Source organism: Pleurodeles waltl, chromosome 5 (genome assembly GCF_031143425.1).
Source record: "Pleurodeles waltl isolate 20211129_DDA chromosome 5, aPleWal1.hap1.20221129, whole genome shotgun sequence".
In the NCBI taxonomy this organism is placed as follows: domain Eukaryota; kingdom Metazoa; phylum Chordata; class Amphibia; order Caudata; family Salamandridae; genus Pleurodeles; species Pleurodeles waltl.
The window spans coordinates 243,157,179-243,229,267 of NC_090444.1; positions in this window are offsets into that span (position 1 = coordinate 243,157,179).

Genomic DNA, 72,089 nt, shown 5'->3' on the forward strand with positions numbered 1-72,089 from the left:
GACTCACTCAGGCTGGGTTAAGGTACAGGTTCAAGATGATGGGTGCCTTTTGTGACCTTGTGGCTCTGAAGAGGATGCTAGCAAACTAACCTTTGGAGCCACTCTGATAGTCCTGGGTTCAGCTAATGATGCAGGGCTCAGCATAAGGGCTGGCCTTTTAGGGCTCAAGGCAGGCTCCACGCAGCAAAGCAGTCGTTCCAGGTACAGCAAGCCAGACTTGCAGAGTGCAAAGCAGGTTACAGCAGCAGGCAGGCCTCTGAGAGTCCTTCCGCAGGTCCAGAACTGTACTGTACTGAAGAGTTGATGTCTTCTGAGTTCTGATCCCGGTGCCCTCCTTCTAGAAGGTGGGGAAGCTTCTAGACAATGTCTCTGAAGTGCATGGAATTTTCTGACTCCCCTGCCCTGGATCCAAGCTGGCTGCAGTGACAATGTGGCGGTGATAGGCTCCATGTGTAAAGGCGGGGCAAAATCTTTTCAGTTGCAAGTGTGGCTGTACTCAGCTCTGGCCCCAATCCTGCCAGCACACAGGCAATTCAAGCACACATATTCTCTCTATTGTGTTGCTGTCTGGGAAAAATTTGCAAAGTACCCATTGTGTGACCAAGGCAGGCTGCAAGCACAAAAGGGCTAAGGGTAGGAAAATGCCAACTTTTGAAAAGGTGCATTTTGACAACTGTAATCAAAAAATTGACATTATTACTATTAAATAAGAGTTTCATTACAATTCCAAAGACCCCAAACATGGACTACCCACCTGCTCCCAATTGGAAATTGTAGCTTACAAAATAAAAACAATTAACATATAGGAGGAGTAGGCCTCACATAAGTGAAAATCACTACCAGGTCACGTGAAACTTAAAAGTACATGTCCAATCTTTCAATTACAAGGCATCCTGCCCCAAGGGGTGACTTCTATGTAATAAAAAGAGAGTTTAGGTATTGAGAAGGGGTTTTTATTTCCAAGTCTACATGGAAGTTTCAAACTGCATTCTTGCTGCAGCAGCAGGCCCAGGATATGTTTTAAAGTGCTACTTAAGAGGATGGCACATAAAGTGCTGCAGGCTCACTGGTAGCATTTAATTTACATGCCCTAAGTATATGGTATACCACTCTACAATGGAGCTATAGGTAAATTAAATATGCAAATCAAACTATTGTTAGGGGCGTGTGCACAAGCACTTTACCACTGATTAGTGGTATAAAGTGTACAGAGTACTAAGGCCAACAAAAACGAAATCAGGAAAAAGTGGAATGTAAAAAGCCATGCATGTGGGGGTGAACCTGCAGGGAGGGTCACGTCCAATAATAGGTGTGAGGTTTGTAGAAAAAATGCTAATGGTTAATTTGAATGCAGTGCAGTGCCAAACCAGCCTCTTTGTGTTAAAAATTGACAAGAGTAGAAAATGTGAAGAGAACAACAGATAGCGAGACAGGTACATATGTATTTTCCGTGTACTAGAAGCAAAAAAGTATGTTTGTCACTGCATATTGAAGATACATTTTAATTGTCAAAACAGAAGCTGTGGTACACAATTCATTACGACCACTTAAACTTCCCCTGTCAGACTTTGCTCTTTTTGTAAAGTCTAATGTAATTTAAGATGAAATAAAGAACGTTTTGTGATAAATACATGGATAGTGAAGGAGGAAAATGATCACTAATGTTTTATTTTTAATATGAAGGGGAAAATGAAAAGCAGAATATACTTAAATTATATTCCTGTCATCGACCATTGCCGATCTCTTTTCAGACCTACAAAGATGCAAGGACCACCTTGTGGGATCAAAAGTGATATTGCATTTTCCCAATCATCTAGATTCGTGGGTCCACAGTCTGAAGGAGGGAGTTTCTTTCTTTACCTACCCACAGTTGCAGTAAACGTCTAGCTCAAATGAGGTTGGGGAAAGTTTGAAACTAGATACAGATTAACAGAAGTAGCATGGCTTCCATAAAGAACTTTACATTCAGAGTTTTATTCTAAGTTCACGGAAAAACACTATCATGCGAGAGAAATAAAAAAAGTAATTTTAATGGGATGAAATCACATAATACAACATATACAAAGTATCAACAATGACTACAAAGTATCAACACATGGTACTCAAGTAACACTGAAAAATACATTTCACTGTCATTATTATCATATCTGTGATCACTCTTTTGTTCGAAATCTAATAATCACAAACACTAAGGGGCATATTTATACTCTGTCTGCGTCAGCGCAAACATTGCCCCGTATTTATACTTTGACGCCTGAGCCCGCGGATGACAAAATTCCGCCGTGTGCATCATTTTTTGGATGCGGCAACCCGCTTTGCGTTAATGATATGCAAGGTAGGCGTTCCCGTCCAAAAAATGACTTAAATGGCCATGCGTCGTATTTATGATTTCGGGCCAAAATGACGCACGGCCGGGAGGCGGAGCTGGAAAATGACACACAGCCCGATTTGCGTAAAAAATTAACGCCTGGGTCAGGGCGGACGTTAAAATGGGGCAAACACACCTGTATTTAATCAGAACACACAGAAGCAACAGCAGAGCAGCAGAGCAGCAACAGGGAGACATGGAGGTGATTCTTATCCAGCGTGCACACAGACGCAGAGCCCAGCAGCTACCACAACACCAGCAGGGACCCCAAAGGCAGCACAGAAGGCAGGAGAGGATATTCCGCCCCAGAACAACCCTTCATGGCCTCAGGGAACACGACATCATGCAGAGGTACAGGTTGAACTGGCAGGCCATTCAGCAGCTGCTGCGAAACATTGAGCCGCAGTTGGCACCCACTTTGCTGACACCCCGCACCATCCCAACAGAAACAAAGCTGCTTGCCATACTGCACATGCTGGCAAGTGGCTCTTTTCAAACAATTGGTGCCCTGGTTGCCGGAATATCACAACCATCATTCTCTCCCTTTTTGCCCAAAGTACTGGATGCCATCATTGGACTCAAACCCCGCCACATCTGCTTCCCTAACACACTGCAGAAGCAGCAGGAAACAAAACAGGGGTTCTACCTCATTAGTGCTTCCCACACATCCTAGGTGCAATTGACTGCACACATGCATGCCCTGTGCCACCTGCTGCAACTGAACACATCTACTGCAACAGGAAGCACACACATTCCATCAATGTGCAGGCCATTGTCGATCATCAAGGATTGATCACCAACATCGTGGCTAAATATCCTGGGAGTGTCCATGACTCGTTCATCTTCCGTCATTGCACCATCAATGAACACTTCCAGGATGGACGGTATGGCAATGGACTACTTGTTGGTAAGTACAAAAACCTACTTATATACTCACTGCACAGCAACCCTCTAGGACACACAACACATACACCACAACAGCAACATGTTGACAGGAACACACTGAGGTCGTGACATCGCTAGCCATGTTTCATAGGTCTGCAGTGAACCTGCCACACATCTGAAATGAGTGTACACTCTAATGTTAAGACGTCAATGATCCCAACGTGTGGAGTGGGTTGCCTAAATGTCACCTTGCAAATTGTAAGTGTCCCAATGACGTTTACATTAATACATTGCATAAGTCTTAAAGGTATGGGATGTCCAGGGTACATTGATATGAACGTGTTAACAACACTGTCAATTTTAACCTGTGTATGGCACTATCATCTCACCCCCAGTGAAGACGCAGGGACACCTGTATCAAAAGTCACAATGGTAGGGAGGGCGCACTGTACTGCAAATCCCAAAACATACTGCCAACAACTGGTCAGCAGACAAACACTGGTTCAGCTAAGGAAACAACACAATGCAGATGGTACATCCTAGAAGCCTAGGATGCGACATTATAACACAAAAGAGTCACAGACAACACAAGACAACTACTGCCATGAAAGGTAATTTCAATAGGGCCAGCTACATCAACATGATCCCATTCATTTTCTCTTGCAGCTGATCAGGGGCATGGCATCCAGCCATGGATAATGACATCTATTGGCAACCCGAGTACTGCAGCAGAGCGTGCCTACAACGACGTACATAGGAGGACACGCAGCATAGTCGAGAGGACCTTCGGCATCCTCAAGTCAAGGTTCCGGTGCCTCGACATCACTGGTGGTAGCCTCCTATATTCCCTGGAGATGGTCTGTAACATCATCCTAACATGTGCAATATTGCACAACATTTGCATCAAAAGGAACATTCCCCTCCTGGAACCAGAGCCACACATGCCTGAAGAGGAGGAAGAGGAGGATGGTGGCCTACAACATGAGGGGGAACTACAGAACACGGCTGCTGGTATACGCAGACGGCAACATATCGTCAACAATTTCTTTTAAATATAATCAACATCACCACTTTAATTAACTAATTTAAATAAACACCTATAATAATCACCATATCATGGTCTGGCTAATCTTTTTTGCACACCTTCATCTCTACTTATCAGAATAAGAGTGTTGCCTCATGGAGCATTGCTGATATACTGATTAGGACACTGAAAATCCCAGAGCTAATGTGATGCGTAACATACAATGGTCACATACACACACACTGTAAATGACATATATCATGTACATTTCTCCTTTGAAGGCCAATAGCAGAGGACCACGACTATTTCACACATACATGTTGAAATCAAAGTCCAACGCAGCATATGGCACACAACTAAGACACCATCACTCAATAAGGGGAAAACAAGCCTCATACATGAGGCAGTCAATGTGCTTTTGCATCAGTAACAGGAATGTCTGACCAGACCCTTGACAGCAGTAAGTCCAACTGCATCCAATATTTGCAAGGACTATCTGTGACCAGAGTTCCATAAAAACAGAACATAGACAGCACAAGTGCCACTCATATGAGCAGCATTGCGCACATGACATTCCATGTACATGTCAGCCCATTTCTTGGCTCCTGACACACTCATGCACCTGGTCACAACCCACCTGTCTGAAGAGGTCCCTGGAATACTAAGATGTGTACCCTGATATTCCCTCCTCTACACACACAGACTAACAATAGCAATCCAGTGTGCTACACCCTTTCCTATGGTATGCCATTGTCATAAAACATCTGACTGCATGACGTCAGGTCAATTAATACACTGGCTTCTAGTTTCTAAACCCTGTTAGCACCTGTAGATTGCTTCCCGTATGAAAAAGTATTTTGGCCATAAGAATGCAAATCTCACCTACAGGACTTGTGGGAAACAGATGCAGCCCACACCTGTGGTCACCTCCATGCACACCACCCATTTCAACACGCACTGCCCCTGCTGATGCCTGGAACAGCATAGGAGTTGCCATTATGTCAAATACACCGTTAAGCATTGATACTAATTAAGCCATGTAACACAGCCCTTGGGTTCATTTGTCACCTTCAAAAACATAGGACATACACAGTTTGACATGTCAACTGTCTGGTTTGTCCTCCAAACAGTCTGAGTCAGATCACTGATTATGTAACTTGTCAAATTGCTGGTTCCTGATTCACCCTGCATTCTGTCAGCCTGACTGGCATCTGTCTGTGCGTCACACTAAAGTATCCCTGTGTCTACATATGTACTACACTTGCGTTAGCAAACTTCTCATTCATCAGGGGGTATTGGACATGGGCTTCTTCAGTGCATACACAAATACATTGTATAACATCATCTGCCTTTTAACTGTACCATATGAGTTAAATCCTCTGTGAAAAGCAAAATTCATGGGCCATCCCTTGTCTGGGTCTCATTTATGCATGAATGACAAAGTTTGACAGTGTCCCAGGACCGTATGCAGGGATTGGGTACGGGGCCTTCAGCAGAACCAGCAACCTCTGATAATGTTCATGAAAAATCCACACATGTCAGGACCCTGACAGTTCACACACAGAATCACAGTGCTCACAACATATTGATGGGCCATGTGTGGTCAATAGTTGCGAGTATAATCAGCACAGAGGCTATGATGTTCCCAGATGCAGTGGGAATTGCAGAGGCTAACCTGTGTACAAATGCTGTAATGACACCTGCCGGAACATGACACCTGAGACATTATCTCACTCAGCAAACCAAGGTTGCCCTGTTGACTGTCTCATTACACGTCTTTAGTGACAGGGTGGGACCATCCCCATGTAGGTTCACATGTCCTCATCCACTTTACTCACATTGATCAACCAAGGATACTCAGTAGATACAAGAATAGCTGCCACTGAGTCATGATGAGTCCTGGACCAAACTGTGACAAATTACACCCCGAAAAATATACAGGATCATCATTGGACCACACACGTGAACAAGACACCTATGTGCAATTGATCACTGGAAATATGTGGACATGTGCTGCCTCGTCTGCTGGTCCACCACAGCCACTTGAGAGTTGTGGCTTACTTCTATGACCTCAACTGTGGTGTCATCATACATTTGTGATTCACCTTTGTCTTTCTGGGCAAATAACATGGTACCCACTTCCTCAATGCATGTGTATGACTCACTGTGGGATTCACCAACTAGTGCCTAGGAAGCTGTTACCAAAACTCTAGGACATAGGATGTTGAAAATGTGGACCATTGACATGAACAATCGTCTGCCATCTAGCTGGTGCATGCTTTGTCACATGTGGTGTCTACGTTACCCTAAATCTTGGAAATCCACATTGAGCCAAAGGCATTTAGGTATTGTACATATGTGCGTCACATTGCTATCCTCTCCTTATGCCAAACATGCCCAATTTGTGCAACACATATATGTAGGCCACACACATGGCCATCTAGTGCGTCAGCCAACCTTAAAAATACTGTGAAGGAAGTAGAGGATCATGGTCCGCTGCAATATGATGTCACACATGTGAACATACACCATCAACACCATAGTGGGTGCAATCAGCCTATCTCTGATGTGTCCCAAATGTAACATAACATAAAAACTGAAAATAATGCCCAAAACCTGTTCATGCACTGAAATTTTGACGTTCCTAGTGTTATGTGTAATTTTTTGTCCACCAATACTGTATTTGCATCATTTTTTTGACGCACAGGAGTGAACATTAGGCCGCATCCAGATATTTGTACAGGCCATGTACTATTATTTGGATGCGGGCTAATTTTCACTCCTGTGCGTCAAAAAAAATGACACAAATACAGTATTGGTGGACAAAAACTGTACCATAACGCAAAAAAGGGCGGACATTTCATACAGGAAGTGATGTAATAGGATATACTGTTTACAGATCATGTACAGTGGGTGTACTTTCACTTTCACTTTGCAGTCTATGATTCTACTAGACTGTGTGGCTGTGTAGAGAGTGGTGGCCTAAGATGTTGTGCTTTTTTGTCCTGTGTGCTGTCTCTATTGTCAATTTGTAAAATAAATATTGTTGGTGTATACTGTCCTACTGTGTTTTGTGTACATTTGTCCATTTACCTAGTGTTTTTGTTGTTTGTGGGAGTCTGTTGTGGGTAGTGGTAGTTTGGGGATAGTTGGGCTCTTTTAGTGGTTAAGTTTACTTTTCTTCTGTATTTGTACCCCTACTTTCCCCTTTTTCCCCTTTCTATTTCTTTAACCCCTATTCCCTTTCACATTTCCACAATGTCTGGTAGGCCACGTCTTGGCAGGATGGGTGAAGAGGAGTTGGAGGGCTTCATATGGCTTGTGTGCCATTTCTTGCCACTGATGATCGAGGCAGGGGGCAGGGTGATACAGGGGTATCACACCGAGGCACGCAGAATCCGGTGGGGAAAGGTGCTGCATCACCTGCAGCGTGTGTATGCCAGCCAGAGGAGTGACCACCAGCTGAAGCACCGGTGGGCTGACCTCATCACCAGGGAGCAGGATCTCTTGGACCACCTGGGAATCGTAATTGGTGGCCCTGTTGGTGAGTACTAATCATGTAAATGTGCACGATTAAATGCTCTGTAGTGACATCAGATGATTTGTACTATGTCTGCCAGCTAACTTGCTGACTGTGTGTAATGCTGGGGAAACATACAGTGATAATTGATGCACTATGGTAAGGATCACAATTGCTAGCTGTCAGGTAGCACGTGCTCAGCAAACTTACAGAATACTTTACCATGAAGTAAATTGGTGCGGCCTTTGTGTCAGACAACCAAACAAAATAGGAGCCAATCATGTCTATATAGGGAACTTTTGCCAGAGAAGTAAAGATGCACCAACATATTGGCTAACTTTGTTGACGCAATAGCTAGACTGACTTTAGAATCACTACATGATGCAGAAAATGAGTGCTGGCTTCACGTCAATTGATTATAGCAAAGTGGCTCAGACATATGTCTCATGTGAGTCTGGTGAGTGTGGAAGGAAAGCGTTCACGGAAGTACTAGGAATGTTTGGGATTATTGTGGTCCTTTATCTTTTTGGATACATATCAGATCTGGAATTGGAAACATCATGAAAAGGTGTAAGGTGCCCTCAGCTAACATCTTAGAATGTTTGTTTGAGTTAGTTGTGCCACATTCCAATTAGGGATGGCAGTCCAAAGGCATGCACATGGGTTCACATCTCCATGGTTGGTGCAAATCACCATAGCTGGGCCACATCAGTTGAATAAACTGTAACAACAGGAGGGCTTACAAAAGTCCCTGCCCCTCCCTCTGTACATTGTACCTATGTGTCATTAATGTGTCATAGCCACATAGCATGTTTGACTGGTAATGCCTCTCTTGGATGCACATGATGAGACGATTATACTCCATATTTTTTTCAGGTTACCAATGACGGGGCATGTTTGCCACCACATAATAGTTGGGCCAATGTATGTGTGCAGATATGTGTGTAACTGTCACAGGAGACCCATGCTATGTACAAGCTGGCCGTGATATATCAAATGCAGTATCATCATGTCTGAATGGCTGCCATTTCCTTATTCAGCCTACACATTGTATATGTTAATGAAACTGTTGCTCTGTGCACAGATTTTGAGCACATTTCTTCCTTCCGTGCCTTACAGGTGGACCGGCACCCTACACTGTGGGAGAGGTGGCGACATTTGAGGACCCCGACCACTCCAGTAAGTGTTGATATGTCTGTTATGTGTTGTGTTTGCTGGTTATGGACTCGTGTGTGTTGAACGCATAGCAAGGTGTGATGCGTTGGGCAATCATTTCTCTTGTTCCATGAGTAGGATTTCAGTTTCTCAAATGTTTAGAGTTGGCCAATGCGTCTCCTCTGGTATTATCTAGGGATTGTAGGCCACTCCTGTAGGCCCCACAGTGAGTACTGGGGTGAGTCATGTGTATGACACTTGTATCAACAAGAGTCGCACTGGAAGTCAGCTCAGATTTAGTCAGCCTGTCAGACCCACATCCTCCAAGATTGGTACAGCAAATTGCTTTCCAATAGCCTTCTGCTTCCCTATTTACCAAGGTACTTATTAAACTGTGGGTAGAACCCCCTAGCAGCATGTACTTCCACATGTAGTGCTACAAGTATGTGGAACTTGAGTGCAATGCCCTAGGTGTGCATGCTAATCCTGATCATGGGTGTTCTTGCAACTCGGTGTCTGATGTAAGTCAGGCCTTACTAGAAGTATATGTTGTGTACCAAGTTCTGCATTTCCTGACATGTGTGGCCCTTTGATTGGTCTAGGGTTTGCTGACTCCTAATTGTTGATAGACCTTACCTGTGGTGTGTGTGTAGAGCCAAACACGTGTGGAGTTTTCTATACACTCCTCGGTGTACATGTTGTTGGAAATTGATAGTTATTTATCGACCCCCCCACCCTCAAACACGGGCATGGGTTTGTGAATGGGGTACCTAGTACTGATGCTACCAGTATGTTACACATACATGTGAATAAGTGACTGTTTGGTTGGAACCTAGTATACACACTCAGGTATGGCACATGGTACTATACTGGCAAGTCCAGTTACAACTTGCAGACCATGTGGCTTTAGTTTTGCATTCTGTACACTGACATTTGTAGCCCAGGTCTTGGTGGAGGATATGCAGCATGATTGTTAGCTGATAACTGGCAGAACTCAGATGGCAAGTCAAAGCCAGTTGTTACCCATCTTGTAGGTTATGGATGTGCTATGTGTGATGTGACCTTTGTAGGCTGGCCTGCCATGTACTTCCTCACAGATATTCAATGATCTGTATTGTGATATTAGCTGTTACAAGTACAGTAGATGTGTTGTCTGATTAACTTCTTGTGCCATTTCACACAATGCAGTTACAAATGAAGAATATTTGCATTTGTCCTCACACCTGCAAACATGACTCCAGACCAGGTCCGTGAATTCCAGCGCTGGGCCATGAGATACCAGCACATCCTGCTGGTGGAGTCGGGGTTCAGGAGGATGGCCCGTCGATATCGCCATGAACGGGCCTCCGGGGCATGGAGGGCCTTCCCACAGGGTGGGCCTACTTTGCCCACCACAGCCACCACCAGCACAACCACAACTTCAAGCCAAGTGGCCCCACCCACAGCTGGGACTGTTGTGCCTACATCTGCTGGACTTCCAGGCCCCAGCATTGCTACAGGTGCAGGACAGCCCACTGGCCTTGGCTCCACACACACACAGACCTCCTCCACTGGTACCCAGACTGTCCCAGCTCCATCTGTTGACCCTGCAGCCTTCCACAACATGGAACGGAAGATGGACCGTGTGCTGCGCAAGTTAAGCCACCTGAGCCGGGATGTGCGCCACATTAACCGGCGTGTTAAGTCAATCAAGAGGACCCTCCGCAGGGCCAACCTCTAGACTGTTTTTGAAATGGACATGATTCCCTCCCCTCCCTCCTCTTTCCTTGTTCTTATAGTTGGTGGGCTTAGGGGGCTTAGCGTTAGGTTAGTATAGGCTTTTAGTTTAGGTAGTGTTAGTGGGTGGGGGTGGGGGGTCCTGATTCTTTCTATTTTTACTTATTAAGTGTGAGTATGGCTCTGTTGAGGTTCTTGTGTGTTTAAAAAAAAAAAAAAGAATATTTGTTTAGGATAGTATAGTATGTGTTTAGGTTAGTATGTGTTGTCCTCCATGTGTCCCGTCTCATAAAGGGGGTGGGGGATGGATGTTTAGAACGTTTCGTTACATGTGATAAGTGTAGCTTAGGTTAGTTAGGGACAGTTGTGGGTAATGAGTAGTCAGGGTAGATTAGGGTAGGTAAGATTTTTCCCTCCGTTTCCTCTTCTGTGATTAGCATTTAATAAATATTTGGTTAACCCTTAACAGTATGTGTTAAATGGTACTGGATCCTGGGTTTGGAATCAGTGTACATTAATTTTGTACTATTACATTTGTGTCCTATGCTACAAACAAATCCCAACTGAGCTGTACGATTGGCAGCTGCCCCAGAGCTACCTTGCAAAGTTTCCACCCTTCGTTGCAACCACCAATCACAGTTAATATGGATGACAATGTGTTTCTGTTGATAAGTGTGTTTTCTACGTCACAAACAGTGCTTCCAGACTTGGTATTGGGGGAACAGTTTTAGGTCTGACTGCAGTGTGATGATCAAGGACACCCTTATAAGATGAGTTCTCATAGGCACTCTTGTATTCTTGTCTTCATGACTCTCCTACGCCATTTGTGACACAGTTCAGCATGATTACCTATTCGTATGTAAACTCAGACACCTTCATTTATGCAGTTTTTGTAGTGTTTGCTTAGATTAGTGTGCACTGTTATATGTGTTAGTATTGCATGGTGACAACATTTTGCGGCCACTATTTGATGACTTAGATATCCCTTGAGGAAGCATTCTTCTGTCCAACACAGCATGATGGTGTATGGTTTTTCACTTCATTAGATATGTCCCTCAGGATGGGCAGAGTATGATGCAATCATGGGCACTGTGCAGATTTATCTGACTACATAATATCAGGACAGTTGTATTGACAAGCTACGTAATTTGACAGTAGGCACATTTCAGTTATCTACTGCACAGTTGATATGTCACATTAGCCAGAGACAGATTTGTTGTGTAAGTGCTATTTATTGAAAAGTGCTGTAGTGCTATCTGTACATTGTCCATGATTGTGAGTCCGTTATAGTGACATCTTACATTGTGATCCTACACAAGGGGTTACGGAAATGCTTCTGACATGCTGGGGTTGATGTTTCAGACAGTGCAGAGGGACAGGATTTGCAAATGAGTAGGAGAGAGACAATCACTGGGCAGGCTGACAAGATATACAGTGGTAAGCAGAACAGTCATTAAGTAGAGTTGTTGCAAGACTGGCAAGTTGAAAAGCGCAGGACCTTGGTAATAGTTGGGCATGTGGCAGGGACTAGTGCTTCCGGGTACTTTTCCTTGTGAATGTGATCTGTTCCATGTCTTCTTCTTCTGATGTGTGTGTTGCTTTCTCTGCCCTTGTTGGTGGTTGTGAAGGGGCAACACACACCTCAGTGTTAGAAGACGTGGAGTCAGACATCCCGGTCGCTGCTACCTGTGAAGGTCTTAAGGGCAGTACTGCAGCAAGGAGGATCTGATGGTTCTTGAGAATAGCAGCCACATCACGATGGTAGGCAGCCAGGTCGGCCCTGAGGGGTTCAATGTTGCATTTGTGCATGCGTTGACAAGATTGCTGTTGTAGGTGTTGGGTCAACTGTATTACAGCTGTGCTGATTTCCTTCTGGGTTTTTTGCTGTTCCTGCAAGATAGATGTTAGGGCTTGCATAGCTGCTGCCTGATCTGCAGATGACATCATTCACGAACGCACTCCCTCATGGCTGGCTGCCATAGTTTGCATCCCCACCCGCAGCTCCTTGGCCAGCTCCCTCTGTAATCCAACTACAGTTCTCTCAAAGCTGTTGCCATTGTCGTCTGAGTCCTATGCTGTATTGGAGCTGGCAGGTCTTACAATTAGGGTGGTGGGTGGATCCTCTGCGATGGCTGCTTGTTCTGTGCTCCTCCTTGTGACTGAAGGTGGGGTCTGGAGGGTTTCAAGGACCTTTTGAATAGTCTCCTTGGGAATGTTTATCGGCTCGTCATCCATGTCATCAGGGTAATCTGGGACAGGCATATCCGCAGGAGATCCATCTTCCTCTGGAATGAAACATGGTACAATTAGTGTGTCTGTGTTGAATTCACATTGTGATCTTGTTTCGTGTTCATTGCTCCATTCTCCCAAGCCTATGTCCCACCTGCATGTCACATGTATGTTATTGAGTTATTAGACTTGTCTGCATCATTTCTTCTAGGTGTTGGTTTTGGCCAAATAGAGAATTGCCACCTTCTTGTCCTACTCAACCCTCCGTCTGTGTCCATTCTCGTGGTGAGACCTTTCACTGGCTGTGGGTGTTCTGATGGCCCTGGCAGCACACTTAACGATCTGGACCTGCCACAATCTCTGATCTTTCCCATCCATTTAAATGTATTTGACATGTGGCATATCCTGTGCATAGCAATGTTATGACACAATATGGATGTTGGCATTGGTAATGTGTACTGCTGATGTTGGGGAATGCGTGGTACATTGGATTGCCCTGATAATCGTATCAGTGTCCTATTTCCTCCTCTGACTGTGCAGGTGTATTTCAGTGACCAGTTACATGTGTCCCCCCCTCAATGCTGTTGTCTGAGCAGTATGACATTTGGGATGTTACATTGTGAACCAGGCACAGGATGGACCCTGACATATGCAGCATGGGTATGTCCTTAGTGCTGTGTAGCTCCTATTGTTGTTTACATTGGCTGATGTTTGCAACAACTATGGGCACTGACACTTGACTTTACTGGGACCTTTGTCTTGTTTCAGGGGATTGTTGAAGTTGTCATCCTCAACCCCCTAATTTAGGTGTGTATGATCCATGGGGAGGTTACTGCCATTGGCTACTTGAGCTACACACAGAGCGGAGGTGGCAGTGGCAACTGTTGTCGCAGTTACATTCCAGTTGTCGGTATGGCTAAAGGTTGTTAAGAGGGCCCTAGTTAATGTATGGGGTACGGTGGCTGACGTGTGCCAGGATGTCATTTTGACATTGTGGCCTTCCCTCCTGGCATGGATTTCCCTTTGCTCCATCGTTGGCATGACATCATGCCCCCATGGGACTGTTGTTGGTGTAGTGTAATGGTGTGCCCCAGTTTCTGTTTGTGCAGGCCATGCCCCATGCCGTGCCCCTTTACCCATGCCACTCCATGTATGTGATGACATCCATGCATTTTGTGGTTGGTATCCCGCCCTGCTTATGGTTAACATTAGTGCATTTTGATTCCCCATGTGACTTACCCTGCATGTGCGTTGTCTCCTGGTAGTCTGCGCTGTCCTGTCCTTGAATCCCTGTGACGATCTCCTAAGGGATGACGGCTGCGACCATCTCCTCCATGTGGTCCAGGGCCTCCTGGTGTGTTGGACTCCCCCCTCCAGTCTGCAGTGCTGCCTTCCTGTTCCTGGCCATCTTTTCCTTTGTCCTGCACTTGCAGTCATGCCAGTTTCTTGCACTCAATGACTGTTCTGCGTACTTCAGCCACACTGTTAATCTTGTCAACAATTTGTTGCCATATAGCCTCTCTCCTACTGATTGGCAACTTTGAGGTGACAAACAGTTGGTGCTGGTGTTCCGTCACCTCTTTAACCAGAATTTCCTGCTCCTCTGCACTGAAGCAACACTTTCTTTTCTTCTTAAAAGTGTCCTGGTTCTTGTGTTGGTCCTCCTGGCTGGTTCCTGTCTGTTGTCATCTTCCTGGGGTCTGTAGTGGCATCTGGGATCCATTTTGGCTCTCCTCTGGTGAAATGGCAGTGTTTGCGTTTTTTTTTTACGCTATTGCGTCAAAAAACGGCGCATATCCGGTTTGCAGGGTCGTAAATCGACCCACAGTCATTTCCGCCGCGTTAACGTCGTTTTGCTTTATGACTTGACACTGCGGTGTGCGTCAAAAATAATGACTCCCACCTGTGGTTTGTGCCGCTGTGCATCAAAGTATAAATTTCATGCCCGCACAGTGCACCAAAATGGCGTTAACCGGCGGTAATATTTTTGACGCAAAACTGCGCTGGCCCTAAGGTTCCTTACTCATTAGAACCAACAATGCTATTCTGTGCATTGTGACCTGACCTCTCCAGCCACAAATTGTATCCCCCTCTCTCCTTTTAATTATTACCTTAATGAAAGTAAAACCCTGTTCGCATAGAATATGCGTTTCAGAGTAAATTACCCCTTCTAAAAAAATCATGGTCATCCCTCTACAGTTAGGTATAAGTAGCAAATGCATTAATGTGACATGCAACACAGCTTTAGAACAGCGTAGGAGGATGCTATGAGTGGCCTAATAGCAGTAACAACAATAACAAGGAAGACTTTAATGATAATTGTATATGAAGTGTGGGAATATAGAGAGGCATTGTATTTATGTATTTATTTGTACAGCAATTCTTCTGGTTACTTCAGACAGCTATTATTCACGGTTGTATGTGCATACATTAATAATTGGTCATAATTTGGGAATTTAGGCCAATAGTCTGCTAGTGTGGTTTTCTTTCTTCCAGTTCCGTTACTAAAATGTGGAATGGCATTTTAGACTTAGGTGGTCATTACAACCCTGGCGGGCGGTGTTAAAGCGGCGGTAAGACCGCCAACAGGCCGGCGGTAAAAAATTTGCAATTATGACCGTGGCGGAAACCGCCAACAAAGATAGCCACTTTAACACTCCGACTGCCACGGCGGTACAAACAAACAGCGCGGCGGTCACTGCCAACAGACAGGCGGGAGACAATGTACCACCCACACTATTATGACAGGCCAATCCGCCACCTTTTCTGGGGCAGATTCACCGTGGATAAAACACACCAGAAACAGGAATCCCGAAGGGAAAACGCTCACCTCTACACACCCCACGAGGTCGCCATGGACCCAGAACTCCAAATCCTCCCTGCAATAGTCTTCCTGCTCCTCTACCAGGAGCACGAATGCCGGGGCGAAGACCACATGAGTACTGTACCTACGACACAGGGGAGGGGGGAGGCAAAAAACAGGGACACACACACGCAACACCCCCACCCCCACCCTCACCCACTACAACACACACACTAATGCATATCAATACATCACAGTTACACCCCCAAACCCCCCCGGAAGAATGCAAAGACAATAGAAAATGAGTGTAACCATTGTAATATACTAAAAGCAAGTAGGCAGAAATATATATATACACCATGTACTTAATATATACCAAGCATAGTAGTCCAGGTAGTGCACTAAGAAAGTCAGTGGAGCACTGGGACCACACGGTATGGGCGAGGCCCACACAAGATCCCCAACCATGATGGAGAGAACACTGCAGGGGCATCAGAGCTACTAAACAGGCACCTCAGGGGGAGGGAAAGGGGGGGCACCGAAGCCGCTTGAGTGCACGACGCCAAATCCATGAGGGGGCCACATGCCCACTGTTCAATCCTGGGGAGTGCAAAGCCACAGTCTCTCAAGTCTCTACAGTGGGTGGGTTGCCCACTGTTCAATCCTGGGGAGTGCAAAGCCACAGTCTCTCAAGTCTCTACAGTGGGTGGTTTGCCCACTGCTGCATCCTGGGGAGTGCAAAGCCACAATCTCTCAAGTCTCTACAGTGGGTGGGTTGCCCACTGCCATATCCTGGGGAGTGCAAAGCCACAGTCTCTCCAGTCTCTACATTGGGTGGGTTACCCACTGCCATATCCTGGGGAGTCCAAAGCCACAGTCTCTCCAGTCTCTACAGTGGGTGGTTTGCCCACTGCCATATCCTGGGGAGTGCAAAGCCACAGTCTCACAAGTGGATGACAGTCTCCACTGGGTCTGGAGGGGGCATGGTGCCCAGAGTGCTTCATCCTGCCAAGGACTGTGTTAGTGGATGCTTTTCTCCACTGGTTCTGGAGGGGGCTTGGTGCCCAGAGTGCTTCCTCCTGCAAAGGACTGGGGTAGTGGATGCTTTTGTCCACTGGTTCTGGAGGGGGCTTGGTGCCCAGAGTGCTTCATCCTGCAAAGGATTGGGGTAGTGGATGCTTTTCTCCACTGGTTCTGGAGGGGGCTTGGTGCCCAGAGTGTTTCATCCTGCAAATGATTGGGGTAGTGGATGCTTTTCTCCACTGTTCTGGAGGGGGCTTGGTGCCCAGAGTGCTTCATCCTGCAAAGGATTGGGGTAGTGGATGCTTTTCTCCACTGGTTCTGGAGGGGGCTTGGTGCCTAGAGTGCTTCATCCTGCAAAGGATTGGGGTAGTGGATGCTTTTCTTCACTGGTTCTGGAGGGGGCTTGGTGCCCAGAGTGCTTCATCCTGCAAATGATTGGGGTAGTGGATGCTTTTGTCCACTGGTTCTGGAGGGGGGCTTAGTGCCCAGAGTGCTTTATCGTGCAAAGGATTGGGGAAGTGGATGCTTTTCTCCACTGGTTCTGGAGGGGGCTTGGTGCCCAGAGTGCTTCATCGTGCAAAGGATTGGGGTAGTGGATGCTTTTCTCCACTGGTTCTGGAGGGGGTTTGGTGCCCAGAGTACATCATTCACCCCGTGACGGACTCAGTTGCGTCAGTGCCCTTGCCGCTCATGGGCCAGCGGTGCTTGAGACGGCGGTGCCCTGTTCAGCGGTGCTTGAGACGGCAGTGCCCTGTGCAGCGGTGGTTGAGATGGCGGTGCCCTGTTCAGTGGTGCTTGAGATGGCGGTGTCCTGTTCAGCGGTGCTTGAGATGGCGGTGCCCTGTTCAGCAGTGCTTGAGATGGCGGTGCCCTGTTCAGCGGTGCTTGCGATGGCGGTGCCCTGTGCAGCGGTGCTTGAGATGGTGGTGCCCTGTGCAGCGGTGCTTGTGATGGCGGTGCCCTGTGCAGCGGTGCTTGAGATGGCGGTCTCCATTGCAGGGTCTCAGCTGGTGGCGGTCCTTCATGGCCCAGCAGGGCTTTTGTTGGCGGTCCTTCATGGCCCAGCGGGGCTTTTGCTGGCGGTCCTTCATGGCCCAGCGGGGCTTTTGCTGGCGATACTTCAAGGCCCAGCGGGGCTAGTGCTGGCGGGGGCCTCCTGGGCAGGTGGGCTGGTGCTGGTGGTGGTCTCCTGGGCAGCTGGGGTGGTGCTGGCGGGGGCCTCCTGGGCAGCTGGGCTGGTGCTGGCGGTGGCCTCCTGGGCAGCTGGGCTGCTGCTGGCGGGGGCCTCCTGGGCAGCTGGGCTGGTGCTGGCGGTGGCCTCCTGGGCATGTGGGCTGGTGCTGGCGGTGGCCTCCTGGGCAGCTGGGCTGGTGCTGGCGGTGGCCTCCTGGGCAGCTGGGCTAGCGCTGGTGGTCCTGTCCTGGGCAGCTGGGATTGTGCTGGAGGTGGGCTCCTGGGCATCGGGGATGATGGTGGTCTTCTCCACCGTGCTGCTCTTCCCAGACTTACCGGGTTTCTTGTGGCCCTTCCCCACCTTGGAAGGTGTCACAGCTGACTCCACACTCCCACCGAGACCCGTGGGAGCGTCTTTGGTGGCTGGAGTCTTCGCACTCCCCCGCCGGGCACTGGCCAACTTCTGATGCTTCACAGGTGGGGGACAGTCTGTGCTGTGGCTCCGTGCCACACTGGCTGCCCTAGTGCCCGGTGCACTCCAGATTCCGGTGACTTCAGGCACCACTGGTCCCGGAGATGTTGTGGCTGAGGTGCTAGTTTGGGACCTATAAGATGGACGGGGTGGGGGAGGTGTGGGAAAGAGGTCAAGGTTGGACAGGAAAAGTTTTTTGGACACACTGGGACGGGTAGCTGGAGTGGGTTTGGGAGTGGAGGAAGAGGTGGTGGTTGTAGGAGGTGTACGTTTGGTGACTTTGGGTGAAGGTGCATGCACTGGAGGCTGTAGTGAGGTGGATGGCTGTTGGGTGGGTGTGTGCCTGCATTTGTGTATCTTGGGAGGGGGCGTCACAGACACACTGGGAGAGGACACAGGGGATGTGTGAATGGTAGTGGGGGTGGTGACTGCACGTGAGCGGGATGTGGTGGTGGGTGTGCTGGAGCGGGACGTAGTGGCTGTAGAGGTAGTGCATGCAGGTGTGAGTGTAGACGAGACTGGGAGGGAGGAGGGAGACGAGGAGGAGGGGGACACAGTGGAGGCAGTGGATGTTGTTGTGTCTGCATGTGTGTGATGCTTGCGTGAGTGCCTGTGGGGTGTGTGGTGCTTATGTTTGCCTGAGCTTCCTTTGTGTGTTGACGTGTGTGCATGTTGGCCTGTAAGTGTGCTTGGGATAGGCTGAGGTACAGGGGATTGGGTCTGGGTGGAGGAAGTTGGAGGGGGGAGGCTAGAGACGGGGACAATGGCTGCCATCAGTGCTGAGGCCAGAGTCTTAAAAGCAAGCTGAAGGGCCGCCTGACCAGAATGAATGCCCTCCAGGAATGCATTGGTTTGTTGCAACTGCCTCTCGACACCCTGGATGGCAAACAAAATGGTAGACTGCCCAACAGTGAGGGACCTGAGGAGGTCAAGTGCCTCCTCACTGAGGGCAGCAGGGGTGACTGGGGCAGGGCCTGAGGTGCCTGAGGCGAAGGTGATGCCCACCCTCCTGGGTGAGAGGGCACGGGGAAAAGGCTGAGGGGCTGCTGGGAGGGTGGTGCTGGTGGGGGGGTGGCGGCTGTATCTGTAGATGCGGGGGGCCACAGATGTTGCTGCCACCACAAGGAAGCTCCCATCAGAGGACGAGTCCGTGTCGCTGGTGTCAGCTCCTGTCCCTGCCGTGGAGCTCCCCTCGCCCTCCATCCCACTGGTGAACTCTGAGTCCGTAGTCTCGCCCTCCAGGGCCATGTGGGATGCAGCTCCCTCGTGCTCCGGTGCCACTGCTCCTCCGCCTGATGATGCTAATGCACACAGTAACAGGGAGACCACAAAAAGGGGGGGGAGACAGAAGAAAGACATGTTGAGTGCATGCATTACCGCTACCGTTGGTGGACACGACAGACACAGAAGCCCCCTGCACTACGCCGTGCTCTTGGGCTCCACTGTTCAATTCCTGGGAAATGGCCTACAAGGCTATGGACGACATCTGCACACATAGAGGACACAGGGGCATGACTAGGTGTACTTGGCACTCTACAGAGGTGGGGTGGGGTGCCTTATGGAGGGGCCTTGCCTACGGAACTCGCCCTGTCCTAGGGAAACCCACAGCCCACCTCCCCCACCCAGACACCTCCACTGCGTGCAAAGTCACCAGAATGACAGTAAACTCACACCCTTGTGGCTGCTGTGATGCCCTCAAGCACCCATCCAACTCCGGGTAGGCCACCTCCAGGATCCTGAACATCAGGGGGGTCATGGTGTGACGGGCACCCCTTCCACGTTGGGAGGCCATCCCCTGCTGAGCCTCCGCCGTCTTCTTGCTCCAGCGGCGAATGTCCTCCCATCTTTTCCAGCAGTGGGTGCTCCGTCTGTGGGAGACCCCCAGGGTCCGGATATCCTTGGCGATGGCACACCAAATATCTTTTTTCTGGTGGGCACTGACCTACATAAAATGTACAGGGGAAAAAGAGAAGTTATTACCAGCTGCACCAACAAAGTGATTGGCCCCCATCCATACCCTTGCCATGTGGCACACGCATTCACCGTCTTTCATGCACGCAGCACTTTCCCCCCTTCCTTCTTACATCCAGCCCTCTCCACACAGGCATAGCCCATACAACATGCTCCCTGTGTACTTACCTGTTTGTCTGGAGGACCGTAGAGTAGCGTGTACTGGGGGAGGACCCCATCCACAAGCTTCTCCAACTCCTCCGATGTGAAGGCAGGGGCCCTTTCCCCAGACACTCGAGCCATTGTCTCTTCCAGACCGAGGTCACAGCAGCACTTGCAGTGTAGATCCTCTCCTGTCGAAGATCAGTTATCAAGTGATTGAACAGATAGAAAATGGCGGTCACGTCCGCGGCGGTGCGTACCGTCACCGCCGGCGTATATCGTCATTGGCTCCTGGGACCCACAGAGTACAATGTTAACCAATGCAGAATTGCGCCGCGGTCTTCGACCGCCTACCGCAACAGTGTAGAACGCCAGTGCAGTTACCTCACATCCCATTGTCCCACTTTACAGGTCAGGCAACCGCCATTTCAGGGGCCCACATGGCTTCATTTCCAACTGCGTCACACATACCTAGGCCTAGACTCAACACACATAGAGACCACCTTTTGTGTATAATTGGTGTTCTGGGTAAACTGTAGGTACGTACCTATGAGTTCTTTGACTCTGTGCTCGCTGTTGTCCTTCATAGGCACCATCTGCTGGGACATGTGAGGAGATGGCGGCATCCTCCGGTGTACCGACCGCTGGTGGACCTGTCGACAATGGAGGAGCGACATGTGATTATCACATGCAGGCTTGACTGTGCCACAATCCAGGAACTGTGTACCCAGTTGGAGCCAGACCTGTTGTCAGCAATCCGCCATCCCACAGGAATCCCCCCTCAAGTGCAGGTGCTGTCAGTGCTCCATTTCCTTGCAAGTGGGTCATTTCAAACAACAGTGGCCATAGCATCAGGGATGTCCCAGCCTATGTTTTCCAACGTATTTTCCAGAGTGTTGTCTGCCATTCTGAAACACATGCGGAGCTACATCGTTTTCCCTCAGGTGGAGGATTTGCCTACAGTGAAAGGTGATTTCTATCCCCTGGGACACATCCCAAACATCATAGGTGCCATTGATGGGACCCATGTGGCTTTGATCCCCCCCCAACAGGAGTGAACAGGTGTACAGAAACCGGAAGAGTTATCATTCTATGAATGTACAGATGGTATGTTTGGCAGACCAGTACATCTCCCATGTGAATGCCAAGTTCCCTGGCTCAGTGCATGACGCCTACATCCTGTGGAATAGCAGCATCCCTTATGTGATGGGTCAACTCCATAGGCACCGTGTGTGACTATTAGGTGAGCACCTGGAGGCAAGTCAGTGGGAATGGGTGTCTGGGTCTGGGGATATCCCTCCAGGTTAGTGCGTGTCTAACAGTTGTCCCTCACCATTTGCAGGTGACTCTGGTTACCCCAACCTGTCATGGCTACTGACCCCAGTGAGGAATCCCAGGAGAAGGGCAGAGGAACGCTACAATGAGGCCCATGGGCGAACTAGGAGGGTGATCGAGCGGACCTTCGGCCTCCTGAAGGCCAGGTTCAGGTGTCTCCATATGACAGGTGGATCCCTATTCTACTCACCAAAGAAGGTGTGCCAGATCATGGTGGCCTGCTGTATGCTTCACAACTTGGCTTTGCGATGACAGGTGCCTTTTCTGCAGGAGGATGATCCAGATGGCGGTGTTGTTGCAGCTGTGTAGCCTGTGGACAGTGAAGACGAGGAAGCAGAGGAAGAAGACATGAACAACAGGGACTCAGTGATCCAGCATTTTTTCCAGTGAGACACAGGTAAGAGTACAGACCTGCCTACTACATGTACTTTAACACTACTACCTCTCTACTGTCTCTCGTTTTCACCCAGTGTATGGTCACTGAGTTGTCACTTTCCCTTACGATTTCACAGATGTGGGTCCCACTGTGTGACATCTGCTCAGATTCCTCATGGACTAGAGCTGTGTGTCATAGGTATGTTGACATTATAATTGAAAGAGCATTTTGTCACAGCAATTTATAATACACTATTTCAAAATCACAGACAGACTCCAGATTGTTTTGTGCTTTAAGTGTGTTTATTTTTGTGCTCAATATTGGAGGGGGTAGTGAAATGGTGAGGGGTGATGGCGGAGGAATGTCCATGGCAGAGTCCACTCTATTAGTCTCACAGGTGCATTGCCCAAATGGGCATAGGAAGTGGGGCTGGGGCAGTTTAAGGATGGACAGGGTGACAAAGTGGGACAGTAGGATGACAATCAGGGTGGTCTCATTTCTTGGCGGGGGTCTTGGCAACGTGCTCTGTCTTTGTTCTGGATCTCAGGGACCGTTTGCGGGGTGGTTCACCCTCTGCAGGGGTGGGGTGCTGGTGTGGTGGTCCTGTGGTGGGGCGTCCTGTCCACTAGCGCCGCCGGAGGTGGTGGGCAGTTCATCGTCCATGCTAATGTCACGGGCCCCTTGTAGTGCCACAGTGTCCCTACTGGTGTTGAGTACTTCCTTCAGCACCCCTACGATGGTGCCCAGGGTGGAGCTGATGGTTCGGAGTTCCTCCCTGAAGCCGAAATACTGTTCCTCCTGCATGCGCTTGGTCTCCTGAAACTTGGCCAGTACCGTTGCCATCGTCTCCTGGGAGTGGTGGTAGGCTCCCATGATGGAGGAGAGGGCCTCGTGGAGAGTGGGTTCCCTTGGCCTGTCCACCCCCTGTCGCACAGCAGCCCTCCCAGTTCCCCTGTGTTCCTGGGCCCCTGTCCCCTGGACCGTCTGCCCACTACCACTGCCCCCAGGTCCCTGTTGTTTTTGGGGTGGTGGGTTATCTTGGGTTCCCTGTAGTGGTGGACACACAGCTGATTGATGTGTCCTGGGGACGGAGGTATGGGCCTGCTGGGTGGGTGCTGTGCTGGTGTTTCCAGAGGGGGGAAGGTCTGTGGTGGCCTGTGACTGGGTGAGGGGAACCGACTGTCCCGAGGTCCCCGATGGGCCAGGCTGGTCATCTAGATCCAGTTGGACAGAGGTGCTCTCATCACTGTGGGCATCTTCTGTTGGTGGTGTGGACATGTGTGGACCCTCCTGTCCGGTGATTTTGGGTAGGGGTCCTGCAGGGGTATAAATGGATGGTTATTACATCTGTGTGTGTCATGGTGTGCAATGGGTGGGTGACCTTGTACCCCAGTGCTTGTATTCCTGTGTGGGATTTTGTGTGATGATGGTTTAGGGGGTAGTATGGGTATGTGCAGTGGGCATGCTTTAGTGATGGGTGTCCATGCTTTGTTGTTGAATGTAGGGCTTGGTGTTGGGATGGGTGGTTTGTGATGTTCTGACATATGTGAGGAGTTGGAGTGCTGGGGGTGAGGGTGAGGGTGGGGGTATGTGATAGCATGCAGGTAGGGTGGGGGATGTTATAATTAAGATTTGTCTTACCAGAGTCCATTCCTCCAGCTACTCCTGCGAGGCCCTCAGGTTGCATAATAGCCAAGACTTGCTCCTCCCATGTTGTTAGTTGTGGGGGAGGAGGTGGGGGTCCGCCGCCAGTCCGCTGAACCGCCTGGTGGTGTCTTGAGACCACAGAACGCACCTTCCCCCGTAGGTCGTTCCACCTCTTCCTGATGTCCTCCCGATTTCTTGGGTGCTGTCCCACTGCGTTGACCGTGTCCACTATTCTTTGCCATAGCTCCATCTTCCTTGCAATTGAGGTGTGCTGCACCTGTGCTCCGAATAGCTGTGGCTCTACCCGGACGATATCCTCCACCATGACCCTGAGCTCCTCCTCAGAGAACCTGGGGTGTCTTTGCCGTGCCATGGGGTGGTGTAGATGATGTGTGTGGTGATAAGTGTGCTGATATGTAGTGGGGTGTTGTGTGAGGTGCGTGGAAGTTCTGTGGGTGATGATGTTGTGTGCCTGTGGATGCTGTTGTTCTTGCTGGTGGTGTCTCTCTCTGGCCATCTTTCGGAATTTGTGGTCTTGACGGTTTGTGGGTGATGTGGGTGTGTGTTTTATATTGTAATGGGTGTGTGGGTTTGGTGTGTGTATGTGTATCAGGTGTATGTATTTCGAATTGTCCAATGTGGTAGTGTTTTGTAAGAGTGTGGATTCGTGTGTCGTGATAGTGTGGGCGTATTTCTGTTGGCGTGACGGTGGAGGATTTGTTATCGCCAGTTTATCACTGACCTTTGGTGTGGCGGACTTGTGTGGGTGTCTGAATTTTGGCCGAAATGTGGGTCATAATAGCTGTGGAGGAATTCCGCGGCCGCGGTGGTGTGTTGGCGGTCTTCTGCACGGCGGTAAGCGGCTTTTACCGCCAAAGTTGTAATGACCGCCTTAATGCGAAAATAAGTAGGTGTTAAAAGGGTTAGCAGGTGCCACCTGTCTCCCTGCATTGACAATTCCTAAGCATAGCCATCATGTCTTTACATGTTAGCCTCTCAACATGGTCATATCTAGGTTGGACTTTTCCTAAGATATTTTTGAGCACATGCCAAGGATGTGGTAGTTCATTAGGGGTGTGTGGGGAGCTCCGGTCTGCTGGTGGAGCTAACAGAGTTTTTGGAACTCCGCTCTCCACTAGGAGTGCAGAGTTCATCCAAAAACTTCGCTAGCCCCGCCAGTGGAGCCAAGCTCACTCAATGTGCACTGCAGCCCAGTTATAGGCTACACATCGCAAGCGCAGATAGTCTGCGCTTGCTCTGCGTAGCCCATAACTGGCCTGCAGCGCACACTGGAGCCCCGGTGCAGGGGGCAGAGGGAGGTAGAGAGCCAGGCCACTGCGGAGGAGGACGACGAGGAAAGGAGGACCCTCTGGAAGACCCAGGATAGTCCTCGCCTCTTCTTTTTCCTTGTTTGTGCACATTGGTGCACAAACAAGGACTGAAGTGACAGCTTTTGCTGTCTACAGCCCAGGCCTGAATTCAGGCACAAAGGACAGACCGGTGCACAAGAGGCCTGAAATGTCAGCTTTCACTCCCTACAGCCCTTTCCTGAATGCACCTGATTTTAAAAGCACTAAGCAGGTTGAGGCCTCTCTAACCAGGCCTGTCCCTGCTTAGCAGTTCCGAGATCAGGCACGGTCAGGACTCAGTGGGTCACGGAACTCCACAGTGTTTTTAATAAACTCTGTGAACTCCGCCCAGGCCTATAGTTCATTTGATCTCTGTCAGATACATTGGAGGCAACCCAGTTGTGGATACTGTAGACCTAGGACTTTGGATCCATATTTTAAATATTTGACTTTTTTTGGATTATATTCCGAGACTTGATTGAACAGAGGGACCTCACTGGGACATGATGAGGATCTAGTTTCTGTATTTATTCTGAGAGCTTGCTCCAGAAATCCTTATGCATTATGCATGAGATTTGCAACTTAATCCATAACATCTTTAGGGGCCAGCGGGGTGTCTTCAATGAGGGCTTGACCTCAGGTTTTTCCTTTGAGAATGATTTGTGATGCTTGTGCTCCTATTAGCATGTCCTTAGGAGTTTTTGGGAGTCAGGTCTTTTCTCTGTTACTGCATTCAAATTCTGCTACTGCAAGAGGTTTGGCCAGTTCCATACGTGTGCTGGTTTGCATGAGTGATAATATTCTGCAGAGCATGGATTTCTGAATACTGGCATATTTAACCATTGCAGTGAATATAAGCTCTGAGTCAAAATTGGCAGATGTCAAACTTTCCTGGTTAGGGAAAGGAATTGTATCCAAGGCCATGAGCAATTTAAAGGTAATTACTAAAGTAACCTATTTCGGGACCACTGAGATAGGGAAAGCACTGCGAGGTGTGACTCTGAGACCTGATAATGTTTGTCTAATTCCCCTTGTCAGATCAAATGAAGATTGCCTCTCTGCTTGGCTCTGAAACTCCGCACCCTATATTTAGATTAGTTGGTCCAGTTGGTCCAACAACAGTTTCAGTTAATTTTAAGAGGTTTTGACCTGACTTGTTGCTGTGAAATAGGTTATATTGTTCTAATTATCTCTGAAGTTGCATTTTGACTTCCCTAGTTGGAATTTTATTCGGGAAAAGGAGGGTTTTAGATGACTTGGGATTGTGGTTAACTAGGATATTTGCTGTGTGTTTGTTCCGAAGCGGGATGATGATTGTTTCATGCATGTGGGATCTATTTCCTTGGTTAGTGACACTTCATGAATATTTAATATGTCGAGGGACAGTTCTGGGAGAATTATTTTGAGACAGTGTTCTACATATTGTATAGAAGACCGCACATTGCATCATATGTGGCAGAATGATTACCTTGTGAAGTGACTGGTGCTGAACGAGATATTATAACAACAGTACATTTCCAAATAATTGCCAGTCTACATACTCAGTAGGGGTGGGTAAATTTCAGTGAGTGATCAATATAGCAAGGTATTTAAGCTGAGCCGATTCGTTGAAAGATGATGCTGAAGAAGTATTTTTATGAGAAATGAATTTGATGGCTAAAAAGGGGCAGGCGCTGCCACACACATACACACATATCTGGGAGCACTGCCACTTACCTTTTTAATTACACCACCTAGCTCCACCTTCCTTTTCTGTTGCTGAAAGTCTTAGGGTGCAATTTCCAACTGTAATTAAGATGTTACACCAAGCAGCGACAGTTGTGTTTCGCTGTTCTTACTCAGCTGATAGTCAGTGGCAGCTGGTGAGCTTTGAAAGTGGTGGGGCGTAAAAGTAAATCTGAGAACGCAAAAAGGTAAAAAATACAATTGGGAAAGTATAGTTCTATCATCGACAGAGAGATTTCATATGATAATGATGTAGGTAACTGCTCATTCACTATAACCAAACCACAGAACTTCATAACAGACTTTCAGATAACAATGCTGACTGCCGCACAGATTTCCCTATTTAGTGTTATATCTTTTCTTTACAGTGAAATCTACTGAGGAAATACAAGCCACCGTGATTTGTCAGACTGGACACAGTGAGACAACAAGGAATAAACATTGATAGTAGGGCAGCCTACAAGGCCCCGTACGTCTCATTGTGGGGATAAAGACATATGATCAAATCACCCTCATCCTGAAGCTGGAACTTCATTAGCTCCTCTTGCTTGTCCACCACATCATCAAAAACAGCTGCACCATTTAAAAACATTGCAAATGATGCAGCTGTTGTTTATTAAGTGGTGGTGGTAGCCCAGCAAAGCCGTCATGACTTGCAGCAGTTGACAGGCAGAATATGTGTACAGTATATGAGGAACAACTGAGCAGGTCACACATCACCAGCATTCAAGAAATGTTAGGATTAACAGTACATATTGTTTACTTTTTGTTGACAAATTCAGCAAGTCTGTCTTTAATAGCTGCAAACTTCTCACTGACTTGAATATTTAAGTCTGGGGTTCTCTTAACAAGGTCTCTCTCTATAGAGAGCATTGCCAAAGCATTCAGCCTTTCCTCAATCATGGTGTTCCTCTAGAATGTCTTGATTCGGTTTAAAGTTGAAAAACAGTGTTCCCACTCTACTGTTGTCATAAGAGTGGTAATGACAATTTTTAGTAAAGCCACAATCTCTATAAATGTTTTGTCCATATTAAGCTTCTGAATTCAGTGGAGCAAAGAAATGGAACCGGTGGCCTCCAGATACACATGCTTTGAGTACAGCACAGTTAACTCAGTTCTTAGATCCTCTTTGTTGAGCATAGTATAAGCTTCCACAGTCTCATTCAGTGCTTGCTCAGGAAAGGAATTATCATAGTTTGCAAAATGATCACTTTGTAGTAATATGGCACTCACTAAATGCTTTGTAAAAGAAAAACGTTCCTTTGAATGCACAACTATAGTGTCACATATCTCCTTTGCAATTTGGACCAGACCGCTGATGTTTCTCCTGCGGTTTGAGAAAGTAGAATCGTTTGACAGTCTGCTGTCCAAACTGCCAATCCCTTCTTTCACTTTGTTCATGCTGGTGACAAACGGACTAGTAGCTCTTTGCACAAAGACAGTATCTATTTCACGTTTTTGTAACTGGTTGTAGAGTATGTCCACATGAGCCATTATTTCATGAAATAAAAACATAAAAAACTGAAACTCTCTGTCTTGTAGCGTTCTAGCAAAGCCACAGGCCTCATTTCAACTTTTGGAATCAGAATCAGGACTGGCTTCTATGATGTCGAAATGTTTCTCAAGATCAACCCTATAGTGGAATATTAGGTTGATTGTACATATGATATGTGAAAGTTCCAGCGAGTTGGGGATCCCTTTGGAAGCCTTCTGGCCACAATTTCTTAAAGTACTTCCATTCTTTTGGGGGAACTAATGAGAATGCTGCTATGCCACCTACATCCAAAAAGAAAATTTGTTTCTTAGAGATCTTTGGTACTGCTTGTTGCATTATAAGATTAAGCTGGTGGGCATAACAGTGCATATAATGGGCATTAGGGTACACATCTCTAATTCTTTTTCATACTGCACCAAACATTACACTCATTACTGATGCACCAGCATAGCTTTGTGCAATAAGTTTTTGTTTTTGAGGCGCTCTGGAAAAATCAAGTTCAGTTCACATAGTATAGCTGAAGTAATAGTTTCTGCACTGGAGTCTCTTAAATGTGTGAAACAGTAGAACCTCTCCACAGCTTGACTGTCATCGCCAAGGTAATGAAAGATTAATACGGACTGCGTTTTAGTGGCAACATCAGTGGCATCATCAGCCTGAATAGCCACAAAGTCTGTGTCGTTCAACTGTTGGACAATATAGCCTCTACTAATCTCAAGCATACACTCAAGGAGTTCATTTTGTATCGTTTTAGAGGTGCCCTTAAAGACTGTAGCACTTGCTAAATGTGCTTCCATTTCAGTGTCTATGCTTGCTATTAAATCTACCAGGACTCTGAATATACCTTTATTAGAGGAACTTTCAGATTCGTCATGCCCTCGTAAGGCCAGTTCGAAAGCATCAAAGAAACTAATACAATCAATTATTTTTGACAGTATGTGTCTATTCCTATCAACTGCTTCATTGTGTTTCTTTATTATATGGCCGTATGCATCTCTTATGTGGGCCTGAATCAGTATGTCTCCCAACATTCCTAGTCAGGTTAGGTTTTCCATATGGATTCGTGAGTGTGCATGCTTTTTTATTTTAGCCAACAAGTGCTTCAAGTCTGAGCAGTAGCACCCCCCTAGCACCTTGGACCCTTCTGGGTGAGTAGCACGCTCAACAAATTGATTGATTGATTGATTTCTTCTTTTTTGCCCAAGGAATGTCACCGCCAAACAGCAAGCAGGAGAAGCAGAACAGATAATGGGGGTCATTCCGACCCCGGCGGTCAAGGACCGCCGAGGCCGGGGTTTGGCGGGAGCACCGCCAACAGGCTGGCGGTGCCCCGCAGGGCATTCTGACCGCAGCAGTTTGGCCGCGGTCAGAACAGGAAAACCGGCGGTGTCCCGCCGGTTTTCCGATGCCCTGAGGAATCCCCCATGGCGGCGCAGCTTGCTGCGCTGCCATGGGGGATTCCGACCCCCTCACCGCCATCCTGTTCCTGGCGGTTCCGACCGCCAGGAACAGGATGGCGGTGAGGGGTGTTGTGGGGCCCCTGGGGGCCCCTGCAGTGCCCATGCTAATGGCATGGGCACTGCGGGGGCCCCCGTAAGCGGGCCCCACATAGAATTTCAGTGTCTGCATTGCAGACACTGAAATTCGCAACTGCACCCTTCCCACTACGCCTGCTCCATTCGGAGCCGGCGTCCTCGTGGGAAGGGGTTTCCCGCTGGGCAGGCGGGCGGCCTTCTGGCGGTCGCCCACCAGCCCAGCGGGAAACACAGAATGGCCGCCGCGGTCTTTTGACCGCAGTGAGGTCATTCGGCGGTTCCCGCCAGGCGGGCGGCTCCCGCCGCCCGCCGGGGTCTGAATGACCCCCAATGTTTTTAAGTACTCCCTGTAAGCCAATCAACTTTTGTGTACCAGGAGTTTGAGAATGTATGTCTGTATGTCTTTCCCCTGTCTTTGGCACTTTGTTGTAGTTTTAGGTCTGGTCGGTCAGGTCCTAATTGCTTTACAATTAGTCTGTCTTCATGTCTCAGTCCAAGGAATGGCTTTCCAAGTAGATGTTCTACTGTATTTGTGGTGTCTTACCAATATTAAAGTTACCTGTCAATAATCAAAGTACAATGTATAAAGTTTGGTGCAGACACTCATATTTCTGTATAAAAGCATATCTTGTTCATTATCGCAATATGTCTCCAACAGCTCCCCTTTGCACAACATGACTGTACTTAGAAATATGGCCTCAAAGCCTGCTGCCTCTGTGTGCCATACTGGTTGCTTAATGCCCTGAAGCAGACATATATCTCGAGCCACAGGTGAGGGCCTCTAACGAGTCAAAGGACAGGGCCTTTAACAACCTGGATAGCCAGAGCTAGCTGGGCTATAGAGCTATTATTACATTCCATGGCATCCACTGAGGGTAGGATGCCCTAAATTAAAAAGCGAGAAAAAGAATGACAAACATTGGAATGCTGGAGCAGAAGACTTACACTAGCCATTATAATCCCTGAGCCAATTCATTGTCTTCAATAGAACTCCCAATATCCCAATCCATCTTTTAATATTGGACTACAGTTTCATGCCTCAAATTGATACAGATGTGTACCCATCATGTACACCCTATCCAAAGCCCTTAACTACAAACATACAAATAATATAGCATCAGCGTCCTTACCTTAAACACAGGGTTCCTGTGTTGTGGGGATGCAAGAGCAGCAACGGAGGTTGAGTTTTTTACCCCCTTTTTCTTTGCCAAAAAATTAAGTAAAGTTTGTCCAGCTTTACTAGATGATGAAAATAAAAATAAAACATAATTTAGTAGCGGCAACCGCCTCACCATAACAGTCTTATTATAAGATTCTTATATCAATATAACTCCTTATACAGACAAAAACGTATATATTCTGTCATATTACAGTCAGTGTCAAGCCAGCTAGTACTGTATGCTGTGTCACAGCAGCTGTGAGTGTGCAGTGCAGCTACTAGGTGTATGCACACTCACAGCTGCTGTGACTGCATACATACCTGTGACCAAAGCACACCTGCTCATAGGTTGCTAACCATTTGTCAGGCCATAAAGACACTGACAGTGAGCACAGCAATGGGTTTGGGATTTTATTGAGTATCTCTTTGGAAAGGAAGACCGGAAAGCCAACACCTTCTCTCACAGGCGTAGCTTGGTCAGTAAGATTGGGGGATGTGAGCTTCAGATTTTCCAACAAAAGGGCACCTGAGAGAGGCTCACGGGGCAGTGGAAAGGGACCGTAATGCAATTGGCTGGGGTACTAAGTATGCGAAAACACAATCGGGGTCATTCCAACCCTGGCGGTCGGTGATAAAGCGGCGGCCAACCCGCCAACAGGCAGGCGGTCCAAAAAATGGAATTCTGACCCTGGCGGGAACCGCCAACACAACCCGCCACATTAACACTCCGACCGCCACGGCGGGACCGACAAACAGCGCGGCGGTCACCGCCAACAGGCAGGCGGCAGACAATGTACCGCCCACCCTATCACAACTCACCAAGCCGCCACCTTTTCCGGGGCGGGAGCCCCGCCGATAAAAACACGGCGGAAACAGACTACGAACGGGAAAACGCTCACCTATACACACTCCACGAGGAAGTAGGACAGCATGGAGCCCGAATTACACATCCTACCGGCTATTGTCTACCTGCTCATCTACCAGGAGTACGAACGCCGGCGCAGATGACAACGGTGAGTACCGCACCTACGACACAGGGAAGGGGGGAGGAGGAAAGCTTACGGGCACACACATACGCGATACACCCACCCCCCCAACCCACCCCCCCAATACCTACACACCAATGCAGAGCAACAAGTCAGAGTGACACCCCCCAAACCCACCGGAAGAATGCAAAGACATAATTCAAATGAAGTTTAAAATTTATGTATAAAATAGGTTCATTTAAGTCATGGTAAATATGCCATATGAAATATACAAAAGAAATAATGAACATAGTGCAAAGTATAAACATAGTCAATAAGTCCTGCACAGTCCGTTCAATATCCATAGTCCGTGGGCCAATGTGTACAAACACATGGGCAAAGCCCACACAGGAGACCGGAAACCATTGGAGAGAACACTGCTGAGGCATCAGATGAGAAAACAACAGGCACCTCAGGGGGAAGGGAAAGAGGGGCACCTCAGCCACATGAGTCCACGACGCCAGATCCATGAGGGGCCTCCATGCCCACTGTACCATCCTGGGGAGTGCAAAGCAACAGTCCATCAGATGGATAACCGACTCCACTGGTATTGGAGGAGGCATGGTGCCCAGAGTGCACACCTGATCGACACAGAACCGGCACTGTCAATGGACCAGCGGTGCTTGAGACGGCGGTGCCCAGCGGAGCGGTGCTTGACAGGAAGGGCCCAGCGGAGCGGTGCTTGAGATGAAGGGCCCAGCGGAGCGGTGCTTGAGATGAAGGGCCCAGCGGAGCGGTGCTTGACAGGAAGGGCCCAGCGGAGCGGTGCTTGACAGGGAGGGCCCAGCGGAGCGGTGCTTGAGATGAAGGGCCCAGCGGAGCGGTGCTTGAGATGAAGGGCCCAGCGGAGTGGTGCTTGACAGGAAGAGCCCAGCGGAGCTGTGCTTGAGATGAAGGGCCCAGCGGAGCGGTGCTTGACAGGAAGGGCCCAGCGGAGCGGTGCTTGAGACGGCGGTGCCCAGCGGAGCGGTGCTTGAGATGAAGGGCCCAGCGGAGCGGTGCTTGACAGGAAGGGCCCAGCGGAGCGGTGCTTGAGACGGCGGTGCCCAGCGGAGCGGTGCTTGAGACGGCGGTGCCCAGCGGAGCGGTGCTTGAGATGAAGGGCCCAGCGGAGCGGTGCTTGAGATGAAGGGCCCAGCGGAGCAGTGCTTGAGATGAAGGGCCCAGCGGAGCGGTGCTTGACAGGAAGGGCCCAGCGGAGCGGTGCTTGACAGGAAGGGCCCAGCGGAGCGGTGCTTGAGACGGCGGTGCCCAGCGGAGCGGTGCTTGAGATGAAGGGCCCAGCGGAGCGGTGCTTGAGATGAAGGGTCCAGCGGAGCGGTGCTTGACAGGAAGGGCCCAGCGGAGAGGTGCTTGACAGGAAGGGCCCAGCGGAGCGGTGCTTGAGATAAAGGGCCCAGCGGAGCGGTGCTTGAGACGGCGGTGCCCAGCGGAGCGGTGCTTGAGATGAAGGGCCCAGCGGAGTGGTACTTGACAGGAAGGGCCCAGCGGAGCGGTGCTTGAGATGAAGGGCCCAGCGGAGCGGTGCTTGAGACGGCGGGGCCCTGTTCAGCGGTGCTCCTCACGGCGGGGCCAAGTTCAGCGGTGCCTGTCTTGGCGGGGCCCTCTTCAGCAGTGCTCCTCACGGCGGGGCTCTGTTCAGCAGTGCCTGTCTTGGCGGGCCCTCTTCAGCGGTGCTCCTCACGGCGGGGCCCTGTTCAGCGGTGCTCCTCACGGCGGGCCCCTGTTCAGCGGTGCTCTTCACGGCGGGGCCCTGTTCAGCGGTGCCTGTCTTGGCGGGGCCCTCTTCAGCGGTGCTTGTCCTGTCTTTCAAGGGAGCCAGACCTGGCCAAGACTCCCCGCTTAGTCGCCCTCCGAACTTGCGGTAGCGGGGCCCTCCTGTGATGGAGTCTTGTGCCCGTGGGTGTCGTCCGTCACACCCGGTATGGGGCTGGTGGGGCCCTCCTGGTGCACTCGGCTGCTGCATGTCTTCTCTGCCCTGCTGCCCTTGCCCTCCTTCGCTGCAGCTCTCGGGCCCTTGCCTCCCTTAGATGATGTGGCAGGTGACGTGGCAAGGCCACTCTCAGTGGTGGCAGCCGTCTCAAGCTTTTCGCGCCGGCCCTTAAGTTTTCTTGTCCTCTTCCCAGGGGGTGGGCTGGCTGTCCCCTTGCTGCTGGCCGATGTTCCTTCCCTAGGAGCTGGTGGACTCCAGTAGCCCGGCACTATGGTGATACTAGATGCAGGGCTGGTGGTGGCTGAGGTGCTCTTTGGACTCTTACCAGATGGAGGGGGTGGGTCAGGTGATGCAAAGAGGTCCATTTTGGAGAGGAAAAGTTTTTTAGGAGCAATGGGAAGGGTAGGTGCAGTGGGTATGGGAGTGGAGGAAGAGGATGTGGTTGTAGGAGAGTCAAGTGTGCTGTCTTTGGGTGCAGGTGCTTGGGCTGGAAGCTGTCGTGAGGTGGATGGCTGTTGGGTGGGTGGCTGCCTGCGTTTGTGTGCTTTGGAAGAGGGGGTGACAGACACAGTGGGAGAGGACACAGGGGACGTGTAAATGGCAGTGGGGGTGGTGACTGCACGTGTGCTGACTGTAATGGAGGGTGTGCTGGTGATGTAAGTACTGGCTGATGGTGCTGTGCATGCAGGTGTGAGTGGAGACGTCACAGGGAGGGAGGAGGGAGACGAGGAGGAGGGGGACACAGAGGTGGTAGTGACTGTTGGCATGTCTGCATCTGGATGTTGTTTGTGTGAATGCTTGTGGGATCTGTGGTGCTTATGTCTGGATGAGCTGCCCTTGGGTGTTGAGGTGTGTGCAGGCTGGTCTGATGGTGTGGATGGGATAGGCTGAGGAACAGGAGACTGGGACTTGGTGGAGGGAGTTAGAAGAGGGAGGCTGGAGACAGGGACAATGGCTGCCGTCAGTGCTGAGGCCAGAGCGTTGAACGATCGCTGATGGGCAGCCTGACCCGAATGAATGCCCTCCAGGTATGCATTGCTCAGAAGCACCTCCCTTTCCACCCCCTGGATGGCATTCAAAAGGGTAGACTGCCCAACAATGAGCGTCCGGAGGAGGTCAATGACCTCCTCACTGAGGGCAGCAGGGGTAACTGGGGCAGGGCCTGAGGTGCCTGGGGCGAAGGAGATGCCCGCCTTGGTGTGCGAGCGGGCACGGGGTGAACGCTGAGGGGCTGCTTGGAGGGCGGAGCTGGTGCGCTGGGTGGCGGCTGTACCTGTAGTTGCGGTGGGCACGGATGTTGCCGCCACCGTAAGGGAGCTCCCTTCCGAGGACGTGTCGGTGTCGCTGACGTCTCCACGGGTCCCTGTTGTGGAGCTCCCCTCGCCCTCCGTCTCACTGCTGAACTCGGAGTCCGTTGCATGGCCCTCCAGGGCCATGTGAGATGCAGCTCCCTCGTGCGCTGATGCCACTTCTCCTCCGCCTGATGATGCTAATGCACATATGCACAGGAAGAAAAAGAAAATGGGTGGGGGGGAAAAATGAAGACAGGTTGAGTGCATGCATTGGCAACACCGTTGGCGGAGAGGACAGACACAGAAGCCCCCTGAACTACGCTGCGCAATCGGGGTACACTACTCAGTTCTTGTGACTAGGCCTACAGGTCTATGGACGACAAAGGCACACATGGGTGATGCAGGACCATGGATAGCTGTACTTGGCACCCTACAGAGGTGGGGGGCGGGGGCACAGGGCCATGGCTAACGGAGGGGACTAGCCTACAGAAAGCGCCCTGGCCTTGAGTTACCCACAGCCCTCCTCCCCCACCCAGACACCTCCACTGCACGCAAAGATAGCAGAATGTGCTGATACTCACCCCCTTGTGTCTGCTGTGATGTCCTCACGCGCCCATCCAAATCGGGGTAGGCCACCGCCAGGATCCGGGACATCAGGGGGGTCAATTGGCGGCTGGCACCCCTCCTACGTTGGGAGGCCATCCCCAGCAGAGACTCGGCGGTCTTTCTGGTCCCGCGGCGGATGTCCTCCCACCTCTTTCGGCAGTGGGTGCCCCGTCTGTGGTGGACCCCCAGGGCCCGGACGTCCTTGGCGATGGCACACCACATGTCGACCTTCTGATGAGCGCTGACCTATTTGACATGTACAGGGGGGGAAAGGAATTATCATCACTTTTCAGCATGGTAGATGTGAGTGGCCCCCCCTCCCCAACCTTGCCATGTGGCACATGTTCCCATCTGTCGTGCGTTACACTCCTCATTCGCTCCCCTCCCCACCATCTTACATACACCCCAATCAACACAGGCATAGCCCATTCAGCGTGCACCCTGTGTACTAACCTGTTGGTCTGGAGGACCGTAGAGTAGCGCATACTGGGGGAGGACCCCATCAACAAGTTTCTCCAATTCTTCGGAAGTGAAGGCAGGGGCCCTTTCCCCAGTCGCAGCAGCCATTGTATCTCCCAGACCGAGGTCACAGCAGCACTTGCAGTATAGGTCCTCTCCTGTGGATGATCAGGTCTCGAGTGATTAATCAGATAGAAAATGCCGGTCACGCCCGCGGCGGTGCATACCGCGACCGCCGGCGCACATCGTCATTGGCTCCTGAGACCCATAGGGTTCAATGTTAACCAATGCTGCTTTGCGCCGCGGTCTTCGACCGCCTACCGCCACGGTGTGCCACGCCAGCGCAGTGACCTCACATCCCACTGTCACACTTCACAGGTCAGGCAGCCGCCATTTCAAGGGCCCACATGGCATGATTTCTACTGCGTCACACAGGCCTAGGCCTTGCATTGCCACTCATACAAGCCATTCCATGCATAGCGATTCGTGTACTGTGCAAGCTGTGTGAACGAACCTTTGGGTTGCTTGACTCTGTGCTCCATGTTGTCCTTCCTAGGCACCGTCCGCTGGGACTTGCGAGGAGAAGGATGAATCCTCCCGTGTACCGACGGCTGGTGGACCTGTCGACAATGGAAGAACGACATATCATACTTACATACCGGCTTGACAGAGCAACTATACATGAACTATGTGCCCAGCTGGAGCCAGACCTGATGTCTCCCATCCGCCAACCCACAGGGATTCCCCCTCTGGTGCAGGTTCTGTCAGTACTCCATTTTTTGGCAAGTGGGTCGTTTCAGACAACAGTGGCCATATCATCTGGGATGTCTCAGCCTATGTTTTCAAAGGTTTTGTCCAGAGTGTTGTCTGCCCTGATGAAATACATGCGGAGATACATTATTTTCCCTGAGGTGGGCGAATTGGCTACAGTGAAGGGTGATTTCTATGCCCTTGGACATATCCCCAACATCATTGGTGCCATTGATGGGACTCATGTGGCTTTGGTTCCCCCCAAAGACAGTGAGCAGGTGTACCGAAACAGAAAAAGTTATAATTCGATGAATGTCCAGGTGGTCTGTTTGGATGACCAGTACATCTCCCATGTAAATGCCAAGTTCCCTGGGTCAGTGCATGACGCGTATGTCATGCGAAATAGCAGCATCCCTTATGTGATGGAACAGCTACAGAGACACCGTGTGTGGCTAATTGGTGACTCTGGTTACCCCAACCTGTCGTGGCTACTGACCCCAGTGAGGAATCCCAGGACAAGGGCAGAGGAACGCTACAATGAGGCCCATGGGCGAACTAGGAGGATCATAGAAAGGACCTTCGGGGTCCTGAAGGCCAGGTTTAGGTGCCTGCATATGACAGGGGGATCCCTCATGTACTCACCAAAGAAGGTGTGCCAGATCATCGTGGCCTGCTGTATGCTTCACAATCTTGCATTGCGACGCCAGGTGCCTTTTCTGCAAGAGGATGGTCCAGATGGTGGTGTTGTTGCAGCTGTGGAGCCTGTGGAGAGTGAAGAAGAGGAAGACGACGGGGACGACACGGACAACAGGGATACAGTCATACAACAATACTTTCAGTAGCACACAGGTAAGAAACAGCCACCCCAATTTACATTTACTTGAGGCCTCATGCGTATCCACTGTCTGTGTTTCCCCCCCAGTTCCTGTTAACTGATTTGTGACTTTCCCTTCCCTTTTCAGAGCTGTATGACCCACTGCCTGACTTCAGCTTTGTTTGCCCATGGACTAAAGCTTATTGAAATTGGTATGTTGTCATCACAAAGTAACTGGACATTATTGAACCATTATGTGTAATACATTTGTTAAGAATACAAGCAGACTCCTGTTTATTTAAGTGGAATAAGTGATTTATTTAAAGTGCTAGATATAGGTAAATGATGGGGAATCGGGGATGGGTGGGGGTGGAGTAATGTCCATGGCAGAGTCCAGTTCTCAGTCGCACAGGTGCATTGTCCATATGCCTGTGGAAGTATGGAGCAGGGGCAGTTCAAGGTTGGACAGGGTGACAATGTGGGACAGTGGGATGACATCAGGGGGTATCTTAGGCTGGCGGGGGTCTTGCAATCCTACTCTGTCTTCTTGTGAGATCTCAGGTTCCGCTTGCGGGGTGGCTCTTCTTCTGCAGGAGGTGGGGTTCTGGTGGCCTGTCGTTGTGTGGGGGCCTCCTGTCCACTGGCGCCGGCGGAGGTGGTAGGCTGTTCCTGGCCTGGGCTAGTGACAGGGGCCCTTTGGGGTGCCACATGGTCCCGCAATGTGGTGACGATCTGGGTAAGGGCCAGGACGATGGTCCCCATTGCGGAACCGATGTTCCTCAGTTCCTCCCTGAACCCCATGTACCGTTACTCCTGCAGTTCCTGGATCTCCTGGAACCGGGCCAGTACCGTCGCCATCGTCTCCTGGGAGCGGTGGTATGCTCCCATGATGGTGGATAGGGCCTCTTGGAGAGTCGGTTCCCCGGGCCTGTCCCCCCCTGTCGCACAGCAGCCCTCCCAGTTCCCCTGTGTCCCTGGGCTTCTGTCCCCTGGTCGGTGTGCCTACTACCACTGCCCCCAGGTCCCTGTTGTTGTTGGGGTGGTGGGTCAACCTGGGTGCCCTGTAGTGGTGGACACACCGCTGATTGACGTGCCCTGGAAACAGAGGCATGGGCCCGCTGGGTGGGAGCTGTGCTGGTGTTCCCAGAGGGGGTTGGGTCTGGTGTAGCCTGTGGCTGTCTGTGGGGAACCGACTGTCCAGAGGTCCCCGATGGGCCGGGCTGGTCACCTGGCTCCAGGGAGACAGAGCTGCTGTCATCGCTGGGGGCCTCTTCTGGGGGTGGGATGGACATCTCTGGACCCTCCGTGGCAGTGTGGTGGCGTTCGGGTCCTGCAGGGGTATAAAGGTATGGTTATTGCTTCTGTGTGTGGCATTTCGTGTGATGGGTGGGTGTCCGTGTACCCATGTGCAGGCATTACCTTGTGGGGGCTTTTGTGAGGGTGGCTTGTGGGGGTGATGTGTGTGTGCAGTGGGCATGCTTTGGTGATGTGTGTCCATGCGTTGGGGTCGCATGCAGGGCTTGGTGTTGGGATGGGTGGGTTGTGATGGTGAGGCTTTTGCTAGGGATTGGTGTGATGGGGGAGGGGGTGAGGGTGGGGGTATGATTTGGCATTCAGGTGGGGTGGGGGTGGGAAGCAGTAGTGAAGATTTGCCTTACCAGAGTCCATTCCTCCGCCTACTCCAGCGAGGCCCTCAGGATGCAGGATGTGCAAGACTTCCTCCTCCCACGCGGTAAATTCTGGGGGAGTAGGTGGGGGTCCGCCGCCAGTCTTCTGCACTGCTATGTTGTGCCTTGATACCATGGAACGCACCTTCCCCCGTAGGTCGTTCCATCTCTTCCTGATGTCCTACCGATTGCGTGGATGCTGTCCCACCGCGTTGACCCTGTCCACTATCCTTTGCCATAGCTCCATCTTCCTGGCAATTGTGGTGTGCTGCACCTGTGCCCCGAAGAGCTGGGGCTCTACACAGACTATTTCCTCCACCATGACCCTGAGTTCTGCGTCACTGAACCTGGGGTGTCTTTGGGGTGCCATGGGGTGGTGTGGTTGAGGTGTGGGGTGGCGTTTGTGGTGATGAGTGTGGTGCGTGTGGTGGTGTGTGGTGTTTGGTGCGTGGATTCTGTGTGGGTGATGGTGTTGTGTGCCTCTGTGTTGTGGGATTCTCTATTCTGTGCTCTGTCTCTAGCCTTTGTCAATGATTTCGGGTGGTAGGGGCTTGTGGGTGATGTGAGTGTGTGTTTTATATTGTGTTGGGTGTGTGGGAGTGGTGTTAGTATGTGTATCAGGTGTGTGTATTTCGAAGTGACCAATGTTGCTGAGTTTTCTATGTGTGTGTGTATTTTGACCACGGCGGTGTGTACCGCCAATGGAATACCGCGTTTGAAAGACCGCCGCGTGGATTCGTGGGTCGGAATGGTATGGGCGTATTTCTGTTGGCGTGACGGTGGAGGTTTGGTCAGTGCCATTTTTTCGCTGACCTTTGGTGTGGCGGATTATTGAGGATGTCGGGTTTTCGGCGGTTTGGCAGTTGCGGGTCAGAATCACTGTGGCGGTTTACCGCGGCCGCGGCGGTGTTATGGCGGTCTTCTGACCGGCGGTAAGCGCCTTTTACCGTCGAGGTCAGAATGACCCCCAATATTTTGTAAAATAAACAACATTTATAACGACTTTCAAAACAGAGGGAGAAAGTGTTTTTTTTCTGTGTTTATATAAAAATTCTTGGTGAAATCTGACACACACCTTACCATACCCGACTGAAAGCACCTATACCCAACTATCCTCCAGAAAATACATTACGGGGGTGGAACTCCCTCATCTGAATATTTTGAATAGTTGGGAATGCCATGAAGCCCTCTAAGACCAAGGGTGGTTGCGTGCCAGGTGCCGAACAGATTGATGTAGCAAAGCATTTTTGAGACCTTTGGTAACAATCAACCATGTGCTAATTCTTTGTGAGTTCACCAAACTTACATTGCCTATTTGAATATAGAATACACCTCTACAATGCACGCATGCACTTTCCATACCAAAGCCTCGGGACTTGTGGGGAGGGGGCAGGCACCAAGATTCAAGGCACTTGTGCAGTCTTAGACAAGTGTTCCTTCTCTCGTTTTTGTAATGCCTTCTGGTAATTTGGCTCCCAATATGTGAGCCGCACAGTGGGTTATACTACTGCTTGAGCAGAATCACAATCCCCAAATTCAAGGCAACTTGGTGCATTATTACACAAAATCATAGTGCGCAGGAGATGTTCGTGCATGCAGGAAATAAGTGGGCATTTAGGTTTTGGGAAGGGGTTGGGTTTCCGAAGAGAACACTCGCAGAACTCAGGGGTTCAGGGGTTTAGAACCAAGTAGTAACATATCTTAAAATATCCTGACATATAAAAGGAACTAAATTTGGAGTTTAAAATGTTTCATTGTTGCGGGGTATATTTTACCCTTCATCGTCAAGGTTATCAGGTGGTGGGTACAAGTTTTTAAACGCACTAAGTCTATATGACTGTGCGTAATTTTGAGGTGTTTGCATTTGTTTAAAATAGCAGAACCCCAAACGAGTAACACTTAAAATAAGGCGCTGTGATGGCAGTGCAGACAGGGGCAATGGGCGCACAAGCTGCGGTAGCCTCCAGGCGAGGGCCCTGGTCCTCTGGCACTTGTGTTTTATTTTTACACAAATTAAGCACTGCTGTGGTCACCCTCTATAATGTGTTATTGTTTTATAGCTGTTTAATAGCGTGCTGTTCTGTAGTGCCTACACCTTGCCTCTCCTTCTTGCCATATCTGCACAACCTGCACTCAAGTGCAAGAACCCGGCTCCGATGAAACAAGCAAGAACACAACTGCTCCAGCGTTTAACTGCGCAGCCTGTTACACACACACACCGAGACATTGCCTTTGTGTACCTCTGTGTTTGAGATAGTATGTATTTATGACATGTCAAATGGCTTAGACTAACCTATTTACAGACTCTAAAACGTCTGAAGATGAGATCAGGAACGATTTCGCAAATGTGATAAAACCATAATGCGCACATTACGAGGTGCATTCTTTACTTTTCAATCTGCATTTTATTCTTGTAAGAATGACTCTGAAATGCAGGACATCACTCTCATGCTTTACATGAGATTTTGGGAGTGAGATTTCTTTATTGTGGATTTTATTACAAAATGTCTCCGGCAGATGAATAATTTGCAGCTCGAGCCTCCATAATGTCACTTACGGATTGAGGTTAACTGTGACCAGGTAAAACCATGTAAGAGGAGCAGAAGCTTTCTGATATCAATATGATCAAGGCAGGGAAACCATCCAGGGGCTTTGTTAACAATGGGAGGTCTGCTCGTGGAATTGTGCTAGATTTGCGAGGTAACACCGTAACAGGCAGACTTTTATACACCCTGACCCCTCAGAATATTATACCTGCAAAAGTTCTCTGTTATTCACAATTTCAATAAAGGTTCACTAACATTAGAATGCTATTCTATGTGAACATACAGAAATGTGTTGAGTTTATCGAATATTTTACGGAGGTATCGCAGAATTGTCTTTTTGACTAAATATGCATGTAAATGTTATTGGTCTTTAGAGAATGTTAACACTTGCATTTCAAAGTGTGCCTATGGTGGCTGCTTGCAGGACTGTAGCCATTTGTCAGGCCATAAACACACAGCGCTCACACAAGGGTTTAGGATGTGTCTTTTTAGGGTCGAGCCTGCGTTGCATGCGCTCGCGCATGCGTATCACAGCGAGACACTTTAGTTATTAGAAAAGGGCTCGGAGCCCTGTCAACATCACGTCAGTGTTTTTCATTGGTTCATGGGCTTGCCTATTAAAATCCGCTTGCTTTCATTAGTCGAAGGCATGCACACGTCATGCCTTTTCCGATGGCTAGCCCTCCTCGAGCGCATCGACCAAGTACAGAAAACATGCGAGGCTCGCTGTTTTCTGTCCGGCTAGTGGACTACTTTTTCTCTATTTTACTAGTGCGATTTCGCTTGGCAGAAGTCGAGCGCTTTACACAGTTAATTGCACTTTTTCGGGTTACGTACATAAATACACTTTTGCCGATAGGTGAAAAGTCGGGTTAGGAGTTTACAACGCTATCAGCTCTAACATGAGCAAACGCGAGACCCGTTGCATTGCAAATGCTTGTTTAATGAGCAATATCTCTCTCTCGGAGAGGCAAACCGAAAGACAAACACCTCTTCTGAATAGTCGGGAAAGCCCAAACAGGAATGAATATTCAGATGAGGTGTTTGCCTTGTGGCCTGCCTTGTCTCGGAAGCTCCACGTTTGATCGTCGGTGAGTGAAGGTTGAATTCAGCCTCAGGTAGTGCGTGCCTGCTAAACAATTTTGGGGAAAAATAAACATAGCGGGCACTAAACAAAATACGGTCCGATATGTTGAAGCAACTACACTCTTTTAAGCTCAACAACCTGATCACTACACATTGCTCTTCACAATGCAAAATTGCACCCATAGATATTATTTGATGTGACCAGAAGCACCACCCTGCATTAATGCCCATGGCCATCAGCAAAGGAGCTACTGCAAGAGTGAGCTGAAGGGGTAAGGAGAGGCTGTAAATGGATTAAAGGGGCCTGAGATGGCTTCGGGATTACGCTGCATCAGTATTCCATGTTTGCATATTTAATTGTAGCAGCCGCATGTTTAAGATGAGGCCTTTGGGCACCGGCACATTTTTAGTTACAAATTAGGCACTGGACAATATATATTGAATTATTAGAGAACTGAGCAAAACAACTGTCACTGTGACGACTCGACTCGACTCTCCTACCGGATATATTTCCAATTCCATATCAACACTGCCTGCTGGCAGCTCAACACCACCCCCCCCCCCCGCACCGTCCAAAACGTTGCGGTTTCATGGGCCAGCGGCCACACAGCACGAGGTGAGGTGTGCTCTCCGTCTCTTCCCCGCTCCCTTCTGCAAAAGGCAACACCCATGCAAGAAGAGGTGGGAGAGAGACAAGCTGGCTGACCAGCCCAGCAACTACAAATGTCCAATCACTTTATGGCTTCCTAATAAGCCATTACAGTGATTGGTCATGCTTGAGAGGTGCCTCACACATGGCACCAGAGGCCTGACCTAGGCCAGTAGCAACCCCTAACTCAGCCAATCCAAACGCTGCTAGAGTAGCGTCAGGATTGGCTTGAGCAGGCCAACTCACCGCTCATTTAGGAGATGGGGGTTGCAGCTTTGATCAACCCCGTCTCTCAATAATGCAGGCAGAGAGAGGCCTTAGTGGGCTTGTCGGGTTGGACGGCTGCCTTTCTCCGGCCAGCCCGACATGTGGGTTAAGGCCTCTCTCCGCCTGCATTAGTGTGAGCCCAAGCAGGAAGGCTGTCTATCAATTTTGAAGCCCCACGCCCTTCAGAGCGCCAATAAATACAAATCTCCCGTGGCTGAAGCTGACTGCTCTGAGAGCTTTCTCAACTCTATTTATTTCCAACAATATCTTCACATGTAATAGTCGGGGTGGATGGCTGAAATATCAGTGGGGCAATGCCCCAACGCCCTAAGGCAGGAACCGCCACTGCTGATAGTTGTGAAACACAGTTCCTTGCAACTTAACAACCTGCCCATCTTGAGTGAGTCTTCCTGCTGAAAAGAATGATGGACAAAGTGATCCATGCCATCCTCAGGTAAATTTGAGGAACTTCGCACTTCTTGACAATGTGTGAAAATATCCATGTTTGCCCAACTATGCAGTATCATTAAAAGTATGTGGGTACAATTTAACCTACTTCCACCCCTTCTATAGACTTATATATTTTTACAGTGCATAACAAAACATGATTTGAGACACTGGGATTTGCCCATATTACTCAATGTGTGGTCAAGTGCTAAAGTGGTCAGAGTCAGTAAATTAGCCACTGGACCACATTCGGTCTTCAACCACAGGTCACAATATTTATAGCATGATACCGAGGCCCGTATTTATATTTTTTTTAGTGCCGCATTTGCGCCGCTTTTTGACGCAAAACGGCGCAAACCTACAAAATACAATGGTATTTTGCAAGTTTGCTCCGTTTTTGCGTCAAAAAACGACGCAAATGCGGTGCAAAAAAAGTATAAATACGGGCCCGAGTATGGTTTATTGGACCTTTTCATTTGGCTGACTCCTCTCATATTTGACACTACAATATGTTTTAAGGAGGCAGGCATGTAAAACAGGTAGCGCTCTGACTACTTTTACGATAGATCATGTCTCTCTTTCATTTTCTCTTCTGTACATTTTCTCTATAATGTTCACAGTCTTGAATTTGGAACACCGCAATTGGTGCTACATTTTAAGATCCACCTTATTCAGGTTGGCCATATTACAATTATGCCACTTCTTTCGTTGTGTTGGTCTTGGTATCATATTGGGATGGAACTTAATGTGTAGTGCTTGTATACAAGAGCTTCAGGAATTATATTGTAGGTCGTGTTGTGATGTATGATTTGTCTACATATGGATTTTGTCAATTATTTTATACAGATTATATTTAGGCTACTAAACTTATTATTACATTAATAAGAGAAGGGGACCACACTCATACGTGTCTTTGGATTGGACCAGGTGGCCTTTAAATGGTATATCTAACTTTTTTCCCTGAGCTGCTCCCTCAGGGTAAAAGTTTAAAAATTAAACATTACAATTTTTTCAACTATTCCTAAAAATTATAGGGAATTTATAACTTTCTTCAAAATATTCCAGGACTTTAGTTGGAATACTAAATAATCCTCCTGGAATATTTGGGGGAAAGTTGTGCTTTCCCCAAATATTGTAGGGCTGGAGTTGGAATAGTAATTTTGACATTCCAGTGTCCACCATGCCCATTACTGACTAGAGGGTACAGTTCAGGGCAAGAAATATGAACAAGCTTTTATTGCCCTTATAAATTCATGGAATGGAATTGCCAAAATGACTGCTCCTATGAAGTTCGAGTGAAGAAGGTCTAGTAGGTAGGCTGCAGTAGCGGCTCGAGCAGTGCTGAAGGGGCGGGCGTTGTGCGGAGGAAGGGTTGGGAAGGAGGGGATAAACATTTATTTTATTTAATAAGAAAAAAAACACTTACCTTTTCTCACTGCCGCACCGCTCCTCTCCGTCGCCGGATGCTGCAGGCACAGGCTCCCAGCCTGCTCTGCGCCAATCCTGACCCTGCTCAGAGCAGGGTCAGAATTGGCTTACAGGCCCAGCAAGGGCGCTCCCAGGCAAACTAGGAGCCTGTGCCGGTTGGCTTGAAAGAGCCTACTGCGCATGTGTGTTTTGACGGCCTGAGACGATACAAGATCATCCGGAAATATCGCCCCAGCCGGCCTGGAGGGGGAATCGCCATCATCCACAGGTCCAACCTCCACCTGAACACATACTCCAAAGACTTCAAAGAAGCCACTAACCTGATGAAACACCTCCACTTCAAGCCACACACCAGCCTAACATCCACCATCAGGGGAACCATCATCTACCGTCCTCCCGGACCCCGCACACCTTTCGCTGACTCCATCACAGTCTTCATCTCCGCACAAGCCATCGCAGCCACCAACTACATCCTGCTGGGAGACCTCAAGTTCCACCTCGAGAAACCAAAAGACCCCAACACCGGATCCCTCCTAGACAACCTCCACAACATAGGAATTCGACAGATTGTGACAGAGCCAACACACTCAGCAGAACACACCCTTGATCCCATCTTTACTACAGGTACCGCAGCTACATTCAGCCACACCACAGAACTCTCATGGACAGATCACCGATGCATCCACTTCACCTTCAACTTACCTACTATCACCAGACCCCAACCCCAGCCATCACATAGAAACTGGACAAGAATAACCAACGATTAGCTCACCGCCGCCCTATCCATCGCCGCACCCATCGCATGCAACGAGGACCCACACACCGCAGCACGCACCTTCCACAAGAGGATCACCGACTGTGCCAACTGTGCCGACATTGCTTCCCTCAAAAAGAACAACAACACCCATGCAAAGAAAGCCAGCTGGTTCACCTTCGAACTCTGGGAATCAAGACACACCTGTCGCCGCCTTGAGAAAATCTGGAGAAACACTAAATCCCCAGAAGCCCACAGCAATTTCAAAGCCGCCACTACCGCACACCATCAACTCATCAGAAACACCAGAAAGAAGGCTATCCCAGACAGGATCTACTCACAACCACACAACAGCAAGTAACTCTTCAACGTCATCAAGGAGTTCGCCCAACCCAACAGCAAGACAACGGACATCCCACCCTCACAGGACCTATGCGACAGACTCAACACCTACTTCCACCACAAAATCAAGACCATCTACAACAGTTTCAACAAGGACAACCTACGCGCCGAACCCCCGTCCAACAACTGATACCAACAAACTCACAGTCTCCACCTGGACACCCGTCTCCACTGAACATACATTGAAAACCATAAAGTCCATCAACTCCGGGCCCCCACCGACCCATGCCCCCATCACGTCTTACACAGAGCTGCAGACACCATCGCCCCCAAGCTCTGTCTCACCATCAACTGCTCACTTGCTGCCACCACCTTCCCCGATGACCGGAAACACTCCTCAAGAAAACATCAGCTGACCCCACGACCTAAAAAACTTCAGGCCCATCTCCCTACTTCCATTACCTGTGAAAGTCAAAGAAAAATCAGTCAACAGCCAACTCACCACGTTTTTAGAAAGCCACAATATCCTCAACATCTCATAATCTGGATTCAGATCAAACCACAACAACAAAACTGCCGTCCTGTCCGCAACAGATAACATCCACTCCCCACTGGACAAGGGAGAGACGGGGGCACTCATGCTACTTGACCTCTAGGCAGCATTCTACACAATCTCCCATCACACACTGATAAGAAGACTCCACGAAGGCGGAACTAGACACAATTAGAGACAAGGCCCTCAACGGGATCCAATCCTTCCTCTCTGGCAGAATGCAACGAATGAGACTCACCCCCTTCCTCGCAGAACCCACACCCACCACCTGCGGAAAGCCTGAAGGATCCTCCTTCAGCCCCACGCTGTTCAGTGTCTACATGACCCCGCTAGCCGCCATCATCAGAAGCTACGGAATAAACATCATCTCCTACGCCAACGACACTCAACTCATCCTCTCCATATCCAACGAACCAGACACGGCCAGACACAACTTCCATGAGGGCATGAAAGCAGTCACTCACAAATTGCAAAACATCCAGAATGCCGCCGCCAGATTGATCCTCGACCTACTCCGACACCTACGCACACTACACTGGCGCCCTATTAAAAAAAAAAACACTTTCAAAATCCTCACCTACGCACACAAAGCCCTCCATAACACCGGACCTGCCTACCTTAACCAGTGACTAAACTTCCACGTACCCCACAGGACCCTACGCTCAGCCCAGCTCTCTCTTGCAGAAGTACCCTGCATCAGGAAAACCAGAACAGGAAGACGCTCCTTCTCCTATCTCGCCGCCACCACCTGGAACACCCTACCCATCCACATCAGACAAACCACCTCCCTCCCCAGCTTCACGAAGGAAAATGGCTTTTCTAATCCACCTCCGGTACACCTAACACCCCCCCCAGCACCTTGAGGCCCTAACTGGTTAGTAGCTGCACTCTATAAACTCTGATTGAGTTTAGTACAAGCCCAGAGGTAGGTGGGGCTGGTTTCAGAACCTGTTTGGTGTAAAACGAGGAGGAATGACTTGTTCATTTCCCTAAACACACCCAGGCAGGCACACAAGCCAAGGTCAGAAAACCTGTGCTATCTTGGATTTTGCTTACAACAGTGCCTCGTGGGCTAGTTTGTACTAATTCAAACAGGGTATGTTGCAAAAGTGAGAAGGTTTGACCCTGGGAGCATTTTCTTCATTGGTTAAGGAGTGTCAAGGATTTACCCCCACCTACCAGCTAGTGAATCCTACTAAAGTGGCACCTCACCTCCAGCTAACAAGTAGACTTTCTGGACCTGTGGGAAAACAGAGGAGGATTAGACCTGTCACTGGAGATATGTGTGGAAACCTGAAGGACTGGACTTGCCCCCACTTGTATCCAAGGTTAAGATGTGGACTCTAAAGGTCAGATGACTGATTTCCTGTGTGGCTATAGGGACACAGCAACCTGCTTGAGGTATTTTTTCCTGGCATCATGGCATGACCAGCTGACCAGTAGCACTGGACCTGACCTGGACCCTACTGGTGGCTCTGCTGGAGTGAATCCTGTCCCCAAATGCTGCCCCTGAGAGTCTTAGAAATAACCAGGAGGAGCAGCTCCAGAAAGTCTGAAAAGTTGAAACATTTTTAGACTTCCAGGACCTCTAAAGAGTCAGCATCAGCTGGACCTCTGGAGAATGCACCTGACTTTCAAGGGCCTTCATCAGATACAACTTCAGGCTTGATGGGGGGTTTGAACTCTATTAAAAAGACTAAGTACCTGATGACGACTCTGGCGGTTTCAAGGCTGCCCGACTCATGGTGGCAGTCGAACTGCCGTCTCTGTGGCGGTCCAACCGCCACGTTACAACCCTAGCAGTTGGACCACCATCTCCACCAGGATCTTTGTCCTGACAGGCTGACGGTGGTCTTGGTTGTGATCAGCCAGGGCGACGTTGAAGTCAGCGCTGCCCTGCTGATTATAACCTTGTTCTCCACCAGCCTTTTCATGGCAGTTCAACTGCCATGAAAAGGCTGGTGGAGAACAAGTACTGGGGGCCACATAGGTGCCCCTGCACTGCCCACAACATTATCATTTGCTGATCATACAGTGCACATTCCAAGAGTGTTAGGTTGGCCCCTTGTGCTGATGCATTTGACTCGGCTCCATGTGGAGCTGAGTCCAATGCTGCTGCACGTTTTCCACTGGGCTGACAGGCGGAAACCAAGGTTTCCACCAGTCAGCCTAGCGGAAAACTTGTAATGGAGCAAGTGGGGAGACCGCCAGCGTCACTGTGGTCTCCTCATTGGGAGTTTCGTACTCAAATCCTCGACAGATGTTTCCGTCCTCCAAACTCGCAATGATCCCCTAAGTCCAAAGGCAAAAATGATGACTGAGTGAATGTGCGAACAGTGTCTACCTGATACAAGGACTTCTTCGACCATAGAATTTGAATTTCTCCTGCTCTGAGTTTTGTCTACCAAAGCCAGCAGCTTAAGTAGGATCTTGTCCAATAGGAATTTGAGAGGAGTTCAGCACATACAGGTGGTCATTCTGACCCTGGCGGTCTTTGACCGCCAGGGCGGAGGACCGCGGGAGCACCGCCGACAGGCCGGCGGTGCTCCAATGGGGATTCCGACCGCGGCGGTAAAGCCGCGGTCGGACCGGCACCACTGGCGGGGTCCCGCCAGTGTACCGCGGCCCCATTGAATCCTCCGCGGCGGCGCAGCTTGCTGCACCGCCGCGGGGATTCCGACCCCCCCTACCGCCATCCAGATCCCGGCGGTCGGACCGCCGAGATCCAGATGGCGGTAGGGGGGGTCGCGGGGCCCCTGGGGGCCCCTGCAGTGCCCATGCCACTGGCATGGGCATTGCAGGGGCCCCCGTAAGAGGGCCCCTACATGTATTTCACTGTCTGCTGCGCAGACAGTGAAATACGCGACGGGTGCAACTGCACCCGTCGCACAGCTTCCACTCCGCCGGCTCGATTCCGAGCCGGCTTCTTCGTGGAAGCCTCTTTCCCGCTGGGCTGGCTGGCGGTCTGAAGGCGACCGCCCGCCAGCCCAGCGGGAAAGTCAGAATTACCGCCGCGGTCTTTCGACCGCGGAACGGTAACCTGACGGCGGGACTTTGGCGGGCGGCCTCCGCCGCCCGCCAAGGTCAGAATGAGGGCCACAGTCTGCAACTTTGCGCTGCTCAAGAATTTCAGCTAAGTTACAAAATAAAGTCTTTCACTGGGAGGAACCTGCTTAGTGTATCTGAGCTGTGCTACATGGCGGTCAGCCTTAAATCCTGCCTCGGTCCTGGTCAGACTGTGACTACTGGCGTTTCACTTTTTCTTGGCACATTTTGCCTTAAATCCCTAAAAATGTATATCTCTAGTTCCTCTTATTAGATTTTGGTCATTTTGGTCTTATTCGTCCACCTCCCAAAGCAGATCCACATCATGCTCAACCTCAAAAAACTCCACTGGCTCTCCGTTCAGAAGAGATATCAATTGAAGATGCTGATTCACACCTACAAGGCCCTATATAGCCTAGGACCAGCATACATCAACCACTGCCTGAACTTCCACCAACCCTCAAGACACCTGCAGCCCTCCTCCCTCTTCCTTGCTCATACCCCCAACATCTGCCACAGCAACAGTGGAGGACTCTGTTTCTCCTCCCTCATGTAGAAGTCATGGAACGATCTCCCCCTTCACCTCCGGACCTCATCCCCTCTGCTGGAATTCAGAAAAGGACTCAAGACCTGGCTGTTCAACTGACCCTTTCCCACAGCAGGGTTTCTCAGTGCCTGGATACCTTCACAGGTAATTAGTCATACTTTATGAGTCCTATTTGATTGATTGATTTTGTTCATTAAGTTATTTTCTATTTTGTGGGGTTTTAATGTGTAGTGTTTTGACAAAGTAACCATTTTTTGAACTGCAAAATACTTTAATCATTTCCCTAAGCTAAGCTCATCTGATCTGTGCCATAACTACCAGAGGGTTGAAACCAGGTTTATATTATTGAAACAGTCCTTTACCTTGACAAGTTTGTGGCTTTATTCCTTGTGCAATAACTTGTATGCAGAATTGTTTTTGTGGAGAGCCAGTCTGCTTGATGAGGGAATGTTAATGTGGGAGTATGTAGGTAAAATATACAACGTTCTAGTTGCAACAGTTTGGACCTTTTTGATTGATCCACAGTAAACTATTGCAATAGCTGATTCTAATATGTGAAAAAGTGTTTTGATTGTGTTGAATGGGATAAGAGGGTGCAGCATTTTTTGATTTTCCGCCATATTATTGACTCTGGTAAAGATTCAAGTTTTTTTTTTCTTTCAACCCTGCATGTTCTTGAAAGCTGAGTGAGATGATGTCTCCACAACAGCAAACTGCCATTTTTAGGGGAAAACAGACTCTTTTATCCAGAGCACATTTTTCCTACTTTCCCAATAGACTCAAAATTTAGTTATATGTTGTCTATTTTCTTGAGTCTCTCCAAGGGGGATCCACGGACTCGGGGTACTGTTAGGATCCTCAGGATGTTGGGAACAAAAGTATGGAAATTTGGCATGGATACCTTATGTGGGAAAAATGTCATGGAGCCCTAAGCCCGAACTACCACAAAGAGAGCCCAAAAGAGCACATCAATTAAGGTGGGAGAAGGGGAGTGGGTAACTGGGGTAAGGGGGTAGGGTCTCGGTGGTTAAGATGTTGAAAACTGAATAAAGTTGTATTTAGTGTTGGAACATTTAAAAATATTTTTTCATAATGGAAACTTAAAAAAATGTATAGAAGTATTTATTATGGGTGTGGTATTTGAATAGTTATTATAAACACACCAAAATGGCACTAGTTTAACAATGGGTTTTGAGTGTATTTCAAATGACAACTCTAAATTAACCAACATTAACTTTACTCTGCAATGCTAGTAGGTCCTTGAATGTGGTGGAGTAAATGGACAGTCAATAAAATCAAACATTTTCCCCAGTCGGTGAGGATTTGGAGTTAGAATAGAAAATGTACACCTTATAAGAGCAAAACGTTTCTCCAATGAGTGTTGGGTTCAAATGAAAATTGTAATTAAGACTCCCTGTTTCCCGTTTATACAGATTTTTACGGATAAATACAGAGAGAAAACCATTTATTTTCCTTTCTGTATTTATTTTTAAATGTGGATGAACACGGAAATTAAGTTGCTTTTTGAGTGATTCTAAATGCTGTCAGTCATGACTTCAGACAAAAAGCTGTGCAGATTGACAGGTAAAGCTGTTAAAATAGAAAGGGATTTTAGTAAAGAGCCTTAAACAGTAGTAGATATGCGCAAGGGTGATACTACAATTTGTATGTTTTCATATAAGAGCACCAATTTCCTATCTTTGGTTGTTCATATCACTGAAACCTTTCAGGCATTCAAACATCACTGCATATTTATTGTTTAAATAAATGTGGAAATATACTATGTTCAGCTTAATTTTTTCACAAAAACCCAAAAATATGAATAAATACAGATTTAGGGGGTCATTACAACCCTGGCGGTCGGTGTTAAAGCGGCGGTAAAACCGCCAACAGGCTGGCGGTAAAAAAAATGGAATCACGACCGTGGCGGAAACCGCCAACATAGACAGCTACTTTAACACTCCGACCGCCATGGCGGTACAAACAAACACCGCGGTGGTAACCGCCAACAGAGAGGCGGAAGACAAGGTTCCGCCCACTGTATTACAAGGCACCAATCTGCCACCTTTTCCGGGGCGGATTCACCGCGAACAAAAACACGGCAGAAACAGGCCTTGGAAGGGAAAACGCTCACCTCTACACACCCCACGAGGAACCAGGACGCCATGGAACCCGAGCTCCAGATACTCCCAGCCTTTATCTTCCTGCTCCTCTACCAGGAACAACAAAGATGGTGGCGAAGACCACGGTCAGTACTGCACCTACGACACAGGGGAGGGGGGAGGGAAAAAAGAGTGACACACACACACACACAACATGCAACACTCCCACCCCCACCCTCACCCACTACAACACATACACAAGTACATGTAGATACATTACATTTACAACCCCAAACCCCCCCTGGAAGAATGCAAGGACAAAAGGAAATGAGTTGAACGTTTGTAATCTATTAAAATACAGTAATCAATAATATATATATATATATATTTACACTATGAACAAATATATACACCAAGAATGCAAGTCCAAGGTATTCCACCATCATAGTCCGTTGTCCACTGGGCCCAAAATGCATGGGCGAGGCCCACACTCAATACCCGATCAAAACGGAGAGAACACTGCTGGGGCATCAGATAGAAATACAACAGGCACCTCAGGGGGAACGGAAGGGGGGGCACCTCAGCCGGATGAGCGAACGACGCCAGATCCACGAGGGGGCTCCATGCCCACTGCTGTATCCTGGGGAGTGCAAAGCCACAGTCTCACAAGTCTTTACAGTGGGTGGGTTGCCCACTGCGTTATCCTGGGGAGTGCAAAGCCACAGTCTCTCAAGTCTTTCCAGTGGGTGGGTTGCCCATTGCTTTATCCTGGGGAGTGCAAAGCCACAGTCTCTCAAGTCTCTCCAGTGGGTGGTTTGCCCACTGCTTTATCCTGGGGAGTGCAAAGCCACAGTCTCACAAGTCTTTACAGTGGGTGGGTTGCCCACTGCTGCATCCTGGGGAGTGCAAAGTCACAGTCTCACAAGTCTTTCCAGTGGGTGGGTTGCCCACTGCTTTATCCTGGGGAGTGCAAAGCCACAGTCTCACAAGTCTTACCAGTGGGTGGGTTGCCTACTGCTTTATCCTGGGGAGTGCAAAGCCACAGTCTCACAAGTCTTTCCAGTGGGTGGGTTGCCTACTGCTTTATCCTGGGGAGTACAAAGCCACAGTCTCACAAGTCTTTCCAGTGGGTGGGTTCGCACTGCTTTATCCTGGGGAATGCAAAGCCAAAGTCTCACAAGTATTTCCAGTGGGTGGGTTGCCCACTCCTGCATCCTGGGGAGTGCCAAGCCACACTCTCCCAAGTGGATGCCTTACTCCACTGGTTCTGGAGGGGGCTTTGTGCCCAGAGTGCTTCATCCTGCCAAGGACAGAGGTAGTGGATGTGATACTCCCCTGGTTCTGGAGGGGGCTTTGTGCCCAGAGTGCTTCATCCTGCCAAGGACAGAGGTAGTGGATGTAAATCTCCATTGGTTCTGGAGGGGGCCTTGTGCCCAGAGTGATTCATCCTGCTTGTGGCGGCCTCAGTAGCATCGGAAGCTTTGCCGCTCATTGGCCTGTGGTGCTGGTGGCGGCGGTGTCCTGTTTAGCAGTGCTTGTGGCGGCGGTGTCCTTGGCAGTGGTGCTGGTGGCGGCGGTGTCCTTGGCAGCGGTGCTGGTGGCGGTGGTGTCCTGTTCAGCGGTGCTGGTGGCGGCGGTGTCCTGTTCAGCGGTTCTGGTGGCGGCAGTGTCCTTGGCAGCGGTGCTGGTGGCGGCTGTGTCCTGTTCAGCGGTGCTTGTGGCAGCAGTGTCCTTGGCAGCGGTGCCTGTGGCAGCGGTGTCCTTGGCAGCGGTGCTGGTGGTGGCGGTGTCCTGTTCAGCTGTGCTGGTGGCGGTGGTGTCCTAGGCAGCGGTGCTGGTGGTGGCGGTGTCCTGTTCAGCGGTGCTGGTGGCGGCGGTGTCCTGTTCAGCGGTGCTTGTGGTGGGGGTGTCCTTGGCAGTGGTGCTTGTGGCGGCGGTGTCCTTGGCAGCGGTGCTGGTGGCGGCGGTGTCCTTGGCAGCAATGCTGGTGGCGGTAGTGTCCTGTTCAGTGGTGCTGGTGGCGGCGGTGTCCTTGGCAGTGGTGCTGGTGGCGGCGGTGTCCTTGGCAGCGGTGCTGGTGGCAGCGGTGTCCTTGACAGCAGTGCTGGTGGCGGCGGTGTCCTGTTCAGCGGTGCTGGTAGCGGCGGTGTCCTTGGCAGCGGTGCTGGTAGCGGCGGTGTCCTTGGCAGTGATGCTTATGGCGGCGGTGTCCTTGGCAGCGGTGCTTGTGGCGGCGGTGTCCTGTTCAGCGGTGCTTGTGGCGGCGGTGTCCTGTTCAGCGGTGCTGGTGGCGGCAGTGTCCTTGGCAGCGGTGCTGGTGGCGGCGGTGTCCTGTTCAGCGGTGCTTGTGGCAGCAGTGTCCTTGGCAGCGGTGCCTGTGGCAGCGGTGTCCTTGGCAGCGGTGCTGGTGGTGGCGGTGTCCTGTTCAGCTGTGCTGGTGGCGGTGGTGTCCTAGACAGCGGTGCTGGTGGTGGTGGTGTCCTGTTCAGCGGTGCTGGTGGCGGCGGTGTCCTGTTCAGCGGTGCTTGTGGTGGGGGTGTCCTTGGCAGTGGTGCTTGTGGCGGCGGTGTCCTTGGCAGCGGTGCTGGTGGCGGCGGTGTCCTTGGCAGCAATGCTGGTGGCGGTGGTGTCCTGTTCAGTGGTGCTGGTGGCGGCGGTGTCCTTGGCAGCGGTGCTGGTGGTGGCGGTGTCCTTGGCAGCGGTGCTGGTGGCAGCGGTGTCCTTGGCAGCCGTGCTGGTGGCGGCGGTGTCCTGTTCAGCCGTGCTGGTGGCGGCGTTGTCCTGTTCAGCGGTGCTGGTGGAGGTCTTGTCCGCCGTGCAGGTTTTCACCAACTTGCCTGTTTTTCTGTGCCCCTTCCCCACCTTGGATGGTGGCGCAGCTGTCTTCCCACTCCCAACTGTACCTCTGGGAGAGACTTTGGTGGTAGATGTTTTGCCTCTCTCCCACCGGGCACTGGCCAACTTTTTGTGCTTTTGACGTGGGGGACTGTCCGTGGTCTGGCTCCTTGGCACACTGGCTGCCCTGCTGTTTGGCACACTCCAGAAGCCGGTTACTACTGGCACCACTGTTCCCGCAGATGTTGTGGCTGAGGTGCTGGGTTGGGACCTTGAAAGGCGGGCCCTAGGAGACTGAAGGGATGGGGGAGGTGAGGGGAAGAGGTCAAGGTTGGACATGAAAAGTTTTTGGGACACACTGGGACGGGTAGATGGAAGGGGTTTGGGAGTGGAGGAAGAGGTAGTGGTTGTAGGAGGTGTACGTTTGCTGACTTTGGGTGAAGGTGCATGGGCTGGAGGCTGTTGTGAGGTGGATGGCTGTTGGGTGGGTGTGTGGCTGCGTTTGTGTACCTTGGGAGATGTGCTCACAGACACACTGGGAGAGGACACAGGGGATGTGTGAATGGTAATGGGGGTGGTGAGTGCAAGTGAGCGGGGTGTGGTGGTAGGTGTGCTGGTGATGGAGGTAGTGGCTGAAGATGTAGTGCATGCAGGTGTGAGTGGAGACGGGACTGGGAGGGAGGAGGGAGATGACGAGGAGGGGACACAGTGGAGGCAGTGGATGTTGGCATGTCTGCATGTGTATGATGCTTGCGTGAGTGCCTGTGGGATGTGTGGTGCTTATGTTTGCCTGAGCTTCCCTTGTGTGTTGACGTGTGTGCATTCTGGTCTGATGGTGTGCTTGGGATAGGCTGAGGTAAAGGGGTTTGGGTCTGAGTGGAGGAAGTTGGAGGGGGGAGGCTAGAGACAGGGACAATGGCTGCCATCAGTGCTGAGGCCAGAGTCTGAAAAGCTCGCTTTTGGGCTGCCTGACCAGAATGAATGCACTCCAGGTATGCATTGGTCTGTTGCAATTGCCTCTCTACACCCTGGATGGCATTCAAAATGGTAGACTGCCCAACAGTGAGGGACCTGAGGAGGTCAATGGCCTCCTCACTGACGGCAGCAGGGCTGACTGGGGCAGGGCCTGATGTGCCTGGGGCGAAGGAGATGCCCACCCTCCTGGGTGAGCGGCCACGGGGGACACGCTGAGGGGCTGCTGGGAGGGCGGTCCTGGTAGGGGTGGTGGCGGCTGTACCTGTAGATGCGGTGGGCACAGAGGGGCCCGCCACTGCAAGGGAGCTCCCATCAGAGGAGGAGTCCGTGTCGCTGGTCGGAGCTCCTGTGCCCGCCATGGAGCTCCCCTCGCCCTCCTTCCCACTGGTGGCTTCTGACTCCGTTGTGTCGCCCTCCAGGGCCATGTGGGATGCAGCTCCCTCCTGCTCCGGTGGCACTGCTCCTCCGCCTGATGATGCTAATGCACACAAGAACAGGGAGACCACAAAAAGGGGGGGAGACAGAAGAAAGACATGTTGAGTGCATGCAATACCGCTACAGTTGGCGGACAATACAGACACAGAAGCCCCCTGCACTACGCCGTGCACTTAAAGTTCCCTAATTAATCACAGGGACATGAGTTACAAGGCCTATGTTCCATTGCTGCACACATGGAAGTCACAGGAGCCTGACTAGGTGTAGTTGGCTCTGAACACAGGTGGGGTGGGGTGTCACAGGGCCTGCCTTAAGAAGGGACCTTGCCTACTAAACTCGCCCTGGCCTAGGGGAACCCACAGCCCACCTCCCCCACCCAGACACCTACAATGCGCGCTGAATCAGCAGAATGAGAGTGTACTCACCCCCTCGTGGCTGCTGTGATGCCCTCAAGCTCCCATCCAACTCCGGATAGGTCACCGCCAGGATCTGGAACATCAGGGGGGTCATGGTGCGATTGGCACCCCTCCCAAATTGGGAGGCCATCCCCAGCTGGGCCTCCGCCGTCTTCTTGCTCCAGCGGCGAATGTCCTCCCATCTTTTCCGGCAGTGCGTGCTCCGTCTGTGGTGGACCCCCAGGGTCTGGACTTTATTGGCAATGGCACGCCAAATATCCTTCTTCTGGTGGGCGCTGACCTACAGGAATTGTACATGGGAAAAGGAGAAAATATAACTGTCCACACCGTCACAGTCATTGGCCCGCATCCCTACCCTTGCCATGACGCACATGCACTCACTGTCGTATCATGCACTCCTCATTCTCCCCCCCCCCATCTTTCATCAACACCACTCCACACAGGCATTGCCCATTCGGCATGCTTACAGTGTACTTACCTGTTTGTCTGGAGGACCGTAGAGTAGCATGTACTGGGGGAGGACCCCATCCACTAGTTTCTCCAACTCCTCCGTGCTGAAGTCAGGGGCCCTTTCCCCAGACACATGAGCCATTGTCTCTTCCAGACTGAGGTCACAGCAGCACTTGCAGTGTAGGTCCTCTCCTGTCGAAGATCAGGTATCAAGTGATTGAACAGAAAGAAAATGGCGGTGACGTCCGCGGCAGTGCGTACCGTCACCGCCGGCGTACATCGTCATTGGCTCCTGAGACCCATAGGGTACAATGTTAAACAATGCAGGATTGTGCTGCGGTCTTCGACCGCCTACCGCGACGGTGTACAACGCCAGCACAGTTACCTCATATCCCCTTGTCCCACATTACAGGTCAGGCAGCCGCCATTTCAGGGGGCCACATGGCATTAATTTTGACTGCGTCACACATATCCAGGCCTTGCCTAAACACTAATACAGCCATATATTGATTTTCAAACATTTTGCTATAAAGTTGTGTTTACGTACCTCAGTGTTGGTTGACTCTCTGCTCGCTGTTCTCCTCCATAAAGCACGTCCGCTGGGGCAGGTGAGGAGATGGCGTCATCCTCTTGTGTACAGACCGCTGGTGGACCTGTCGACAATGGAGGAGCGACATGTAATTGTCACATACAGACTTGATCGTTCCACAATCCTGGAACTGTGTGCCCAGTTGGAGCCAGACCTGATGTCAGCTATCCACCATCCCACAGGAATCCCCCCTCTAGTGCAGGTCCTGTCAGCACTCCATTTTCTAGCAAGTGGGTCTTTTCAAACAACAGTGGCCATTGCATCAGGGATGTCCCAGCCTATGTTCTCCAACGTGTTGTCCAGAGTGTCTGCCCTGCTGAAACACATGCGCAGCTACATCGTTTTCCCTCAGGTGGAGGATTTGCCGACAGTGAAAGGTGACTTCTGTGCCCTGAGACATATCCCCAACATCATAGGTGCCATTGATGGGACACATGTGGCCTTGGTCCACCCCGCAGGAGTGAACAGGTGTACAGAAATCGGAAGAGTTACCATTCTATGAATGTGCAGATGGTGTGTTTGGCCGACCAGTACATCTCCCATGTAAATGCCAAGTTTTCTGGCTCAGTGCATGACGCTTACATTCTGCAGAATAGCAGCATCCCTTATGTGATGGGGCAACTCCAGAGGCAACATGTGTGGCTATTAGGTGAGGACATGGACCCAATACAATGTGACTAGGTGTCTGGGTATGGGGATGTCCCTAAGAGTTAGTGTGTGTCTAACAGTTGTCCCTCGCCATTTGCAGGTGACTGTGGTTACCCCAACCTGTCATGGCTACTGACCCCAGTGAGGAATCCCAGGACAAGGGCAGAGGAACGCTACAATGAGGCCCATGAGCGAACTAGGAGGATTATAGAGAGGACCTTTGGCCTCCTGAAGGCCAGGTTCCAGTGCCTCCATATGACAGGTGGTTCCCTATTCTACTCACCAAAGAAGGTGTGCCAGATCATCGTGGCCTGCTGTATTCTTCACAACTTGGCTTTGCGACGACAGGTGCCTTTTCTGCAGGAGGATGGTCCAGATGGAGGTGTTGTGGCAGCTGTGGAGCCTGTGAACAGCGAAGACGAGGAAGCAGAAGAAGAGGACATAGGCAACAGGAACACGGTGATCCAGCAATACTTCCAGTGAGACACAGGTAAGAAGACAACACTGCCTGCTACATCTGATTGAATTCTTCTACCTCTCATCTGTCTGTCATTTTCACCCTGTGTATGGACACTGAGTTGTCACTTTCCCTTTCGATTTCACAGATGTCGGTCCCACGGTGTAACCTCTGCTTTGTTTCCGCATGGACTAGAGCTGTGTGACATAGGTATGTTGACATTACATTGGATATAGCATTTTTCCACACTTATTGCAAATACACATTTTCGAAGGCACAGACTCACTCCAGATTGTTTTGTGATTTAAGGGTGTTTATTTAAGTGCTAAATAGTGGAGGGGGTTGTAAAATGGACAATGGTGATGGTGGAGGAATGTCCATGGCAGAGTCCAGTCTATTAGTCTCACAGGTGCATTGTTTGTCCAAAGGGGCATAGGAAGTGGAGCTGGGGCAGTTTAAGTATGGACAGGGTGACAAAGTGGGACAGAAGGATGACAATCAGGGTGGTCTCATTTCTTGGCGGGGGTCTTGGCATTGTTCTCTGTCTTTGTCCTGGATCTCAGGGACCGCTTGCATGGTGGTTCTCCATCTGCAGGGGGTGGGGTGCTGGTGTGGTGGTCCTATGGTGGTGCCTCATGTCCACTAGTGCCGGCGGAGGTGGTGGGCAGTTCATCGTCCAGGCTAGTGTCAGGGGCCCCTTGTTGTGCCACAGTGTCCCTCCTGGTGTTTACGAGTTCCTTCAGCACCCCTACAATGGTGCCCATGGTGCAATTGATGGATTTGAGCTCCTCCCTGAAGCCCAAATACTGTTCCTCCTGCAGCCGCTGGGTCTCCTGAAACTTGGCCAGTACCATTGCCTTCGTCTCCTGGGAATGGTGGTAGGCTCCCATGATGTTGGAGAGGGCCTCGTGGAGAGTGAGTTCCCTGGGCCTGTCCTCCTCCTGTCGCACAGCAGCCCTCCCAGTTCCCCTGTGTTCCTGTGCCTCTGGCCCCTGAACTGTGTGCCCACTACCACTGCCCCCAGGTCCCTGGTGTTGTTGGGGTGGTAGGCTAGCCTGGGTTCCCTGTAGTGGTGGACACACTGCTGCTTGACGTGTCCTGGGGACTGAGGGATGGGCACACTGGGTGGGTGCTGTGCTGGTGTTTCCAGAGGGGGAAAGCTCTGTAGTGGCCTGTGCCAGTGTGAGGGGAACCGACTGTCCAGAGGTCCCAGATGGGCCGGGCTGGTCATCTTGATCCAGTTGGACAGAGCTGCTATCATCACTATGGGCCTCTTCTGTGGGTGGAGTGGACATGTCTGGACCCTCCTGTCCCGTGACGTTGGGTAAGGGTCCTGCAGGGGTGTAGAGGCATGATTATTGCATCTGTGTGTGCCATGGTGTGCAATGGGTGGGTCACCCTATACCCCAGTGCTTCCATTTTTGTGTGGGACCATCTGTGATAATGGTTTAGGGGGTGTATGGGTATGTGCAGTGGACATGCTTTGGTGATGGGTGTCCATGCTTTGGTGTTGCATGCAGGGCTTGGGTTTGGGATGTGTGGTTTGTGATAGTGGGACATGTGTGAGGAGTTGGAGTGATGGGGGTGAGGGCGAGGGTGGGGGTATGTGATAGCATGCAGGTAGGGTGGGGGATATGGTAGTTAAAGGTTTGACTTACCAGAGTCCATTCCTCCAACTACTCCTGCGAGGCCCTCAGGATGCAGTGTAGCCAAGACATGCTCCTCCCATGTTGTTAGTTCTGGGGAAGGAGGTGGGAGTCCGCCGCCAGTCCTCTGAACTGCAATCTGGTGTCTTGAGACCACCGAACGCACCTTCCCCCGTAGGTCGTTCCACCTCTTCCTGATGTCATCCCTAGTTCTTGGGTGCTGTCCCAATGCGTTGACCCTGTCCACGATTCTGCGCCATAGCTCCATCTTCCTAGCTGTGGTGGTGTGCTGCACCTGTGATCCGAATAGCTGTGGCTCTACCCGGATGATTTCCTCCACCATGACCCTGAGCTCCTCCTCAGAAAACCTGGGGTGTATTTGCGGTGCCACGGGGTGGTGTGGGTGATGTGTGGGGTGGTGTGTGTTGTGATGTGTGGGGTGATATTTAGAGGAGTGTTGTGTGAGGTGCGTGGATGTTGTGTGAGTGATGGTGTTGAGTGCCTGTGGATGCTAGTGTTGTTTCTGGTGGTGTATCTCTCTGGCCTTCTGTCGCAATTGTTGTCGTAGGGGTTTGTGGGTGATGTGGGTGTGTGTTTTATATTGTATTGGGTGTGTGGGAGTGGTGTGTGTATGTGTATCAGGTGTGTGTATTTCGAATTGTCCAATGTGGTAGTGTTTTGTAAATGTGTGTGTATTTCGAGCGCAGCAGTGTGTACCGCCAATGGAATACCGCGGTTGAAAGACCGCCCCGTGGATTCATGGGTCGTGATAGTGTGGGCGTATTCCTGTTGGCGTGACGGTGGAGGTTTTGTTTATCACCAGTTTGTCATTGACCTTTGGTGTGGCGGACTTGTGTTGGTGTCTAGATTTTGGCGGATTCCGAGCTGTGGGTCATAATAGCTGTGGTGGAATCCCACTGCCGTGGCGGTGTGTTGGCGGTCTTCTGCATGGCTGTAAGCAGCTTTTACCGCCAATGTTGTAGTGACCCCCTAAATTAGCAAAAAATAAATATGGATAAATACAGACAAAATGTCAAAAAAATAAATGTGGTAAAACCGTGAACTATAATGATGACCCTAGAATCAAACACTTTCCCCAGTGTTTGTGGGTAAAAAGTAAATATACACTTCAGAGAATCAAATGTGTTCTCCAGTTCGTTGGAGTGGAGTCTTCTCAGATTTCTCTACTACTTCTAGAGCACAGCTGTATCCCAATGAGTTTGTCAGTCAAATAACTCAACAAGGAGTCAATCATAAAAAGGGAGGAGGGGACACATTGCCTGGCTTACCAATACACAAGTTGTCCATTTTTACCATAGCGGTCTTTTGTCTGCCTGTGTTAATGTGGTGGTATCACCATCAAAAGGCTGGTGGTGCATACCGCCACAGTATGAGTGTGGTGGGTTGGCCGCTGCCAACTCGCCCCATCATCACTCATATCACAATGGTGGTATGAACCACTGAACCGATTATTTTCATCTCCGACCCGGCATCCCACAGAGTACCACCGGCGTTATTATGAGCCGGCCTACCACCATGGTGTCTGTGGCAGTAGCAATGCCACGAAAACCATGGCGGTAGGGCCTGGCACCAGTAGACAGCTCCCACACCCACCCAGCAAGCAACCAACCACATCCAAACTCACCCTCCCTGATGCAAACACACGCACCCCCACTCTCTCCGATCCATTCACACACACCCCCACCCCCTCTGATTCATTCACACACACCCCCACCCCCATTCATGCATGCACTCGTAGACATGCATACACTCACACTCATCCATACACACATTCACTCATACATACTCACACGCATTCAGGCACGCATACACACAGACATCCAAACACGCATAATCACACGCATACACACTGACATGCAGACACGCACTGTCAGAGTCACCAGATCCTCGGGGTCTGTGAACGTTCCCAACACGTCCACCACTGAACAGCTCCAAGACTCTGATAGATAAATCACAGAGACTGAGAGAGTTCAAGAGGGGAAGAGGGGATTAGGAAGGGAACAGCTGGGAAGGAGACCTGTAGTAAGAAAAAGGTTAGAACACACAATAAGAAAATTATATCTCCTTAAATCAATACTAGAATATGATTCTAAGCCTAGTCACTCTGAAAACATGAACAATCTAAGAGTTAAGTTTAAAATGACTAAGTTTCAAGATGGCCGGATACCTGTAGGGGAATCAAGATGAATTAAATGAAAACTTTCTTATTCAAGTACTTTCCTTTATATGAGAATCAGAAAAACATTCTGACTAAATTTTAAACCAGTCATATAAATCCTGTTTTGAGAATGTATACTAGGACCAAACAATATTGCATCTAGAAACTCTGGCCTTCTGTGTACTCTTAAAATGTTTCAACACAAATTGCGCATATTGCAGATATATATATATATATATATGTATATATATATATAGTAAACACCATGAAAGGATTGTGCACCATGAATAACACAATATGGATTCAGGAAACAAATCACATAACTTGTCAACTCGAATATTACATAATAAATATCTTAGAATAGTGGCATACAATAAACAACATGAATTAAACTTGAGGAGAGAATTGTGCATCTTGCCGATTCGAGTGTCACCATGTAAAAATACCAAGAAATGGTAGCACGCAATGAATATCAAAGTCAAATCATCATTAATCGAATCGCGCATCTTGCTGATTCGTAAAACACGATGTAAATGTCAAGAAATAACAGCTCACAATAAATAACAAGCTCAAAGTACAATGAAACGAATCGCGCTTCTTTTGCCGATTCTTAAGCCACCATGTAAATGTCAAGAAATGGTAGCGCGCAATAAACAACAAAGTTAAGTCCTCATGAAACGAGTTGCGCGTCTTGCCAATTCGTAAAACATCATGTAAATGTCAAGAAATAGTAGCGCGCAATGGACAACAATGTTTAAACACCATAAAACGAATCGCGCGTCTTGCCCATTCTTAAGCCACCATGCCAATGTCAAGAAATGGTAGCACGCAATGAATAACAAAGTCAAACCTTTATGAAACAAATCGCGCGTCTTGCCTATTTGTAAACTACCATATAAATGTAAAGAAATGGTAGCGCAAGTAATCTGTTAATCATTTAAGAATTAAACCAAGAATATGAAAATTCTCAATAACGGTGTAGGAATAGTCCAACCACCGTCTTACTGCCTGGAACAATGATCACCAATGAAGGATGAAGAGCAGAAGACTGGAAGATCCAAATAGGCCGCCGGGACAGGAGCTCAGGAAGAAGCTGCTGCTCTGCACCGGGACCTCTGAATAGTGAGCACTGGGAGTTCGGCTGGCTCTCTTTTATAGAGTCTTGGCCCAGCCCAGAACCACGCCCAGGCATGTTGCAGGGAAAGTCTCTGGGAGGCCCTGGAAAGAGACCACACCCTAACACACTCTGAAAACCTGCAGCAATACATTGCAAAGGAACAGTATTTGTAAGCATATTAAAAATACGTTTTCAGGAAACTCTGCAATGCAAAAGGTTAAACCACAACATATCAGCACAATGCATAAATTACGTTGTTTTGAGAGTGCTGGGTTTTTGCATTTTTGTCGCCAATAGAGCGCGTACTGCTCTGGTGTTGACAGTACTCCCCTCTCCCAGATGCGCTCTAGGGCCTGGTTTGCTTGGATTAAGACGATGAAAGCGTCTCACAAGTACTGGAGCATGAACATCGGATGCGGAAACCCATGAGTTACTTTCAGGACCATAACCTTTCCATGAGATTAAGTACCATAGATTACGCCCTCTCAGTTTAGAATCCAACACTTTCTTGACTTCGTATTCTTCTTCCCCTTGTACTAGAACAGAAGCTGGATGAGGGTGGACCTTTTGGACTGCCTTTTTCAAGAGGGAAGTGTGGAACACTGGATGAATCTGTAAGGATCTGGGCAATTGTAGTTTATAGGTCACTGGATTGATTTGCTGAAGGACAGTATAAGGACCTATGAACTTGGGGTTAAACATGTGCTTCTTCTTGAAGTCTATATGTTTTGTGGAAAGCCACACTTTGTCACCTGGTTGATATTGCGGTCCCTCACAATGTTTCTTGTCATAATGTCTTTTATATTTTTGTTTGGCTTTTTCTAAATGCTGTTGAATCAGTTTCTGGGTTTGATGTAAATGCTGAATGGTTTCTGACACAGCTGGAGTAAGAGAACTTTCTTGAGGAATTGTGATGGGCAATGTGTCAGGATGATAGCCAAATAAACCAAAAAAGGGTGTAATGCCAATAGAAGTGTGGAATGAGTTATTGTAAGCTAACTCAGCTAACCAGATCATAGATGTCCAAGAATGAAGTGCCTTTTCAGCGTAGGCACGTAGGTATTGTTTCAAAGTCTGATTTAGTCTCTCCGTTTGACCATCTGTTTGAGGATGGTGACTAGTAGATAGCGTAGATGTCACTTGGAGTGTTTTACACCATGTCTTCCAGAAATTGGAGGAAAATTGTGACCCCCAATCGGGGAGGATAACCTTTGGCAGTCCATGATAACGAACCACTCTGTTCAGTAAAATAGTTGCCAATTCACTAGAAGTAGGCAATTTTTTACAGGCGATGAAATGTCCATATTTCGTGAGACTATCTACTACCACCAGAATTACTGAATGCTGTTGAACCACTGGCAGACCGGTAATAAAGTCTAAAGAAATGTGCTCCCATGGACGACTTGGGGTTGGAAGTGGATGTAACAACCCTTTTGGTTTTGAATGACTTGTTTTAATGCGAGCACAAACTTCACACTTGTTTACCATTGCATTTACATCTTTTGTTAGGGTAGGCCACCAATAATAGCGTTGGATCAGTTCAAGAGTTTTAGGAGTACCTGGGTGACCTGCCGAAGGTATAACATGCAACCAATGAAACACTATCTTGCGAAGTTTGGTAGTGGGTACGAACAAACGAGCGTCATGAAAGGGTAAACCTTGCTTGATTGACCTTTTGGGATCTGCTTGGGCCCATGTTTGCCATTTTTCAACAGTGAAGGAGTTGCAAATTTCTTCAAAGAAATCTTCAGTTTTTATGATACATAGAACCTTGTCAGGAGCAATGATAGCTCTGGAGGCTTGAAATGCAGGCAAAGTGGTAGACTCTTGACGGGACATGGCGTCAGCCTTGCGATTATCTTTACCAGGCCGGAAGGTTTCTACAAAATCAAATTCGGCAAAAAAAAGCATCCAGCGTAATTGTCAAGGGGTCAAAAGTCTGGTGGAACTCATGAATTGAAGATTACGATGATCAGTATATACTGTGACAGTGTATTTGGCATCCAACAAATTATGTCTCCATTCTTTAAAGGCGTCACGAATTGCCAGAAGCTCTTTTTCAGCAATGACATAGTTCTGTTCGGCTTTGTTCAACTTCCGAGACATATAAGCTACAGGATGAAGTTGACCAGTGTCTTTATTTCGTTGTGATAAGACGGCTCCTATTGCTACATCTGAAGCATCAGCTTCCACTATGAAAGGTTGATTCCCATCAGGATGAGTCAAGACTGAGGCAGTGGAGAAAGCTTCTTTCAAAGTCAAGAAGGCTTGATCAGCTTCTGGGGACCATACAAACTTTTCTTTCTTTCTTAGTGATTGGAGCCACTGTCTGGGAGCAATGATTTATGAACCTCCGGTAAAAATTTGCAAACCCCAGGAAACATTGTACATCACGAACAGTCTTTGGGGTGGGCCAATAAGATACGGCTTTTACTTTCTTTTCTGCCATCACCATACCTTGAGGGGTAAGAATAACCCCTAAAAACTCAACTGTGGTAACATGAAACTCACACTTGGTTAGTTTGCAGTATAAATGGTGTTTTCGAAGGGCTGCAAGAATTTTCTTGACATGTTGGACATGTTCGTTTTCATTGTCTGAGTAGATCAAAATGTCATTGATGTACACTATGGCAAATATGTCGAGGTACTCTCTAAGAACGTCATTCAAGAAAAATTGAAATGCTGCTGGAGCATTACACAGACCAAAAGGCATGACGGTGTATTCAAAAAGGCCATATCTTGTCTTGAACGCTGTTTTCCATTCATCACCCTCTCTCATTCTGAACAAATGATAAGCACCTCGAAGGTCAAGCTTCGTGTAGATTTTTGCTCTCTTTACTTGTTCCAATAAGACCGGAATTAGGGGTAAAGGATATTTATTCTTGATGGTGACTTTGTTCAAACCCCTATAGTCGATGCAAGTTCGAAGTTCTCCATTAGCTTTTGGAACAAAAAACAAAGGCGAAGCTGCAGGAGATTTAGAGGGGCGAATGAAGCCATTCTCCAAAAATGTATCTAGGTATTTTCGTAAATGTTGATTTTCATGTTCTGACAGGGCATATACACGACAGTTGGGAAGTATCGCAACTGGGGCTAGATCAATTTGACAGTCATAAGATCTATGAGGAGGTAGAGTCTCTGCTCCTTTCTCATCAAATACATCTTTGTAAGATGAATACTGTTTGGGGAGCTGAATTTCTTTCTCCGCGGCAGTAGCTATGTAAGAGTTACAAACTTTTGGTACTTGAATCTTTTGAAGACATTGTTCAATACATAGCGCAGATGAGAACACGATTTTTCGTTCTGCCCAATTGATCTCCGGATTGTGATGAGTTAACCTTGGCAAGCTGAGGATAATCCCATATTGGGGTGCATGGATCACGTCAAGGATGATTTTCTCTTTATGTTTCTTTCTTTGATTCTTATCTTCACAAATCATCAACAAGGGGATAGTCTGAAGAGTTACCGAACCTCTAGTCAAGAGTTTTCCATCGACTGCCTGGATGATTTCTGGGGTCTTCTTTTCAATACATGGGATCCCCCATGCACGAACCAATTGGACATCAACAAAGTTCCCAGGAGCCCCAGAATCAACTATAGCCTTTTTGAAATATATATTTTTCTTGACCTGAACTCTTATTTCCAGTTTAAGATGTCTAGATTGTGAAGGGTCCACGGTGACACCCAAGAGCAACCCTTCTCTGCATCTTGGGTGTTTTAGTTTTCCAACTTGACTGGTGCATTGGCTGCGACCTTCTGAACTGGACCTTGCTTGTTCTTTGGTTTGATTGGACAATCTTTGGCAAAATGACCTTTTCGCCCACAATAAAGACATTGTCCATTTTTTCTGCGTAGGTCCTTTTCATCTTTGGTCAAAGGTCTTCTGATGGTTCCAATTTCCATCGGTTCCGGCGTTCTTTCTTTCAGAGTTCTTGAGCCTCTGTTATCATGAACGCGCCATGAATATTTTTCAATCTTTTTGCGCGTTCCTTTACGTTCTGCTAAACGATGATCAAGTCTCAAGACAAGATTTATTCATTCTTGACAGTCTGTAGGTTGTGGGTCGATTTGCGCTAAGATATCTTTTAGTTCCTCTTTGAGTCCCTTGTAAAACAAGACCGCTTGTTTTTCTTCAGGACAGGATGCCTCAGCAACCAGCCGGTTAAAGTTGGCTAAATACGACACTAGGTCTTGATTCCCTTGGCGTAAATCTAATAATTCACGATCTGCTGACTGTGTTACAGTTATACGATCAAAAACTCTCTCAAATTCACGAACAAAATTATTTCTGCAGTTGTACAACAAGGGACTATTTTTACGCACAAGAGGAATTGCCCAAGTAGCTGCAGCCCCAGACAGATATGATAACAAGAAAGCTACTTTGTACTGGGCATCGGGGAAAGTATTTTGTCTGTAGGTGAAGTGTAGTTCCACTTGAAGCAGGAAAGATTGCGCTTTCAAAGGGTCACCTGAGAAACGTTCTGGGGGAGCTAAAGGAATTGCAGAAGGAACATTTAGGGAAATCGGATTACTTCCAGAAGCCTGAGAAGAAGAACCTGGCCAAGACACACCTGTGGGACTTTTGTTCCTTCTTCTCTACTTTATCATGTAACTGACTCACTCTCTCTGCTAAGCTAGTTGTCAATTCTTTGGACAATACCACCTCTGCTTGGAGCTGGGTGATAGCCTTGACTAACTCGTCTAGTGTGGCCATGCTGAGAACGTACACAAGCCAGGAGGATAATAATTTGTGGGCTCACTATTCTGTCAGAGTCACCAGATCCTCGGGGTCTGTGCACGTTCCCAACACGTCCACCACTGAACAGCTCCAAGACTCTGATAGATAAATCACAGAGACTGAGAGAGTTAAAGAGGGGATGAGGGGATTAGGAAGGGAACAGCTGGGAAGGAGACCTGTAGTAAGAAAAAGGTTAGAACACAAAATAAGAAAATTATATCTCCTGAAATCAATACTAGACTATGATTCTAAGCCTAGTCACTCTGAAAACATGAACAATCTAAGAGTTAAGTTTAAAATGACTAAGTTTCAAGATGGCCGGATACCTGTAGGGGAATCAAGATGAATTAAATGAAAACTCTCTTATTCAAGTACTTTCCTTTACATGAGAATCAGAAAAACATTCTGGCTAAATTTTAAACCAGTCATATAAATCCTGTTTTGAGAAAGTATACTAGGACCATACAATATTGCATCTAGAAACTCTGGCCTTCTATGTACTCTTCAAATGTTTCAACACAAATTGCGCATATTGCAGAGATATATATATATATATATATATATATATATATATATATATATATATATATATATATATATATAGTAAACACCATAAAAGGATTGTGCACCATGAATAACACAATATGGATTCAGGAAACAAATCACATAACTTGTCAACTCGAATATTACATAATAAATATCATAGAATAGTGGCATACAATAAACAACATGAATTAAACTCGAGGAGAGAATTGTGCGTCTTGCCGATTCGAGTGTCACCATGTAAAATACCAAGAAATGGTAGCACGCAATGAATATCAAAGTCAAATCATCATTAGTCGAATCGCGCGTCTTGCCGATTCATAAAACACTATGTAAATGTCAAGAAATAACAGCTCACAATAAATAACAAGATCAAAGTACAATGAAACGAATCGCGCTTCTTTTGCCGATTCTTAAGCCACCATGTAAATGTCAAGAAATGGTAGCGCGCAATAAACAACAAAGTTAAATCCTCATGAAACGAGTTGCGCGTCTTGCCAATTCGTAAAACATCATGTAAATGTCAAGAAATAGTAGCGCGCAATGGACAACAATGTTTAAACACCAAAAAAAGAATCGCGCGTCTTGGCGATTCTTAAGCCACCATGCCAATGTCAAGAAATGGTAGCACGCAATGAATAACAAAGTCAAACCTTTATGAAACAAATCGCGCGTCTTGCCGATTTGTAAACTACCATATAAATGTCAAGAAATGGTAGCGCACAAGTAATCTGTTACTCATTTAAGAATTAAACCAAGAATATGAAAATTCTCAATAACGGTGTCGGAATAGTCCAACCACCGTCTTACCACCTGGAACAATGATCACCAATGAAGGATGAAGGGCAGAAGACTGGAAGATCCAAATAGGCCGCCGGGACAGGAGCTCAGGAAGAAGCTGCTGCTCTGCACCGGAACCTCTGAATAGTGAGCACTGGGAGTTGGGCTGGCTCACTTTCATAGAGTCTTGGCCCAGCCCAGAACCACGCCCAGGCATGTTGCAGGGAAAGTCTCTGGAAGGCCCTGGAAAGGGACCACACCCTAACACACTCTGAAAACCTGCAGCAATACATTGCAAAGGAACAGTATTTGTAAGCATATTAAAAATAAGTTTTCAGGATTGAACTCTGCAATGCAAAAGGTTAAACCACAACATATCAGCACAATGCATAAATTATGTTGTTTTGAGAGTGCTGGGTTTTTCCATTTTTGTGGCCAATAGAGCACGTACTGCTCTGGTGTTGACACGCACTCACTTCAACATTCATACATGCATTGACTCACACGCATACACACATGCACACACACATTCTTACACACACGCATACACCACACACTCACACGTAACTCCACCCACTCTCCCACCTCCTCCCCTGTCAGACAATCACCTTACCTGTTCCAGGGAGAAGGTCGTCCGGCAGGGAATGGGAATGGGCGCTGCAACCGACAGCAGCGTCCTGCCAGTGGGACACTGCCAGGACATATTAAAGGTCTTAGAACCTGTTATAGCCACTCAACCCCGTGCTGCGCAGAGCCTTCAGCCACATGCAGCGGGGGTTGGCCACAGGGCCTGGCCCTGCAGCCAACCCCTGACAACCACCCAAACCAGCTCTGTGAAATGCCAAACAGTCTGTCCCTCTTTTTGTGA